Source organism: Nicotiana attenuata, chromosome 12, assembly GCF_001879085.1.
Source record: "Nicotiana attenuata strain UT chromosome 12, NIATTr2, whole genome shotgun sequence".
NCBI classification, from domain to species: domain Eukaryota; kingdom Viridiplantae; phylum Streptophyta; class Magnoliopsida; order Solanales; family Solanaceae; genus Nicotiana; species Nicotiana attenuata.
The window spans coordinates 24,350,419-24,422,507 of record NC_032000.1 but is presented as its reverse complement, the minus strand read 5'-3'; the positions used below and the strand labels follow the sequence as shown (position 1 = coordinate 24,422,507).

Below are 72,089 nucleotides of genomic sequence, written 5' to 3'. Positions count from 1 at the left end.
ATAATGTACAAGCTTTTTCGCTTGCTTTGGTTTGAGGTTTAAATATTGTGGAGAGTTCTGAGTTAAACTGTGAAATTTCTGTTCTTACTGTGTAATTGGTACTGATATGGTGGGATCGGGTTGCGCGCCGCAACATGAATAAGGCTGATATATTGAGGAGGAATAAGGGTGAATTATTATTATACGGTAGGAACGGTTTGAACCCCGCAACAGGAAAAGGGTGGATTGATATGGAGTAATAAGGGTGAATATTCATATTGATGTTGATTATATGGTGGGATCGGGATGCGCGTCGCATCAGTTTGTGTGTTTATGTATCATTCTTCTACTGTATAAGTTATTCTGTAGTTTTGCGATTCACTTAAGGATTGGTTATAGCTGGATATTGATAAGACACTTGAGTTCTGTATTCATTCCTTGCAAGATACTGCTTATTTTGTCCTGTTCTTCTTTCTGCTTATTATCATACCCTGTGTGCAGGTTATATTGTAATTGCCCCGCCGTAGCCTCGTCACTACCTCGTCGAGGTTAGGCTCGGCACTTACCAGTACATGGGGTCGGTTGTACTGATACTGCACTCTGCACTTTCTGTGTAGATTTTGGAGCAGGTAGTGGCTGATTGAGAGATTGGCTTCAAGTTACACAGTTTGGAGACCCAAGGTAGTCCTGCTGGCGTCCGCAGGCCCTGGCGTCCCCTTCTACATCTCTATATTACTGTTTTCTTTATTTCCAAAAAAGTTGTAATTTCTTTCTGACTGATGTTTGTAGAAAATCATAGTATGTTCGTGGATTGTGACACCGGATTCTGGATAGTAATGGCAATAGTGATGGTAATAGAATATTGAACAAGGGCTAGTTACTTACTTCCGCATTTATTTCTAATTGTTTTTACCTCGTATGTTTTTAAATCATTTAAACGTAAAGGAAATTGGTTAATAAAACTCTAATGTTGGCTTTCCTAGCAAGTGTGATGTTAGGCGCCATCATAGTCCCGATAGTGGGAATTTTTGGTCGTGACAAGTTGGTATCAGAGCACTAGGTTGCCTAGGTCTCACGATTCACGAACAAGCTTAGTAAAGTCTGAGGGATTGGTACGGAGACGTCTGTGCTTATCCCCCAAAAACTATAGAGTTTAGGAACAATTTTACTTCTATTATTCTCCGTCGTGCGATTTTGTTCTCTCAACACTAATTGAACTCTCTACTCTTGTTCTTTCGCAGATGGCAAGAACACGTACCGCTTCTTTAGCTGAGCAGCAGCTAGAGCCCCCAGTGGCAGCTCTTATGAGGGGCAGAGGACGAGACCGAGGTCGTGGCAGAGGTCGGGGCAGGGGCAGGGCTCAGCCCAGAGCTCGAGCAGCAGCACCAGCGGCGGAGCCTCACGAAGAGTTTGATGAGGAGGCTCTAGCCCAGACCGTTCCAGCAGGACCAGCTCAGGTCCCAGAGGGGTTCATCGCCACCCCGGTACTTCAAGATGCTTTGGTCCGTCTAGTGGGCCTCATGGAGAGTGTGGCACAGACGACACATTCCCTGTAGCACCAGCTGTCTCTCAGGCTGGGGGAGGAGCACAGACTCCCACTACCCACACTCCGGAGCAGATGGCTCCTCAGTTTCAGACTCCAACAGCTCAGCTCGTTAGGGTAGTTCAGCCGGGTGTTGCGGCACAGACTGGTGATGGATCAGCTATGTCTTCTGAGGCTTTGTGGAAATTGGATAGGTTTACCAAGCTTTTCCCACTTCACTATGGCGGTACATCTTCAGAGGAACCCCCAGGACTATCTGGACAGCTGTCATGAGGTGTTACGGAACATGGGGATAGTGGAGACCAATGGGGTCGACTTTGCTGCATTTCATTTGTCAGGTTCTGCCAAGAAATGGTGGAGGGATTATATGTTGGCCAGACCAGCTGGGTTACCGGCTTTTACTTGGGACCAGTTCTCTCAGCTATTTCTTGATAAGTATCTTTCTATCACTCAGAGAGAGGACTACCGAAGGCTGTTCGAGCGTCTGCAGCAGGGTTCTATGACCGTCACTCAGTACGAGACTCGATTTGTGGATCTGGCCCGTCATGCTATTCTTCTACTTCCTACAGAGAGAGAGAGGGTTATTAAGGGACTTGCTCAGCCTCTCAGATTGCAGATGGCTAAGGAGACTGGGAGTGAGATTTCATTCCAGGATGCAGCTAATGTTGCCAGACGAGTTGAGATGGTTCTAGCTCAGCGGAGTGGTCAGGGGTCTGATAAGAGATCGCATCACTCCGGTGGATTCACTAGGGCCTCATCTAGAGGTCGAGGTACTTTTGGTAGGGGCCATCCTCCCAGGCCATTTCATTCAACAGTTCAGACATCCCATGGAGCTTCAGGAAGTCGTGGTCCTTATGTACCTCCTTCAGGGCAGCCAGCTTATAGTGCACCACCAGCTCCTATCAGAGCACCTCCTCTTCAGAGTTATTATCGCGGTCAGTCTGCTCGTCCGGGTAAGTCTTAGTTTCCACAGCCACAGTATCAGGATGGATGTTTCGAGTGTGGTGATTATGGGCATATCCGAAACCTGTCCAAGATTAGTGGGCGTTCCGCCATAGCAGCAGGGTTCTCGTGCCATGGTTCCGGCACCGAGCGCACCACTGCCCGCTCAGCTAGCTAGAGGTAGGGGTCAGGGAGCCAGAGGTAGAGGTTAGGCCGCTAGAGGTGGAGGTCAGGCCGTTAGAGGTGGAGGCCAGGCCGCTAGAGGAAGAGGCCAGCTAGCAAGAGGCCGTCCTAGAGATATGGTTCAGAGTGGTGGGGCCCAGCCCCGATGTTATGCTTTCCCAGCCAGGCCTGAGGCTGAGTCATCCAATGCTGTTATCAGAGGTACTGCTTCAGTTTGCAGTAGAGATGCTTCAGTTCTATTTGATCAAGGGTATACATACTCCTATGTGTCATCTTAGTTTGCTTCATATTTGGTTGTGCCTCGTTATTCTTTGAGTGCTCATGTGTATGTGTCCACACCGGTGGGGGATTCTATTGTTATTGATCGTGTCTATCGCTCGTGTATGGTTATTATTGGGGGTCTTGAAACTAGTGTAGATCTCCTACTTCTCGATATGGTCAATTTTGATGTCATTTTGGGGATGGACTGGTTGTCACCTTATCATGCTATATTGGACTGTCACGCCAAGACTGTGACCTTAGCCTTGCCGGGGTTGCCTCGATTAGAGTGGAGAGGGACTCCTGGTCATTCTACCAGCAGGGTTATCTCTTATATGAAGGCTCGGCGTATGGTCGAGAAGGAATGTTTGGCTTATTTGGCTTATGTTCATGATTCTAGTGTGGAGGTTCTTTCCATGGATTCTGTACCAGTTGTTCGGGAGTTTCTAGAGGTATTTCCTGCAGACCTGCCGGGGATGCCACCCGACAGAGATATTGACTTCTATATTGATTTGGTTCCGGGCACTCAGCCCATTTCTATTATGCCATACCGCATGGCCCCGCCAGAGTTGAAAGAGTTGAAGGAGCAGTTGCAAGATTTGCTTGATAAGGGCTTTATTAGACCCAGTGTCTCGCCTTGGGGTGCGCCCATGTTGTTTGTAAAGAAGAAGGATGGATTGAAAAGGATGTGCATAGATTATCGACAGTTGAACAAAGTCACCATCAAGAATAAGTATCCATTGCTGAGGATTGATGACTTATTTGATCAACTTCAAGGTGCCAAAGTGTTTTCAAAGATTAATCTGAGGTCTGGCTACCATCAGTTGAGGATTAGGGCGTCCAATGTCGCTAAGACACCTTTTCGGACTCGGTATGGGCATTGTGAGTTTCTAGTGGTGTCATTCGGGCTGACAAATGCCCCAACAACATTCATGGATTTGATGACCGGTTGTTGACCCTATCTAGATTCCTTTGTGATTGTTTTTATTGATGATATCTTGATCTACTCCCGAAGTCGAGAGGAGCATGAGGAGCATCTTCGAACCATTCTTCAGGCTCTGAGAGACAGCCAGTTATATGCTAAGTTTTCAAAATGCGAGTTTTGGTTGAGTTCAGTGGATTTCTTGGGTCACGTTGTATCAGCAAAGGGTATTCAGGTGGATCCTAAGAAGATCGAGGCAGTTAAGGACTGTCCTAGACCCACATCAGCTACAGAGATCCGGAGTTTCCTGGGATTGGCGGGTTATTGCCGTCGGTTTGTGGAGGGATTCTCATCAATAGCATCCCCGATGACTAGGTTGACCCAGAAGAGTGCCCCGTTCAGATGGTCGGACGAGTGTGAGGCGAGATTTCAGAAGCTCAAGACTGCTTTGACTACGGCATCGGTGTTGGTATTGCCCACAGGTTCAGGGTCTTATACAGTATATTGTGATGCATCTCGCATTGGACTTGGTGCGGTATTGATGCAGGGTGGCAAGGTTATTGCATATGTTTCATGACAGCTAAAGATTCACGAGAAGAATTATCCAGTTCATGACTTAGAGTTGACAGCCATTGTTTACGCGTTGAAGATTTGGAGGCACTATCGATAAGGCGTGTCGTGTGAGGTGTTCACGGATCATAAGAGTTTGTAGTATTTGTTCAAGCAAAAGGAGCTCAATTTGAGGTAGAAGAGGTGGCTGGAGCTATTGAAAGACTATGATATCACCATCTTGTATCAACCTGGGAAGGCCAATGTGGTGGTCGATGCTTTGAGTAGGAACTTAGCTAGTATGGGCAGACTTGCTCACATTCCAGTCGGTGAGAGATCGCTTGCATTAGATGTTCAGGCCTTAGCCAATAAGTTCGTGAGGTTGGATGTTTTTTAGCCCAGTCGTGTTTTAGCTTGCACAGTCGCTCGGTCTTCCTTGCTTGATCGTATCAGGGAGCAACAGTATGATGACCCTCATTTGCTTGTCCTTAGGGACACAATGCGGCACGATGATACCAAGCAGGTTACAGTTGGAGATGATGGAGTTTTGAGGATGCAGGGTCGTGTTTGTGTACCTAATAAGGATGGGCTTCGTGAGTTGATTCTAGAGGAGGCTCACAGTTCCCGGTATTCTATTCATCTGGGCGCCGCCAAGATGTATCAGGACTTGCGACAGCATTATTGGTGGAGGAGGATGAAGAAGGATATTGTTGCATATGTAGCTCGGCGTCTAAATTGTCAGCAAGTAAAGTACGAGCATTAGAGACCCGGTGGTTTCCTTCAGAAGATGGAGATTCCTGAGTGAAAGTGGGAGCGTATCACTATGGATTTCGTTGTTGGACTCCCACAGACTCAGAGGAAGTTCGATGCAGTTTGGGTTATTGTGGATAGACTGACTGGATAGACTAACAAAGTCAGCGCATTTCATTCCTGTGGCAGTTTCCTATTCTTTGGAGCGGTTGGCTGAGATTTATATCCGTGAGATCATTCGTCTTCACGGTGTGCCCGTGTCTATCATTTTTTATCGAGGTACATAGCTTACCTCGCATTTTCGGAGGGCAGTACAGCGTGAGTTGGGTACGCAGGTCGAGTTGAGCACATCATTTCATCCTCAGACGGACGGACAGTCCGAGCGTACTATTTAGATCATGGAGGATATGCTCTGCGCCTGTGTTATTGACTTTGGAGGTTCTTGGGATCACCGTTAGCGGAGTTTGCCTACAACAACAGTTATCAGTCGAGCATCCAGATGTCTTCCTCTGAGGCATTACATGGTAGACGGTGTCGATCACCGGTTGGATGGTTTGAGCCGGAGAAGCTCGGTTATTGGGTACAGATTTGGTACAGATAAGGTTAAGATCATCCAGGATAGACATTGTACAGCTTAGTCCTGGCAGAAGAGGTATGCCAACCGTAAGGTTCGTGATATGGCATTCATGGTCGGAGAGAGAGTGTTGCTTCGGGTATCGCCCATGAAGGGTGTAATGAGGTTTGAAAAGAAGGGCAAGTTAAGCCCTAGGTATATCGGACCTTTTGAGATCCTTGAACGAGTGAGAGAGGTGGCCTACAAACTTGCGTTGCCACCAGGCTTATCAACGGTACATCCAGTATTTCATGTGTCCATGCTTTGGAAGTATCACAACGATCTCTCCCACGTTTTAGATTTCAGCACTGCCCAGTTGGACAAGGACATGACCTACGAGGAGGAGCCGGTAGCTATTCTAGACCGGCAGGTTCGTCAGTTGAGATCGAAGAGTTATCCTTCGATTCGAGTGTAGTGGAGAGGTCAGCCTGTTGAGGCAGCTACCTGGGAGTCCGAGTCCTATATGCGGAGCAGATATCCCCACCTTTTCACCAGCTCAGGTACTTTTCTATGTCCGTTCAAGGACGAACATTCGTTTTAGAGGTAGAGAATGTGATGACCCAAAAGGTCATCTTGTGTTTTATAACTCGATTCCATATTCCGAGGCCTTTAAAACCTCATTTTATTCCTCCTCGATTTGCGTGCGTAGTCCGAGCATGTTTCCGAAAAGCTTTTATGTTGAAAGTTGATAAAAATAATAATTTTTGCCTTTAAAAGTTGATTTAGTTGACTTTGGTCAATGTTTTGAGTGAACGGGCCCGAACTCGTGTTTTGACATTCCTGGTGGGTCCATATCGAAATATGGGACCTGGGCGTGTGCTCGGAATCGAATTCCGAGGTCCCTAGCTCGAGAAATCAATTCTTGATGAAAATTGAAAGACTAAAAATTAAATGGTTTTAACAATTTGGTTAACGTTTAATCTTGTTGGTATCGGGCCCGTATTTTAGAGGAGGAATAAGGGTGAATTGCTATTATTCGGTGGGATCGGGTTGCACGTCGCGACAGGATAAGGGTGGATTGATATGGAGTAATAAGGGTGAATATTCATATTGATGTTGATTATATGGTGGGATCAGGATGCGCGCCGCATCAGTTTGTGTGTTTATGTAACATTCTTCTACTGTGTAAATTATTCTGTAGTTTTGCAATTCACTTAAGGATTGGTTATAGCTGGATACTGATAAGACACGTGAGTTCTGTATTCGTTCCTTGCAAGATACTACTTATTTTGTCATGTTCTTCTTTCTGCTTTTTATCATACCCTGTATGCAGGTTATATTGTAATTGCCCCGCCTGTAAGCACGTAATTTTTGACCCGCGCAACTTTTAAAAGTAGTATTTTAAAAAAAAAAATATTTACCTATTTTCATTTTAATAGGATTTAGCCTATTTTTCACTTTTAATCTAATAGTAGAACATAAAATTCGTAAACACAAAAAATAGTTTCACTTTATTTTTTTACCTCATTACATATCTTTTTCAAGAATATTAGTATTTTTGGTAGCAATATTATTTTAATTTTGTGATGATTTTAATCTAATCCCATTTTTATTTTTAGCATGATATTTGAAAAATACCAAAAATAGTTTGTTTTAATGGTTAGTTTTATTTTTATAGTTATTTCTACTTAAGTAGGATTAATTAGTATATGTTGGTAGTATTTTTATTCTTGTTCATTGAGAAAGAATAAAATTTGGACTAAAATCATCCATTTTTTAGGCCCATTTTCAGAATTGAGCCCTTAGCCCATACCCCCCACTTCCCTAAAAATAGAGGAGGAACCCAAGAGAAGGGAGAGGAATCAGTCGCGACCCCATCTTCTTCACCTCTCAAAATCGCCGCTAACTCCTCCTCCAGCCGCACCACCCCTCCCTTCCCTAACCATCGCCGCCGCACCATCCCATCTCCTTGGGACCAATAGCCGCCGGCCACCTCCTCACACCTCTGCCACCACACCTCTGCCATCTCCGGCGAGCTCCACCGCCACACACTTTCATCCGTCCTTCTCCAGTTCCGGCCGCCACCCAAACCCTGCGACCTTACCTCCGGCAGCCACTCTACTCGCCGAAAAAAGCCGCCACACAACTCGAGGAAGATTATCTCACCTCCCTTCACGTTCCTCTCAAATCCTCCCCATTTTACGTCATAGAGCACATGCACACACACTGAAAAAACAAGGAAACGGACAAACAAGTAAGAATTAAGAGAAGCTAATGATTTTTATTATCCGAGGTTGCCATTCGAAGGCTTATGGACCAGCTTTGTAAATTCGTAGGATAGAATTTTTCATCTAAGTTGATGTTCAAATTCAGCGTTTGATTGAGTTCCGATCAATTGTTCGTTGGTTTTTGCTATTCTTTTAAAACTTTGCACATCCGGACAGAGGTTAATTAAAAACTCATTCAAGGTCCATTCCTACCTTTAATATTTTGCCTCCTGATGTTTGTCACATATGTGTTTGAATGGCATATGCATATATTTTCCATGACTATTTGTGACATTTTTTGTCTTATGATGAATTTGGCTAATTAACACATTTCGACATTACTGATTTAATCAAATGGTACTGGCTCTTAAATTGAATAAGAAGTTCGAATTTGAAAGCTTATTTGGAATTGATTTCAATAGTTGGGTTGTTGGGTAAAATTAAAAGATATTTAGGTGCAAGAGAAATTAAATTATCCTTTTATTCTTGTTTTATTTACTTTTTCGGATAGGAGCATATTTAGGCCGACCACGCATGGGTATGCAATATTAGGACTTTCTTTATATTAGTTTTCGAGGTGAGAGGTCGTCCCTTTAGTTGAATTCATGCCGGAAATGCCCTAAAGGATTTATAAATATTTTATTCCAGGGAATGCCCCATAGTATCATGTATTTAGAAGCCGTGACGAACCTCGTGGAAGAAGTATAGTATACATTAGTATTTAGGACTTTACTTTATTTTTCTTTTCTATTTTCATTTTTTAGGTGGGGAAGACCTCGAGCCTCTTTTGTGTTTATTTTCCTTTTATGTGATTTTGCCTCATTTGAATATTTCTAAAAGCCGATTTGATCAAGTGTGCAACTGTACTAGTTACGGGACTCGGAGAATGCCTAACACCTTCTCCTCGAGTCAAATGAACCCCCTTACCTGAATCGTTGGTGCAAACTGGTTTAAGAGTCAAATGTGTTTTGAAAGGAAATTGTCATTTTAAAAAAAAAATGGTAACTTGACACACTGAAACCAAATGTCAGGTGGTGACTCTGAAAAATCCTTCGAAACACAATCTTTTGTCACTATTCAATTTTGAAAACCCTTTTGAGCTTCAAAAATCACTTTTTATCTTTTAAAGAGGGTTAGTGAGGAAAAAAGGGGTGTGACAGCTTCGGCGACTCTACTGGGGAGTTGCAGGTTCGAGCTGATACTTGATCTTGTTGGCTTTTAGGATATTCGATTGAGGTGTTTGTTTTCTTTATTTGCTTTGTCTATTTAGTTTGTTTGTTTTATTTTCTGATTTGTTGGTTATTTGTTTATCGCTTTTCCTTATGTGTTTACCGCTTTATAACTGTCATCATTAGCATAACCACGGGTCTTCTTTCTGTAACAAGTCTCGTAGTACGCGTCGCGTACACGAACTCTTAGTTGAGTCGCCCTTATTTTAGGAGGGGGGGCGTCGGACGTATGGAGTGGGTGGAAAGCTTGAGCAACCACCATCGACTATACGCTCCCCCGAATTGCCTTGTTAGTAAACCCCAAACATAGGTCAGCCTTTAGGTCATTTTTATTTGCATCATATCATTGTAACTTAGTAGGGCTCGGTCCTAGGTACCGTGTTCATTCGTAGGAAGCCTGTCCAAATTGTGTCAAGAGGGCACATGGCCCAAAAGGACATGAAATTATCCCTATGTGATACATGTTGCATCTTTAAGGGTAGAAAGGTCATTTGACGGACTGATGTTCGGGATAGAGGGTGAAGTGTAAAAATGAAGCAAGTAGGGCCCAGTTATGTTTTCCTTTCACAACCTTTTCAAGAAAAAGACCAAAAAAAGAATTAAAATAAAAAATCCAAAAAGATTTTGCACTCTCCCATCATTTTCCAAAAAAAAAAATCAAAAAAAAAATCCAAAAAGATTTTACATGTCTCATCATTTTTCAAAAAAGAAAAATTAATATGTTTTCTCCAAATCAGTGTTTTTGTTAAATTCTCTCCCGTATCCAATCTTCCCGAACTACGTATACCTGATTCTCGTCTTTCGAAGCGGGATACGTAGGCAGCCTACATAGGGTCCGGTCTTCCTAGTGAGTCTTAGGTTCTTGTCTTTGGGGATCGTAGCCAAATCTTGCATGTCTAGCCATTTTTTTTGCCACATAGGCCATTTCTACAAAATGGGTCATTTCTGCAAATTAATTTTGGGCCATGATTATTGGGAGTTTGAATCCATATAAGCCTTAGTGAGGCATTTTCCATGTCTTAGAGGTCAATCTTGTTGAGTTTGCACTTCTAGCCACATTTTTGCCACGTATGCTATTTTGCAAAAATAGCCTTAATCATGCCTTGCATGTGTCCAATAGAAGGTGTCGTGGCGTCGCATGGTGTCTTGAGTCACTAATCTATTTGGTCTTGTTTTTCTCACTCAGGCATGGATCCACGTACAGAGCTCGAGCATGACAGAGATACCCCAGGACCATCGCATTTGGGAGCTTGTTTGAAGAGACTTTCTATATTTTGAGTCTGTTTTCGTGTTTTCTTTTACTTTCTTGTCTTGTCAGTTTTGAGTCTTTTAGGTGGTGTAAGAGTTTGCCGAGTCTTTTGTAATCGCACTTCCCATTTGTATTTGAAAAAAAATAGTTATAAATGAAAATCCAATTTTTTTTTGTTTTTTTAGTTTATTTTGTCCATTACTTTTCCAGAACTACGCTTAGTCTGATTCATGTGGAACATGATACGTAGGCAACCTAAATAGGGTTCAATCGAATCATTATTTAAAAAAAAGGAAAAGAAAAAGAAAAAGTAAAGTGACAATAAGTAGAAGAAAAGAGAAGAAGGAAAATGAGCAAGCCAAGAAGTGCTAGAAAATAAAGAAAAGAGAAGATTGAAATGAACAAAATTGGGATGATGCCAAATGACCTTGTGACCCTTGATGTCATTCTAGAACCGTTAATGTTGCTAGGTGCATTGCATGCAATGTGATATTTCTATCTGATAAATACCCTAACGCCAACATGTTGGCTTTGTTTTGCTCCTCTTTGGTACTTTAATTGTTATCATAATAGAAGGTGGTTAGTTTGTGGCATTCTAATGAGTCATCTGTACAATATAAGGTAAAAGAGCAAGGTAGCCATGGCTAGCAAAGACTTGGACACATGTGTTGTTGATTCGTCTAAGGAGATTGTTGAATCAGAAGCTGACTTGAAAGAAGAGGTCCTAAGGTTTAAAGGACAGATGGCCAAAATATACCAATCCTGGATTAGTGAGCGTCCTCTACCATTATCTCCCACTAACTACACTGAAAGCCTCGTCACCATTCCGCCACTGTCACAAATCCAGATTCCCGCTGCTGCTGATGTCACAAATATGAGACACATATGGTTGGCATGATTTTTGTTGAAAAGGAGTATGAGAACTCTTCTGGATCCCTTGGAGGGCCAGTTGCCGCGAAATTTTCAGGGCTATCAGTCTCGGTTCCAGAAGTTGATCTTAAGAGCGAGTTGGCAAAAGGGACCGAAAAGCTATTTGCTAAGGTCAACATGATGGCGACTTGCGAAGGTTCTAGTAATGTCGATGTGCGACTCAGTGGCTAAGATGTCGAGCTTGGTAATTGGAAAGACACTCCTTTCTTGGCTAGCCAGGGAGGAGTTCTGGTAGTTTATTTTGTTGTCATTTCTGTTGTCCAGGTTATTTCAGGGTTGTAATCTGGATATTGTCTTGTGGCTCAAACCTTTCCTCTTCTTATTTTTCCTAGTTTGTTTAGTTGTAGTAACTCGTCTAGTGTTATCTAGGATTGTTCCAGGGTTGTAACCCATATCTATTTTGTTTGTTTCGTTCAAACCCTTTTCACCGTCTGTCTAATGCAATCTCCTATTTTCTGTTAGTTCTAGTCAGTTTTTGTTTAGGTCACTTTTTCTTGTATAGTTCTTTTCATGCTGACTCTAGTGACACGACATGCACGCATAATTCTCAGCCAGATCTTGAAAGCCAGTCTAATCATGGAATAATGAAACACAATTTTGAATATGATAAAAAGAATGCATTTGAGGAAACAAGTAAAGATTCACGCATTCTGAGATAACCTGAAGCTTGAATTAAGTGAAACTGAGGCAGTTAGTCTGGGAAATCAAGAGATTGATAAGAGCATACAATAAGGAAATGTCTCTCAAACAGTTTGAGGTAGATCAGTCAGTGTTGAAATGCATTCTTCCACATCGAGATAAGGTTGAGTCAAGTCTGCTTCGAACTGGCAAGGGTCATTCATTGGGACAAAGGTATTGCCCATTGGCACTTTTTTTTTGTGTTGATGCCATAAATAGATACTATGTACGATCTCTTTGCTTATCTTAAATTGCATGTTTGTACTTGGCATTTTCAATGTTTGGTATGACGAAGGCATTTTACTCCGCTACCCAAACACTTTTATCTTTTGCTACCCCTTTTGAGCGCTCATTTGTTTTGTTTCATACCCCTCTTTTGGAATCAGAAGTAGAGTTAGGAACTAGAAAATAAAAAGAAAAAGAGAAAAATAAGAAATAAAAAACGAGAAAAAGAAGAAAAAGAAAAGAGAAGAAAAAAAAGGAGAAAACAAAAAAAAATGAAAAAAAAAAGAAAAAGAAAGAAAAACAACAAAATAAACCAACTTTGTGTTTAAACTACGTTCGACCTGATTCCTTTTAAGGATATGTAGGCAGCCTTACTCTGAGGTTCGGTCCCATCAAAGCAAAAATAAAAAAAATAATATTCCCCACACTCCAAGAAACTGGGGCAGAAGTTTTAATTTTGCCAAAAGATCTGATTCCAAAAGTTGTAATTTTGAACCCTTTCATCTTAAATTATTTTGAGCCTTCATGCCACCCTTTCTTTCAACCCTGTCCAAAAGCCTACATTACGGTCCAAGGAAAGACCTTCCGACCAATCTTTGAGGATACCAAATCAAGTGTGTGGTAAAATTATGATCTTCTTATATCATGGGTAATACCTTGTTCTCAGCACAAAGAGAGAAAACGATAAAACGAGAGTCTTATCGATGAAAACCCTCAGGGGCACCATAAGGCGACAGTGAGTTGAGAAAAAAAGGAGCGAAATGAGAGAGGCTTGATGGTGAAAACCATTCAGGGCACTACAAGTCGACTGAGGATTGTGGATCAGATAGGACAATTGGAGCGCTGAAGCCCAGTTTCACAGCTTAGAGGCATAACAAGAGTTAAAGATTAGATTCGCTTGATAGATCAGGCCGCTTAATCCAAAATGCATGTCATGATCAATGGAGCTGGCCTTTAAATCAGATTAGTTTCTACCTTGTTCTTTTTCCTAGATAAAATAAAAAATAAAAAAATTCTTGTTCGATACCATCTCTTCTCGTTCTCCTCCTTACTTTGTTCCTCTTGTTTTGTTTGAGTCCCTTTTGAGTCTGGTTTTTGTCGAAACAAGTGAGAAATGACTTCAGAATCTGCTAACAACTTTTTAATCACACAAAGCCGATCCTGGCAAGCACATTAAATTGGTATAAGACACGGGAGAATAGTGTGTGCACTGAGTTGGTGATAATAGATGTTCTTTGGGATTGATATAAAATGCAAAGATTTGGTGAATGTTAGAACACGAGTGCAATGCATCGGGCATAAGGTATTGGACTTGAATGAATCAGGAATATTTCTGGTGATAAGGGTTGCCCGGAAAGGCGGTCGGCCGATAACAAGCATTGTCTTCCAAGTTGAAGTCCAAGTTGATCGTGACAAGTGCAAGAGAAATCGCCCTCGTAATCAAGGCCACAAACTAACCACCTTGTTTTAAACTCACAAGTTGTCTTTGTCTAAAACAGGGATGAAGGCTATGTTCATATCAAAGCTTGGAAGCTTGAATTTTTCAGGTGTAATACCCCAATTCTGCTTACGCAAAAGCTATTGAGAAGATCACACCTCCTAGGCATTTTCCCTAGTTGAGAAGAACCATACCTCCTAGGCATTTTCCCTAGTTAATAGGAATCTTTGGCTTTCCTTGAGTTCAGGAGTCCCCCCTGGAGAATAGGGTTAATTTCAGTTTTTCTTAAGTTGTTAATCTTTAGTTTCCTTTAGTTCAGGGGTCCCGCCTGGAGAATAGGGTCAGCTTTTAGTTTCCTTTAGTTGTTAATCTTTAGCTTTCCTTGAGTTCAGGAGTCCCGCCTGGAGAATAGTGTCAATTCCAGTTTTCTTAAGTTGTTAATCATTAGTTTTCCTTTAGTTCATGGGTCCCGTCTGGAGAATAGGGTCAATTTTTAATTTCCTTTAGTTATTAATCTTTAGCTTTCCTTGAGTTAAGGGGTCCCGCCTGGAGAATAGTGTCAGTCAAGCTCAGTTTATAGTTTTCCTCAAGCTCAATCTCAAATCTAGGAGATGCACTTCCTAGTTTGGGTTTTTCAGAATTTATTTCTTTAGGAGATTCACTTCCTAGTTTGAGTTATTGAAGTTTCACCCCTAGGAGACGCACTTCCTAGTCTGGGTCTTTCAGGATATACTTTTAGGAAACGCACTTCCTAAACTGAGATTTCACCCCTAAGAGACGCACTTCCTAGTTTGAGTCATTGAAGTTTTATCCCTAGGAGACGCACTTCCTAGTCTGGGTCTTTCGGGATATACCTTTAGGAGACGCACTTCCTAAATTGAGATTTTACCCCTAGGAGACGCACTTCTTAGTTTGGGTCATTTAAGTTCATTCCTAGGAGACACACTTTCTAGTTTGAGTCATTGAAGTTTCATCCCTAGGAGATGCACTACCTAGTCTAGGTATTTCAGGTTATTTTTTTGCTTTAGGAGACACACTTCCTAAATTGAGATTTTACCCCTAGGAGACGCACTTCCTAGTTTTGGGTCATTTAAGTTCATTCCTAGGAGACGCACTTCCTAGTTTGAGTCATTAAAGTTTCACCCCTAGGAGACGCACTTCCTAGTCTAGGTCTTTCAGGTTATACTGTTTAGGAGACACACTTCCTAAATTGAGATTTTACTCCTAGGAGACGCACTTCCTAGTTTTGGTTCATTCAAGTTTCACCCTTAGGAGACGCACTTCCTAGTTTGAGTCATTCAAGTTTTACCCCTAGGAGACGCACTTCTAGTTAGTTCGTTCAAGTTTCATCCCTAGGAGAAACACTTCCTAGTTTGAGTCATTCGAGCTTTATCCTTAGGAGACGCACTTTCTAGTTTGGTTCATTCAAGTTTCATCCCTAGAAGACGCACTTCCTAGTTTGAGTCGTTTGAGTTCATCCCTAGGAGATGCAAATCCTAGTCGGCTCATTAGTTTTACTCTCATCATTGCATCAATAGCATAGGTGATTTACAATTTTGCTAACAACTCACAAATCTTCCTAGTGAAAATTGGGGCAGAAAATTTTGTTTGTTTTGTTGTTTTGATTGCAGGAACCCACTTGGAGAACGAGGAAGTTCTTTTCAGAGTTACTTAAAATTTCAAGTCAGTAGCAGGCGCCCACCTGAAGAACGAGGGAAGTCATTTCAAAATTCAATTCAAGTTAGAAGTAGCAGAAGCTCGCCTCAAGAATGCGAGTCGACAGTCCGAGATGACCAAAAGAAGAAGTCTCAATCTAGAATGAAAAAAAAGTAAATCCAAATGCAAAAGAAGATGAAAGATGTGAACTGCTCAAGATATGGTTGAAGTCACGAACACTGCATGTCTGGCCTTGATCCGAAGAAGTTGTGGAAGAATGAATCAGCACCTGCAGCTAGCAAGCATCAAGGCTCAAATCAAAAGTCTGCATGAAGAACCATTCAACACACAAGATCAAGCTTCAGTAGACTTATAGATAAGGAATCTTGTAACTCATAGCTGATAGGCTTGCTTAGTCCTTTTAGATTTTGATTTGATGTAATAACAGGACCGTGGACCGGAACCTCGACGCTATCTCACTCGACTCTCTCATCCTCTTCACACACTCCATCTCTTCATTAACTTCTGAACTACACGTGGCCTGATTCCTTTATAGCAAAGGATATGTAGGCAGTTCAGATACCACGGTTCGGTCACAATCTTTTACCCATCTTTCTTTTCTTTTGAATAAGCGTCGGGTCATAAATTAATCACGTTGCTTATTGTTCTTTGCTCCGAAAACTTTTCGTGTTTCCAAGCAAAAAGGGGCAGCTGTAAGCACACAATTTTTGACCCGCGCAACTTTTAAAAGTAGTATTTTTTAAAAAATATTTACTTATTTTCATTTTAATAGGATTTAGCGTATTTTTCACTTTTAATCTAATAGTAGAACATAAAATTCGTAAACAAAAAAAATAGTTTCACTTTGTTTTTTACCTCATTACATATCTTTTTTAGGAATATTAGTATTTTTGGTAGCAATATTATTTTAATTTTGTGATGATTTTAATCTAATCCCATTTTTAATTTTAGCATGATATTTGAAAAATACCAAAAATAGTTTGTTTAATGGTTAATTTTATTCTAATAGTTATTTCTACTTAAGTAGGAATAATTAGTATATGTTGGTAGTATTTTTATTCTTGTTCAATGAGAAAGAACCAAATTTGGACTAAAACCATCCATTTTTAGGCCCATTTTTGGAATTGAGCCCTTAGCCCATACCCCCACTTCTTTAAAAATAGAGGAGGAACCCTAGAGAAGGGAGAGGAATCAACCGCGACCCCATCTTCTTCACCTCTCAAAATCGCCGCTAACTCCTCCTCCAGTCGCACCATCCCTCCCTTCCCTAACCATCGCCGCCGCACCACCCCATCTCCTTTGCACCAATAGTCGCCGGCCACCTCCTCACACCTCTGCCACCACCCTCTTCCATCTCCGGCGAGATCCACCGCCAAACACTCCCATCCGTCCTTCTCCAGTTTCAGCCGCCACCCAAACCCAACGACCTCACCTCCGCCAGCCACTCTACTCGCCGGAAATAGCATCCACATAACTCGCCGAAGATCTTCTCACCTCCCTTCACGTTCCTCTCAAATCTTGCCCATTTTCTGTCATAGAGCACACGCACACACACTAAATAAAAGGACACGGACAGATCTAGAGGAACAAATACAAGTTAAGAGAAGCTAATGTTTTTTATTATCCGAGGTTGCCGTTCGAAGGCTTCTGGTCCAGCGTTGCAAATTCGTAGGATAGAATTTTTCATCTAAGTTGCTGTTTAAGTTCCGCGTTTGATTGAGTTCCGATTAATTGTTTGTTGGTTGTTGCTGTTCTTTTAAAACTTTGCACATCCGGACAGAGGTTAACTAAAAACTCATTCAAGGTCCATTCCTACCTTTAATATTTTGCCTCCTGATGTTTGTCACATATGTGTCTGAATGGATATGCGTATATTTTCCATGACTATTTGTAATATTTTTGATCTTATGATGAATTTGGCTAATTAACACATTTCGACATTACTGATTTAATCAAATGGTACTGGCTCTTAAATTGAATAAGAAGTTCGTATATGAAAGCTTATTTGGAAATAATTTCAATTGGGTTATTGGGTAAAATTAAAAGAAATTTAGGTGCAAGATAAATTATATTGTCCTTTTATTCTTGTTTTATTTACTTCTTCGGGTAGGAGCATACTTAAGCCGACCACGCATGGGTAGGCAATCTTAGGACTTTCTTTATTATTATTTTTCGAGGTGAGAGGTCGTCCCTTTAGTTAAATTCATCCGGAAAATACCCTAAAGGATTTGTAAATATTTTATTCCTGGGAATGCCCCGTAGTATCATGTATTTTGAGGCCATGACGAACCTCGTGGAAGAAGTATAGTATATATTAGTATTTAGGACTTTACTTTATTTTTTTTTTCTATTTTATTTTTTTAGGTGGGGACGACCTCGAGCCTCTTTTGTGTTTATTTTTCTTTTATGTGATTTTGCCTCAAGTTGAATATTTCTAAAAGCCGATTTGATCAAGTGTGCAACCGTACTAGTTACGGGACTCGGGGAATGCCTAACACCTTCTTCTCGAGTCAAATGAACCCCCTTACCTGAATCGCTGGTGCAAACTGGTTTAAGAGTCAAATGTGTTTTGAAAGGAAATTGTCATTTTAAAAAAAAGGGTGACCTGACATACCGAAACCAAATGTCAGGTGGCGACTATATTCCTTCGTAGGAAGCCTGTCCAAATTGTGTCAAGTGGGCACAAGGCCCAAAAGGACATTCAATCATCCCTATGTGATACATGTTGTATCTTTGAGGGTAGAAAGGTCATTTGGCGGACTGATGTTCGGGATAGAGGATGAAGTGTAAAAATGAAGCAAGTATGGTTGAGTTATATTTTTCTTTCACAACCTTTTCAAGAAAAGACCAAAAAACAATGAAAATGAAAAATCCAAAAAGATTTTGTACTCTCCCATCATTTTCCAAAAAAAAAAAATCAAAAAAAAAAATCCAAAAAGATTTTACATGTCTCATCATTTTTCAAAAAAGACAAATTAATATGTTTTCTCCAAATCAGTGTTTTTGTTAAATTCTCTCCCGTATCCAATCTTCCCGAACTACGTATACCTGATTCTCGTCTTTCGAAGCGGGATACGTAGGCAGCCTACATAGGGTCCGGTCTTCCTAGTGAGTCTTAGGTTCTTGTCTTCGGGGATCGTAGCCAAATCTTGCATGTCTAGCCATTTTTTTTGCCACATAGGCCATTTCTACAAAATGGGTCATTTCTGCAAATTAATTTTGGGCCATGATTATTGGGAGTTTGAATCCATATAAGCCTTAGTGAGGCATTTTCCATGTCTTAGAGGTCAATCTTGTTGAGTTTGCACTTCTAGCCACATTTTTGCCACGTATGCTATTTTGCAAAAATAGCCTTAATCATGCCTTGCATGTGTCCAATAGAAGGTGTCGTGGCGTCGCATGGTGTCTTGAGTCACTAATCTATTTGGTCTTAGTTTTCTCACTCAGGCATGGATCCACGTACCAGAGCTCGAGCATGACAGATACCCCAGGACCATCGCATTTGGGAGCTTGTTTGAAGAGACTTTTTATATTTTGAGTCTGTTTTCATGTTTTCTTTTACATTCTTGTCTTGTCTAGTAGTTTTGAGTCTTTTAGGTGGTGTAAGAATTTGCCGAGTCTTTTGTCATCGTACTTCCCATTTGTATTTGAAAAAAAAATAGTTATAAATGAAAATCCAATTTTTTTTGTTTTTTTAGTTTATTTTGTCCATTACATTTCCAGAACTACGCTTGGTCTGATTCATGTGGAACATGATACGTAGGCAACCTACATAGGGTTCAATCGAATCATTATTTAAAAAAAAAAGTGAATGAAGTTGTGGGACGTGAGGGATGATAGAAAGAAAATAGTGACAATTAGAAAGAAAAGAGAAGAAGGAAAATGAGCAAGCCAAGAAGTGCTAGAAAAGAAAGAAAAGAGAAGATTGAAATGAACAAAATTGGGATGATGCCAAATGACCATGTGACCCTTGAAGTCATTCTAGAACCGTTAATTGTTGCTAGGTGCATTGCATGCAATGTGATATTTCTATCTGATAAATGCCCTAACGCTAACATGTTGGCTTTGTTTTGCTCCTCTTTGGTACTTTAATTATTATCATAACAGAAGGTGGTTAGTTTGTGGCATTCTAGCGAGTCATCTATACAACATAAGTTCAAAGGGCAAGGTAGCCATGGCTAGCAAAGACTTGGACACATGTGTTGTTGATTCGTCTAAGGAGATTGTTGAATCAGAATCTGAGTTGAAAGAAGAGGTCCTAAGGTTTAAAAGACAGATGGACGAAATATACCAAGCCTGGATTAGTGAGCGTCCTCCACCATTATTTCCCACTAACTACACTGAAAGCCTCGTTACCATTCCGCCACTATCAAAATCCAAATTCCCACTACTGTTGATATCTCCCTACAACCTTTTCTCACTCCACCCCCCAAAACCACCTCATATCCCGCTCCTTTGACCACTCATGTTTTTGTAGCTCCTCCACCAGCTATTCTTCCTCGATCCTCTAGCAAGACTGTGTTCAAAGTCCCCGATGCCCAACACTATGCTCCAGAACCAATTTTCAAGGTCTCGGATCCATACTCTTACGCTCCTCATTTTGAGCCTCCCGGTGAAACTGCAAAGCCTGCTAAGAAAGAAGAGCGATATGAGATATCCAGAATGCTGAAAGGTATAGAACAATCCTTAAAGAACATGCAAGTGGTGGGAAATAACATGACTTACAACAACTTGTGTATGCTTCCGGATATTCATCTGCCGGCGGGGTTTAAATTGCCAAAGCTTAACTTATATGATGGGCGTGGAGATCCAGTAGCCCATCTGAGGGGTTATTGTAGTGAAATGAGAAGTGTTTGCGGGAAAGATAAATTGTTGATGGCGTATTTTAGTGAGAGTTAGAGTGGGGAAGCCTTGGAGTGGTATGCTCGTCAAGATGTCAGTAAGTGGTATGCATGAGGTGACATGGCTCAAGATTTTGTTCGGCACTATCAGTACAATGTAGACATTATCCCAAACCACTCCTCCCTATCTCAGATGGAAAAGAAACTCAAGGAAAGTTTTAGGGATTTTTGGTTCAGATGGAGCGAACAAGTTGCTCGGGTGAGTTCTCGATTGATAGAAAAGATGTTGCTGAGCCCCGCCAACGACATGATCCAGTGGGCATTCCTGCTAAACGCTTTCAGCCTCAATACCGATCCCATGAATATCCTCGTACTCCAGATAATCCTCACCAATGCTACTTTTCTCTACAAAATCCCCAAAGTCATACCTCACCTTCCCAGCACTCTATCCACAAATTGTGTCAAGTGGGCCCATGGCCCAAAAGGACATTCAATCATCCCTATGTGATACATATTACATCTTTGAGGGTGAAAAGGTCATTTGGCGGACTGATGTTCGGGATAGAGGGTGAAGTGTAAAAATGAAGTAAGTAGGGCCCAGTTATATTTTTCTTTTACAACCTTTTCAAATAAAAAGACCAAAAAAAAATGAACATGAAAAATCCAAAAAGATTTTGCACTCTCCCATCATTTTCCAGAAAAAAAAATCAAAAAAAATCCAAAAAGATTTTACATGTCTCATCATTTTTCAAAAAAGACAAAAAGATATGTTTTCTCCAAATCAGTATTTTTGTTAAATTCTCTCCCGTATCCAATCTTCCCGAACTACGCATACTTGATTCTCGTCTTTCGAGGCGGGATACGTAGGCAACCCGCATAGGGTCCGGTCTTCCTAGTGAGTCTTAGGTTCTTGGCTTCGGGGATCGTAGCCAAATCTTGCATGTCTAGCCAATTTTTTTATGCCACAGAGGCCATTTCTACAAAATGGGTCATTTTCGCAAATTAATTTTTGGCCATGATATCTGGGAGTTTGAATCCATATAAGCCTTAGTGAGACATTTTCCTTGTTTTAGAGGTCAATCTTGTTGAGTTTTCACTTCTAGCCACATTTTGGCCACGTAGGTCATTTTGCAAAAATCAGCTTAATCATGCCTTGCATGTGTCCAATAGAAGGTGTCGTGGCGTCGCATGGTGTCTTGAGTCATTAATCTATTTGGTCTTATTTTTCTCACTCAGGCATGGATCCATGTATCAGAGCTCGAGCATGACAGATACCCAGGACCATCGCATTAGGGAGCTTGTTTGAAGAGACTTTTTATATTTTGAGTCTCCTTTCATGTTTTCTTTTACTTTCTTGTCTTGTCTAGTAGTTTTGAGTCTTTTAGGTGGTATAACAGTTTACCGAGTCTTTTGTCATCGCACTTCCCATTTGTATATAAAAAAAATAGTCATAAATGAAAATTCAAAAAGATTTTTGTTTTTTTTAGTTTATTTTGTCCATTACTTTTCCAGAACTACGCTTGGTCTGATTCATGTGGAACATGATACGTATGCAACCTACATAGGGTTCGATCGAATCGTTATTTAAAATAAAAGTACTTTCATTTTCATGAAATTGAAGTGTGTTATTACAATCCGGGACAGATCTAAACGATGCAGTCCCCAAAATAATCTTTGCGATAGTGGAAAAACGAAAGGTTGGGAGAAATTCAAAAAAAGTATCAACATCCTTTGAGGTGGCATGTGAGGCCCAGGTACTCGGGTGACTCGTGAGAATGTGCACTATCGTATTAGCCTCACGATAGATGTGGGCTGGCTGCTCCATCGCCGAGCATGACCCTGCAATCATTGATCAAACTTAAGTATATATTGTGTATTACGAAATGTAGAATCACATAAATAAAACTGCAGGGATTTCTATTGTTGAGCCGGGTGAGCTAGGCTGCACTCGCCTTTTTGAATTGGCTATGCCGAAAGCCACCGGACAGGGGTGCGGAAATAGCAACAATTAATGGTAGAGCGGAAATTGCTTCTGATTTGATTTCGCACTTGGGAATCTGTTTTTACGTTTAGTGAAAACAGATTCTTTGTGAATGCGAGTTCTAAGCCCTTCAGAAGGGCTAAGAGTTCAGCATGGATAGCTGAGTTTGGAGAGATATGACTAGAGAAACCTTCTATCCATTTTTCACTGGAGTTGATTTTGTAAGCACCGTCCATATTTAATTTATACATGTTTGGTGGTAGTTAGAAATCAGATTCTTGTGGGTTGCCCTAGTGGTGAGCACCCCAAGAGCAATGTGGAGAGTTCTTGAATGAAGGGATGCCGATGGTCTATTGGAAACAGCTTCTCTCTATCCCAGGATAGAGTAAGGTCTGCGGACACACTACCCTCCCCAGACCCCACTAGTGGCGTTATGTTGTTGTTGTTTGTTGTTTGGTGGTAGTTAGAACTTTTAAATTGAACTTCTAATTAGGATTTTTGGATATAACAACGACCAGGTCCCAATATCCAAGGGCAGAAATTGCCTAGATTTATGTTGGTCGTCTCTACCACAATTCACGTCCTTTACTCGAACTTTAGACCAACAATGCTAGCAAGCTCATACAGGAGGAGTAACATTTATAAATTATTATTATTATTATTATTATTATTATTATTATTATTATTATTATTAATTATTATCTATCTATATTATTATAAAAGCACGAATAATTTATGCTAAATGCCGAACGACTAAAATATCCTCCAAATATTGATCGACTTTTATGCCCTTAAATATTTATATAATATAAGAATCTAATTGAAAATTACCTAATGATGAAATTTTTTTCGATTTAAATTAAACATACACGGATCTTACTTGAATTAGAAAACCACGTCCATAATTGGTGTTATTGTTTGTAAGGTTATGTTGGCGGTTTCTATTCATGTTGTGAATTGTGATGACATCATAGATATGCAAGAACTATCTTTATGAAATAAACTACGAAAAATATGGACTTTTGTCTGTCCTTTGGTGTTGAAATTATTTTAAGCTATAAAAGGGAACAATTTCTATTATATTATTTTTCTATCTAATTTGGCAAAAGGTCTGTTGCTTAATTGCTTTGGTTCCAGGTTTCAAACATAACCAACTGACTATGCGTCGAGGTATTCTTTTTTTACTTGAGAAATTATCTTTCTTCTGCACTTTCTAGGTATTTATCTAATAAATCAAAATTGTAGTACACGTGCTTTTCTTTTTTAAAGTAGTTCTTGCGCATAAAAGAAAGAAAGAGTTAAAGAGCGAGTCACTGAAAAATTGTTGGCTCATTAGAGTGAGGTTCAGGTATGTTTTGTTTTTAATAATAAATCTCATGTAATATTCTTTTTGCTATTAATTATATTGTTTTCTCTTTGCTTTTTTATTTTAAAGAAGACCAGAAAGTTCTCTATAGTTTGCTTAACGATTCATGTATTTAGGGCACTCTATGTTTTTGACATATTTTCTTTGCTTATTTGATAATGTAACATCTGTGTCCGGTGAATTTCTCACTGTTCTCATAGAACATAGCAGTTTCAATCTTCTTAAAAGATGTCTATTTTTTGTCTTAAAGTTATTAATATTGTAGATAAGCTTTCAATAAATCTTGAGCATATGTAAAATTTTAGCGAAAGGTAACAACTAAAGTTTCTCTTTGAGATATTTAGAAGTACCAAATTTGAGATAGATGCTTATTATATTTGACATAAGATATTTCGTGCATCGCACAAATATAGAGACTAGTTATTATAAAAGCATGAATATAATGTCGGTTGACAAAAATAACTTTATAATATTAAACATAATAACTCGTGATAAAAGGACATAACTGGAATTCTAGATATTTGTCTTATAATCCTATCAGATTTAGGACATAATATTACACGTTTAGGAATCCTACCTGATTACCTTTAGGAATCATATTAGTATAATTACTTTCGGGCTGTCTAATTTATATAAAATTGAACAAATAAATATCTTTAGTCATGTATCCTATTAGTTTTAGGATATACTTCTTAAAAATTTCTATTGCTAATTTAATTTGAGAATGTATATTGTCCAAAATCTATTTAGAAAAAAGAGAGCCTATATTATTCTAAAACCATAAAAATAGCCCTAAAATATTAACGGAAGAACTCACAGGAAAGGACATAACTGCAACAACCTATTTGGACTACAATACCTTCTATGCTAATTTTTAATATTTAAGATTTTAAAATTAATAAAGTTTTGTCTATTAAATTCTTATTAAAAATATGTAGGAAGGTTTAATAAAATCAATTTCATAAGAATTCTCTGTGCGGATTGTAACGAAGAGAGCAGCTCAATAAATCTTGAGCATATGTAAAATTTTAGCGAAAGGTAACAACTAAAGTTTCTCTTTGAGATATTTAGAAGTACCAAATTTGAGATAGATGCTTATTATATTTGACATAAGATATTTCGTGCATCGCACAAATATAGAGACTAGTTATTATAAAAGCATGAATATAATGTCGGTTGACAAAAATAACTTTATAATATTAAACATAATAACTCGTGATAAAAGGACATAACTGGAATTCTAGATATTTGTCTTATAATCCTATCAGATTTAGGACATAATATTACACGTTTAGGAATCCTACCTGATTACCTTTAGGAATCATATTAGTATAATTACTTTCGGGCTGTCTAATTTATATAAAATTGAACAAATAAATATCTTTAGTCATGTATCCTATTAGTTTTAGGATATACTTCTTAAAAATTTCTATTGCTAATTTAATTTGAGAATGTATATTGTCCAAATCTATTTAGAAAAAAGAGAGCCTATATTATTCTAAAACCATAAAAATAGCCCTAAAATATTAACGGAAGAACTCACAGGAAAGGACATAACTGCAACAACCTATTTGGACTACAATACCTTCTATGCTAATTTTTAATATTTAAGATTTTAAAATTAATAAAGTTTTGTCTATTAAATTCTTATTAAAAATATGTAGGAAGGTTTAATAAAATCAATTTCATAAGAATTCTCTGTGCGGATTGTAACGAAGAGAGCAGCTCACCACAAAGTCTCCTCGGCAACTGCGCCCACGCGCCCAAATGACCACCAAAAGTACCTATCTCAGTACCTGCACAATTAGTGCAGAAGTGTAGTAAGTATCTAGCCTAATCCCGAAGAAGTAGTGACGAGGGGTCGACATCGACACTTACTAGTGGTCCAAGAAATCAAGTACACTAAAATTAGACATGTATGAAACATGGAAAGTAAAACAATAAAAGCAGATATATGTACATAATACGATCCTCAACTGAAGGGTTAATACGAAGTCCTCGAATACCAGATGCTTCCTCAAATGGAAGACATAATGGTCAACGCTAATAAAATATCACATTTTGAGTTGGGAAAACTCATAGGTGCACTGACTCCTTATCAAATATTAAGCACGATTATGTCGAGGCGAACGACCTGATCCCACAATAGTAATGGCATGATTTCTTGTCGTGGTGTACGACTCGATCCTATAATAATCGTGTACTATGCCGAAGGTCGACCAACCTGAACTATTGATGCATCTCATAATATTACCGAGGTCGTACGGCCTAATCCATAATAATATTGCTGAGGTGTTAAGTCGGATCCCATAGAAATAGTGAAACTTGATGGGTCACTGGCATCACTCACGAATATATGTGTGAGTTATGAAATTTAAGAAATTTTTCGAACAATTTCGTACAATGCGGGAGAATTCATAAAAGGAAGTACAATTCTACTGCTAATCAAGTAGCACGCTAAATATCTAAAATAGCAATTCTGATATTTTAAGCAAGTCTAGTCTCAGGTAAAAATGTAAATTAAAGCTTTTAAACAAGTAAGAATAACTCAAGTATTGCAATTAAAGCATGGCATGAGTTTAGGTCTATATGGACCTAATCAGAAATTTTAGCATACACATGGACACTCGTCACCTCATACGTGCGTAGCACATAAAAAATATAACACCTATTGGATAAATTTCCCCTTGCAAGGTTAGGAGATTTACCTCGACCCGAAATTCGATAACCGGCTCCAACGCTTCTCTAACACCTCAAACCAATGCCAACTGATCCGAAACTTATATAAGAACGTGCAAACCAATCAAATATACTCAAAGACTCGTAATTTAATCACTTAGAAATAATCCCCAACTCCACATGAAAAGTCAACAAAGTCAACCCCCGGGTCCACGCACCCGGATTTCGAAAATTCTCGAAGTTAAATATTACCCGTACTACCACGAACTCAAATATATAATTTAGTCCCAATTCCATGTCCAATTTCGTGTCCACAATTTTTACTAATTTTCATGTTAAAATTCATATACAATCCATGTATTTAACTCACAATGAGTAGGAATCACTTACCTCATGATAACAACAGTAACAACAACATACCCAGTATAACCACATAGTGGGATCTGAGGAGGGTAGTGTGTACGCATATCCTTACCTTGTAGCTGCCATGTCATGCCTAATCACCTCACTCCAACCCTTCTTTGGCCTACCTCTACCTCTCCTAAGGCCCTCCAATGTCAACCCCTCACACGTCCTTACCGGGGAGTCTGTGTTTCTCCTTCTCACATGTCCATACCATCTAAGCCTTGCTTTCCGCATCTTGTCCTTAATAGGGGTCACACCCACCTTGTCTTGAATAACTTCATTCTTAATCCTATCTAACCTGGTGTACCCCTACATCCATCTCAACATCCCCATCTCTGCTACCTTCATATTCTGGACATGGGAGCTCTTGATTGGCCAACACTTAACCCCATACAACATGATCAGTCTGACCACCGCTCTATAAAATATACCTTTAAGTTTTGGTGGGTCACTTCGCCAACTACCCTGACTAACAAGTGGAAGTGAAGGGAAAAGACAATTTGGTGCATTAAGCTAGGAATTTTAGAGAAAGGGTTGGTCAATTTATTGCACGCAATTTTATATTGCGTTTCTACAAGAAACGTTGCTTCAATTTTTACAAGATTATTATGAGATGCCCAACAAAAAGCGGACCTAAATAATTATAAATTTAAGGCACATGTATTTACTTTTATCAGATGCAATGCATTTATCAATTCCAATTATTTTCACATAAATTTTCCCAATCCATATATTAATAACTGGGTGATATGTTCCTAGAAGTAAAAGAAGTTAAACACATTTATGATTGGATTGATTAGGACAAAAAAAAAGTAAAGAAGTTCAGCACTGCACAATTTTAGGTCCTCCTAAGTCCTAATTCATAATGTTGACATATAACTTAAAAGCAACCATATTTAGTAAATGAAAACCAATTTTCTTATGTACGTGTTTGTGCTATCTATCTCTGAACCTAGACCACAAATGACAAAAAGAAAATGAGGTTAATTGCTAAGGACCTTTACCACGTAAAGCAAACAGAAAATATTCCAAAATGAGAAATTTTACTACATCTGATATTTTTTTATCAGGATGGATCTTGGAAAATATGGCTACATGATCATGCTCATTCTCAATTTATTTGGAATTATCATATCAATTCCCATTATCGTTATCCCCCTCGTAACAGTTGATAAATTTTGTCGTGAAACTTCAATGACAATGTTTTTAATTGCTGGAATCATGATATTTACATGGTCATTAGCAGGTCTCATAAGTTCATTATGTTGTTGGAAAATTGGTTTCCAGGAATTTATTTATATGAGATCACAGGTTTTTATCCTATTTATAGTAGTTATTTTGGGAACAATGGCGTGGTGGCAATCTAGAACAGATTCTCGTTTGTACACATATTATGACTGGGAAACTTTTAAGAATTGTATGGTGAAGAAACAAATTTGTCAAAGAAATTTGGGAAATGGATTGGAGAAATTGTCTCCATTTGCTTCACATTCCCTTCAGGTATTATTTGTTTTTAAGCTTTTGTGCTACACAAAATTCACATGCATTTACACCTGTATGATTTCTTCTGTTGTGATATCCATCATATATAGAATCAATATTACCATTTATATATACGACGGATCATTTCCAGATCAAATCCAGGCATATCAAAACGAGCCAAGTTAATAGATGGATCTTAATCAAACCTGTCCAAAGTTCGCTTGGATCGATATAAATTTGTTAAAATGGACAAATATTGGGTTGTAATTAACCCAACCCCATCCAATATGATGAAATCTCTCTTCTTCTTTTTTTGTTTTCTTGTTTTGCTCGTTGACATAATTCTATAAAATTAACATAATTCTCAATCTCCAAATTGCCATAATACCCAAATTCTTCGAGATTGATAAAATTTTCGATGTCAAAATTTGATTTTTCTATACGCTTTAGTTTATCTTGGATGTAGACCCATCAACGTACACTGTTTTGATCTATTTTGACCCCATATTTTCACGGGTCATTTCAACTTCAATTCATTAGATCAAGTCAATAGACGAGTAATGACCCAACCCCTTTACGCTTGGACGAATTAAGGTGGCTACAAATGAATGGGTCAAATGTTACTGCCTCTAATTGCAATCGATCATGCACGTAGAAATTAAGTTGCGCACAATTTCATTCAACTACTATGATATTTTACACTAAGACACCTTCATCAATTTGATATCTTCGTCTCCACTTTTCATTTGTCATTCATGTATAGCTTTTTTATATATTAATCATATAATTTTCTTGTTTTAGGATGCTTGTTGCAAGTACCCGAAGATATGTGATGCAAGAAACCCACATGACCCTTTAACTTGGATGGAAATATACGATGGTCTCCCAGCCACTGACAATAATCAACAAGGTGAAAAACAAAACAAGTCTAATAATGAAACTGATGGAGATTGTGGTAAATGGAGTAGTGATTCCAATAAGCTTTGTTTCGATTGCAATGTGTGTAAAAAAGGTTACTTGGACAAGCAAGATCAGAATTGGGTTACTGCATTATCGATTTGTGTTGTTAACAGTGTTGTCCTCCTTTCATTTTCTTGTTACTTTTATAGTAAGAATTTTGGGGAGCCTAATAGGGAAAATACTAAAAGCAGCAAAGTCCATCCTGCTGATGTATAGGATATGTAACAAAGTAGAGATATTGGTCCTATGTATCATATTTATATACGTATGTGTCCTCGGAGAATAGCTTGGTGACAAGTTTACTAGTTTCTTTTGTGTTGTTTATAACTTTGATTCTGTGCGAATTTAAGGCCGTAATAGGAACTAGATTTGCATGCCTTTTAACGAATTGACACGATGGATTGGTAGAAGAGTTCTATTAATAAAATTACCCTCTTTGAATCACTAGGAATAAAGTCTACTCCACAAACTAAATGCCCTTTTACTATGTGTATATTTGGAGAAGAAAGAAGAAGAGAAGTTTCTTAAAGAAGGAGCAGGAGTACGTTACTTCTTGGACACATAAAGAAAGGAGCAATTTTCATCACACTTTATATGTTAATTACCCCATCATTAATAGTGGTTGTATTGGTTTAAACTGCTAAGATAACTTCCATGTAACCTTTCATTCATATCCCCTTTTTAAATGGGTGGGGTCAGTTCAGATGCGTGACCTACGATCCAAAACCCAAATAACCAACATCTCTCACTTCGTCCATTGTGGACCGACCAAAAAAGCAGTACCATGTTAATTACACATATAGTTCATACAAGCAAATAGTTCTTGCGACCTAAGGGCACCATCAGTAGTTATACCTATTAAGGTTGTACAACAGCTCCATGTAAAAATTCAATCACATACGAAAAGGATTCACTACCAACACGAGGATCTTATTACTCGTAATACCCCAAAAATCATTTGCTACTCTAGTAGCTAGTTATCTGATCCTTCAACCTCTAATGAGGTGAACTCGAGTTCCTGTTTAACTTTGTATCACAATTAACTTAATACCATCCTGGTAAGTGTAATGGTCGATCTGCGAGCGCCAATTAAATTACTAATTTTAGTTGTCTTCTCTTTCGATTCGACTCTATCCATTCTAGATCAAATGCTTTCCTAGACATGCATTGCATCACTAGATCACTCATGACTATTAGTAACATGCTAAAGTAGCAACACTGATTCAAGAGACAATAAAAGGTCAAAGAGTATTCTAAAGAAAAGTCGATATTACTTTTCAAGGTCTCACACAATGAAGAAGCAGGGATCCTGTCACAATCCAAAATCCCGCCTTAGGCCTAGTGATGGCACCTAGTCTCTAAGACTAGGTAAGCCGATTTCTTACAACAATTAAACCAGTTAAACATGATATTATTAAAATAGAGTTTAATGTAAATACCGAAATAAATGTGACACAAGCCTACACGGCAACAATCACAATAATCCTCCCAAGACTAGGTAGTACAGAGTCACGAACTCTAGATGAATATATAGTAATATCTCAAAACGAGGTACAAAACTGTTCGGATAACGAATTAACTATACAATCAAAAGGAAAAGAACTCCAACGGACTGCGACGATCAGCAGCTCTACCTTGAATCCTCGCGTTCAAGAAGCTAACTCAACCCGAGTATGTTACCTCCAATACCTGGATCTGGAAAAAAAATGTACAGAAGTATAGTATGAGTACACCACGGTCGGTACCCAGTAAGTATCAAGACTAACCTCGATGGAGTAGTGACGAGGTACAAGTCAAGACACCTACTAGTCATAAAACCTGTGCAGTATATAAGTATAAAGCTAATAACGGAAACAAGAATCAATAATTGGCGACAAGGAAATAAACATGTGATAAATAATGAAGTAATCAGAATACCATAAAAATAACAGTGAAACCAATTAAGGGAAACAAATAATAACTGAATAATCGAACTGTTCTAACACAAGTTTCACCAAAACATTACTCTAAGATACCTCATATCATAAACACAAGTCACGAGTCCCAAATCATAAGTCATATGCTCACGGCACCTTGTGCCCACATTATTAATCACAATCGCACAGAGAACTCACGTACCAATATCTCAATCCGCTCGGCATGGTCACAGGCTCAATATCATAATGGAAGCAAATAATACAAGGATACATACGCATGATCTATGAATTTCATGTTTCATACTCCTGAACCGGTGTAATTGACATGCTACGTTGTATGCTTGTGCGAGTGTACTACTACAGCCCAAGTCAACAAGTTCTATCAAAGACATTGAGTAGCTCATTGAAAGCGAAACAACAAGTCACGTAAGGTACATGACATACACAAGGAATATCACACCATCACATGAATATCATCAACATTATATGCTCCCAGGCTATCACATATCATCCCTGACATAGTCCCATTTATCTCTCTATATTGACAACATCATAATAGCCACATTTACCACGCCGCCCAGACATTTAACACAATAGCCTCCCATATCACTCCTCATAATAGCCACCCGTATCGCTCTGCTCAGACAATAATACAATATCCACCCGTATCATTTCACCCTAACAATATATCAATAGCCACCCGTATCACTCCGCACAGATCAACAACGGTGAGATGCCACCCTTATGCTCCGCACAACAACAATCAATCCATACAACAAAACCACATGTGCTAACATCACAACAACACGGCATATCAACTCATACCACAAGTGCCTATAGGCCAAAACCTTTTCACAATAACATTACCAATATCACCACAACACATAACCCATAGTTAAATCATGATGTGTACATAAATCTCAATAACAACAAAGAAATGTAATGGGGAAAATAACTCAACAATGAACAACATACCATTAAACAACAACTTCAACGAAACAAGTTAATGGCTTTCAATAACTTCAACTTCAATTAACTGTTTAAGAATAGACTCAATAATGAAGGTATTTTCATGAAATTGCAACTTCAAATCCTTTTGAATGACATAAGCTAACAATGAAAGAGATGGGCATGAAATATCAACTACGTCTAAATGTATGAGAATAACCGACAACGAATAGATATCATATAACAACAATTTCAATTAAGAATAACTCAATAATAAAGGAGGTCACATTATTAATAAAAGAGGTAACAACTTCAAACAAAGCACATAAGAGTAAACTTGATTAGTAAAAGATATGACATGCACTGCAACTTCAAATAAATACATGAAAGAAGCCTAAGAGTCTAAAAAGGTTAATTTACACATATAAGCCCGATTACGCTCTCGTCACCTCGCATACACGTCTTTCAAATAATTCAAATAATACAATCAACCCCAATCCTCAGGGGTAGTTCCCCCACATAAAGTTACGCAAGATACTTACCTCAAAGAAGCTAAATTAATACTCTTAATAGACCTTCCCGTGTGAAACAACCTTCGGACGGCTCGAATCTAGCCAAAATAACTCAATATCATAAATAAAAGCCATAGAAAATAATTTCGAATGATAAAGCTTCGATCTTTAATGAAAACCAAAAAGTCCGCCCAAAAAGTCAACCCCTGGACCTTGCCTCGAAACCCGATAAAATTCAAAAGATTCGAACATCCATTCCATTGCCAGTCCAACCATACCAAAATTATCCAATTCCGACCTCAAATCGGCCTTCAAATCATTATTTTATATTTTAGAAGGTTTTTACAAAAGTCCCCAATTTTCTCCTATTCAAATCACTAATTAAATGATAAAAACAAAGACGGAATCATGAAATATAACCAAATCCGAGTCAAGAATACTTACCCCAATCCAAATGGTGAAAATTCCCTCCAAAATCGCCCAAAACCGAGCTCTATAACTCGAGATGTGATAAAAACAACCAAACCCTCGATATATAACATATTTCGCCCAGCACTTCTGCTTTTGCGCACCCTCAGTCGCACCTACGAAACCGCATCTGCAGATATATCATCGTAGATGAGGAAACAACTAAAGTCCCAAATGTCTGCTCCTACATCCAAGACACCACATATGCGGTGTCGCTTCTGCAAACAATGAAGCGCACTTGTATGGCAGCTTTTGCGACAAAACCTCTGCACCTGCGGAAACTTCCTACCCAACTCACTATCGCACCTACGCGTATCGACTCGCACCTACGGAGCCGCATTTGCGGGAATGGCATTGCAGATGCACAACAACTCAGCTCCCAATCAGCTTCCTTCTGCGCCCTCTCGTCCGCACCTGCGGTCACCACACCTAATCAAAATCCAAGGGGAGGAGAATAACATTAATCAATATTCTGAAGTTCAAATATGTGTTTTTTAATTTTTTTTTTTCACTTTTAGTAGCTTTTGCTATAAGAAATAACAAGAAAAATACCATTTATTGGAAAAGAAAAAGAAATCATATTTTACTTTTGTTTGATATTTAGGTCTTCCCATAAGGTTAATTCACATAAGTATATTTTCTCCTCTCGTCCTTCTTAATTTTCTTGTTTAAGCTTTTGATACATCCTTTTAAAGAATTATTTATTAACATTAATTATAAAGGGGAGAAAATGCATAAAGACCCCATTAAACTTGTTCGAAAAATTCATTTACACACCTTAACTTTACGGGTGTCCTAACACCCCACTATTCTTATCTAGACTAAATTTAATATCTCCTTCAAAATACCGAACCACTCTTATGGTGGGCTGTGTTTAACACACGCCATATACTGCACTATTTCATTTTTTATTTACTGTTTCTATCTTTTTTTCATTTCATCTTCTCCACCTTCCTTCATCACTATTCTAGCAGCCCGCCACCATGGAAGGTAGTCACAGCAATAACCTCCGTTAAACCCATAAACTCTATCTCTAAAAAATCAAAACCACCTCCCCCTGCCACTCCACACCCAGATCTAAAAGAATAGGAGAGAAAATTTCTTGTACGAAAAATGGTATTGGCGAAGATCAAGCTCTCCAATCAAGTGTTAAAATTATTCCAACCTAAATACATGACCCAATTGCTTAAGAGAACTTATGTTTCTATCAAATCGAGGAGATTAAAGAGAGAATGTATGAGCAATGAAATGGAGTTTGTAAAGGTAGGTGAATATGGTGGGGGAAAAGAGGAGTATGAATAGAGATTCAACAAGAAAAAGAGAAGCAAAAAATAAAACATGACTAGTTTCAAAGCATTGGGAAGAAGAGGATGGCAGGAGATGATAATGGCAGGCCAGTGGAGAACCATGGTTCTCTAAAAACGAAGAAAGAGAAAAAGAAACGAAAAAGAAAAGAAAAATGAATAAGAAAAGAGAAAAAATTAGTATTAAGTTTAATTAGTTAGAGTATCCAATAGGAAAGTGACACCTAGACAATTAAAGTAGTTGTAAGCTATTTTTTTGTGCCTCACGCGCTTCTAGGAAATGAACTGCACTTTTCATGCCAGGTTATCACTCAATGGGGTATTAAATTCACTTAAAATTAGAATAAGGGGGTAAAAGGTCGCTCGTAAAGTTAAGATGTGTAAATAATTTTTCCTGGCAAGTTTAATGGATACTCTATGCATTTTCTCTTATAAAGGGTATCTGACTAAATTACTCTTTCCAATCGCGTGGTGTATTCAATTTAATTTACTCCTAGAAACTATCAAAACGTGTCATGTTCATGTCCAAACAAATAAAATGATAAATTTTTTACTACATGAAGAATCAACTTGTTTTGAACATTTCTCCCATTCCTCTAATGTTATTAAACAAATTTTAACTCGTTCTTGTCCATGTTTTTCTCCGGCAAACTCCTCGTGATGTATGTTTCATAGGTGGAACTGCATTGAGAATCAATTAGGACTATCTCAATCAATATATCACCTATTCCTTTTTTCAAATTAGTTGAGATCAACTACACGAATCGTTTATAGTCCTTTAGTTTTATTAAGATCCATTTGCTTGAAGATTTTTCTATAGTATTGTTGAAATGAAGGGCGTAAAATGGGACGAGGCAAAATTGGAGGAAATAGAGGCAAACAAACCCGAGAGAATGAAGATAACTGAGCCCAAGACACCATTTCATCACGTCAAGATTGATGATGAGAACAATTTTGATGAGGATTGCAATGGTAGCGATGTGGATGATGACATGGCATCATGTTCAAGTAAAAGTAGTAAATCTCCTAATTATAAGGATGATCGTGAAGATCATGCCATGGATGATGATGATGATGATTCAGAGGAATCAGAAAGGAAAAGGAGTTTCATAGAGCATAGAAGAGGGCATTATGATGAATATAAGAGAATCAAAGAGCTACAACGAAATGGTTCATTTCTTGCAGAACCTTCTGATGATGAAGAGGATGATTTATCATTGGAAGATGGTGTTAAGGGCAAAGAAATTGAGAAAGAAAAAGCAGACACTTCTGCATAGTGATCATCTAATCTTGTTTCCATTAATGTTGTTGTCTTTTTCTTTTTCTGGTTTAACCATTCAATATAGACAGCTCACATGATCTACATTTGCGCTATAGATAGGACTAATTTTTGTAGAATGCGATTTATCGTCTTAGTCGCCTACTGGTGCGAAGATCTTAAGCTCATTCTGGTCGGATTAATCTACATTTGTGACAGATAAGTCCACTGAGAAGGTAAAATAAGGTTTTCCATTCTCAAATTTCGATCCCAAAGACATGAATGTTGATGAAATGACACCGTTGTTGGTAAAACTGCTGTTTTCGTTTTTTTTTTTCCTTTTCATGTGTATATTTTTCTTGCAAGTTGTATGGCACATCTTCCTTTTAGATGTCAATGGCTGCCATCACTTTTTGCTAGAGAAATGAATTATTAATGTTATGCGATCATTATAGTGGAAAATGATGTGTCAAGTTCTTTCATTAGATGAATACGCCGATCTTTATATATTTTGGCCACGTCCCTTTCTGCTCCAAAGAAGAAGGTTTGGATCTTTCAATCTTATATCGTGAGGCATGTGACCTATATTAGGTCCATAAGATACCACAGTTTTTGGTGTTCTATGATTCACCTCCGAATAATGAGTAGGTAGTTCAATCCTTTGTATTTTAATCTTTTTAGTAAACTGATGGGGGGATGCGGAGCAATAGGTCGAATTACTATATAAAGAAGAGTTGTAAACTATAGGACTTCTTGTTCGAGTAGGAATATTTCGGTTTTTCTCATTCCTTCTCCTCGATAAGAATAGGGATTTGAAATGATACAAAATCCTCTTCATTTTGTTATGTTCAATGAAAGAACTGCCTAAGCATACTTTTTCGGATCCAAACTTCTTTGTTCTCTCTAAGTCTTCTTCTTGCATAGAAGAACGCAACTGTTGCAAAAACTGGGATTGTAGTAGTAGGTGGCATCCCCTCTTAGTTTTGACTTTTGAGTAGGCGTTTTTCATAGTTGGCATTGTTGTTTCAGTGACCGATTATACTGTTTGGATTTGATACGTTTTCCCTGGTTTCAGTTTTAATCTTAGGACAAATGATGAGAAGCTACTTCATTCCTATTTTCTTTAGTTTGTTATTAGTAACTATATTATTATTTCTGTCTTTCTTTTTAAATTTTTCTTAGGGTCTGGTTCTTAATTTGCTTCTATGTATCCTTTCTCGCATGATTTCAAATGTTACGTGCCTTTGAGAGAAAGCTAGAAAGGGTTGTGTTCGAATGGTTATATATATAGTTGAAAACTTCCTTTTCATATTGAAAAAGAAGAGCAGTTTATCAGGGATTAGAAACTTAAGATATCCAATTACCAAATCTCCTTACAAAACTTAACCTTACCTCAAACTTATTTAACCTGATAATTCTATAAAAGACAAATAGCATGTAGTCATATAAAAGGTGTAAAATTGAAAAATAGCCACTTTAAACTCATGCTATTAGAGTTAACCCAATATTTAAAAAGCTATTAGCATTTAGCCACTCATTTCACAAGAAAAAATATCAAAAACACCCTCAACACAGACACAAGAAACAACTCTGGCAAGAGGTACTGGAATTCAAAGACTTGATAAGGTGAACCCTACTATACTATTCTGGGGTTCAAAATTTTGCTGAATTTTTAAACCGCAGCAACATATCATGGGATTCAAATTCCTATAGCTTTAAACTCCAGCAATAATTCCTAGAGTTTAAACACTATCTAGTTTGAACCCCAGCAATTATTCTCCGATTGGAGTTGGCTGATTTTAGAGCAAGCAGAATTGAGCAATTACAGAGAAGTGACAAGCCATAGCCTATAAGAGAACTTATGGAAGCCAAAGAATGTTTGGCCATCAACAGCAATTATCTGCATTTTCCCATAGAGAAATAGCGCTAATACAAATAGCGTGTCTAATGCAGTGTTGAATTTTTGGCGTGTGAATCTTTTGGCGTTAAATTTTAGAACTTTTGGCACTTGGGAAGAGCACTATTAACTCCAAACACCATAATTAACAGGCTATGTTATTACTTACTTTTTTATGCTCAAGTCAACTTATGCACGCTTCAACTATTCCACCTAGTAATTGTCACCTCCCTCGAACAAAAATACTCCCTCCGGTCCAAAATAAGTAATTTTTTGGCCTTTTTCTTGTGGTCCAAAATAAGTGATTTTTCCAGATTTCAAGGATTGAATTAATTATTTTTTTCCTACATTGTCCTTGAAGTAAATAGTGTTGGAATATGTGTTAGGAGTGTTTATGTGAGATAGTAAAGGTTAATATGGTCAATTCCATTAGTAATTAATGCTAAAAGGTGAATTTCTTAATCTGTGTGAAAACATCCAAAAAATCACTTATTTTGGACCGGAGGGAGTACCAAATAACTCTACCTACAACCGAAGTTACCTCTGTGATCATCACTGCAAAACTCATTGTTTCAAAACCAAACCTAACGTCCTCAGAGGATCAGAATTATATGTGCAACTAATCCAGGATGACAGTTTCTGCTGTTAATTTTGTTTATTAGTTCTGGGTGAAGATAATGGAACAAGAGTCAAATAGTGTCCTTTCCTGTAAAACCCAGATATGGAAAAAAGTTGGAGCAAAGGGAAAGAAAGAAGTTATAAGCAAATATACTAAAGTTCTATGGTGGCTACATAAAAACAAAACGAAGGCGCATAATACTTTGAAAATCAATCCTTCTCAAAAAAAAAAAAACAAAGAAACGAGCAAGTTGTACTACGGTTTATTGCAGCTACATGACTTGCTATCTACAAAACATTTGGACCAGTCACCTCAACTACAAAAAGCTTTCTGACTAAACAACTAAGTAGTTTTCCCTCAACTGATATTAGTGCCCCTAAAAGAACCAAACTTACTTATATTGCTTCTCTCTAACGGCATTACCGTTGTTATGGCTGCCTCGAATCACTGTTCAACAACAGTCACTTGTTCAAACTCAATAAGGGACAGATTGTTGTCTTCCTTGACAGAGAAACTAGCAGGTTCAGTAACTTCAATACGTCCCCATCTGTCCACTGCAAGTCTCATCGATCCCTTGAACATGTCAATTTTAGCATTGCGCAAAATTACAGTAGCACCTTCTGTCATCATGTCAACTGAAAAAGAAATCCCCAAGTTAATAGAAGGAAAAGGTAGCGACACACGATGAAATCCCAAACACAATCCACGGAAGCAGTGGGAAAAAAAATAGAGAGATTCAAGATACACTAATTGTTTTTAACCTATAATGTAAAAGAGACATGTTATTTGACAGCATAGTGGTGATAATTTCAAAATCAATCACCAAAATAATTACACTAAAAAGTTACCAGCTTTCCAAAATGAAGGAGCCTATGAATCCAAATTACAGCCATCACATGAAGAGATGGGAAGAAAAACAGCATCGCCGAATTGGCCGAGCAATTCAGGAAAGCTGAATATGAAAGCAGTGAAAAGAAGAACCTCCCTGACTAAATATTTAATTTCACAATTCTCCTTCCTTTAAAAAATTTATATGATGCTTACAAGATGCAGAAACAGATAGAAAGTCAGCTTCTAAAAGACTGAGCTCAGTTTGCTAAATTTTGAAAGAAGCCAAGCATGGCTTGGATCGCACAGCCAACTATATGAAAGAAACTTAAGCAATGATTCCCTAATATATCTGATATCATACAGTTCTTCCAGTAAAGACATGTAACATACCAACAAATGAATGATATCTGTACTTGATGGCTTGCCTTAATTACTTATGCAATTTTTCGTCACAAAACTAGAGACGTAATTAAGGTTTACAGAATAGCGGGGCTCTTTTGTTTTTTTTTTTTTAATTATCAGAAAGTTATTTGCTTTTAACTACTCCAAGATTGAGCTACACAGAAGAATACAACAACAACAGACCCAGTGTAAACCCACAAGTAGAGTTTGGGGAGGGTAGTATGTACGCAGATCTTACCCCTACCTTCAAGAAGGCAAAGAGGTTGTTTCCGAAAGACCCTCGGCTTAGGAAAGATAAAAGGAAAGGGCAACAGCAAGCACACCAACTAGAAAACCGAAGCAAAAATACAAAGGTACAAAACTGAGTAGTGTAATCAGAAGGCTGAAATGAAAGCAACGACAAGTAATCACAAACGTTAAGGAATACGAAAATACATAAATAACACTAACTCATGTACTAAAGCTACTGTTACAGACAAGGACAACGCTACTAGTGTTATCAAAGGCAAAAATTGCAAAAAAGCTCTAAGGTCCGTTGGGGCTTTAAGCGCAAAGCGCAATAAAGCGTGGGCTTTAATGAAAAAAGGCGCAACGGGAGAAAAAGTAAAAATATGCATGGTGTCCAAGACTAATCATTATAAGCATGAATAACAAATATATGGACAAAGAAATTGAAAAACAATTCACGAAAAAGTGAAATATCAATTATTTAAGGTCGTCTTTCCAGGATTACACTCATTGGCAAGGAAAAGTATGCCTTAGAGCTTTGATGCGACACTAAAGCGCCCACAAAGCGAGGCGAAGTGCTCAACGTGTTTGAGCCTCGCTTCAGGGCTTAAGCGCGCCTTTGACAACACTGAACGCTACGCGACCTATCCTAACCCTTTACCTTTATTCTCAACCTCCACACCTTCCTATCCATGGTCATATCCTCAGTGACCTGGAGCAACGCCATATCTTGACTAATCACCTCTCCTCAATACTTCTTCGGCCTACCTCTACCTCTCCTTGGGCCCTCCAGGGTCAACCTCTCACACCTGCTCACCGGTGCATCTGTATCTCTCCTCTTCACATGCACGAACCATCTAAGTCTCGCCTCCCGCATTTTGTCCTCCACATGGGCCACGCCCACCTTGTCCCAAATAACTTTATTTTCAATTATATCTTGCCTGGTATGCCTGCACATCCATCTCAACATCCTCAATTCAGCCACCTTCATCCTTTGGACATGGGATCTTGATTGGCCAACACTCCGCCTCATATAACGTAGTCGGTCTGACCACTGCTCTATAAAATTTACCTTTAAGTTTAGGTGGCACATTCTTATCACACAAAACACTTGAAGCAAGCCTCTATTTCATCCATCCTGCCCCGATACGATGTATAACATCCTCGTCGATCTCTCCATTCCCTTGTAGAACTAACCCATGGTATTTAAAACTCTCTCCTAGGTATGACTTGAGAATCAAGCCTCACTTCTTCGTCCACAACCTGAGTTGTCCCAGTGAACTTGCACTCCAAATATTCGTCTTGGTCCTGCTCAACTTGAAACCTTTAGACTCCAGGGTTTGCCCAAATCTCTAACCTCCCGTTAACACCGCCTTGCGTCTCGTCAATAAGAACAATGTGATCTGCAAATAACATACACTACGGCACCTCTCCTTGTATTTGGCGAGTCAGCGCGTCGATCGCCAAGGCAAATAGAAATGGACTGAGGGCTGACCCCTGATGCAACCCCATCATAATTAGGGAGTTTTCCGAGTCCCCTCCCACGGTCCTCACTCGAGTCTTAGCTCCATCATATATGTCCTTAATAGCCCTAATGTAAGGAACAGATACACCTCTAGCCCCAAAACATCTCCACAGAACCTCCCTTGGCACTTTATCATAAGCCCTCCATACAGAATAATAGCATGTTGAATTACTTATCAAAAGAAAAAAAAGAATAAAATGTTGAATGCCGACTGATTGCCCGATGGACTCACAGTCCAGTCAAGTAAAATCTCGGCCTCAAAAGTGCAACGTCAGCCAAGTTTCAAGTATGTCTTAACTCTCAAATATTCAAAAAGATCGTAACAAGTTTGTCAGTTAAAATCAGTCGAAAATAAAAGATCAGATTTAATTGCTTTGAATCTAACTAAAATAGCAATGAAAGCAGTTGTTCCATTAGGGATACCAATTAGTTTGAGTTGCCAATTAGTTGTTGGTTACACTTACACCAGATCTAAGTAAAAAGAATAAGTTTGAGATATAAAGAATCTCTAGTTTTTCAGAACCCCTAACTTACCTTAGAGAGATACTAATATTGGAATGTAGCAGCTCAAATTGAGCAGAGTATGTAGAGATTCATATTGCCCAACCCCAACTTGTTTGGGCTGGAGGCATATATTGATTGCTTGAATCAACCTAAAATAACAATGGTTTGGATAATTTTCCTATATTTCCAAAGAAAATTGAACTAGGATCAAGCATCAAAATAAGGGATATTGAACTCTATTTTTCTCCTATTCATGTATCATAGATCGGCAAGATCTGAACCTAATCCAACAGTCCTTAAACCGTGGCGGAATAACTAAAAAGCAAAAGTTTCTCCTATTGTTTCCCTTCTTGATCCTACTTTTGGAAACGCAAAATGGTAAACACCAGAGAACTTAACTTGTCTTAATTTGACGATCAGCTAGAGCTATGAACTGTATTCCAGCAAACATGTTAGTCCCTACCCTAGGGCTCACTCCTCTCGACTCACATAATACTTAGTAACAGTCTAACACTAACATGCTAGACCATGTGTCTAGAGGACAAATAAAATCTTTAACATGAGCAATTCTTGCCAAGTACTAACCATAAATCTGTTCACGTATTGGAAGGTGGACCCGGTATCAACAGGTGAGAGAGCAATTAATATGAACATGCTCCTAGGGGCCGCTTCAAAATTTCTCATCACTTTTACAGTTAGCCAAACCTCAAATCATGCCGAGGTGCAGTACCTTAATCTGATCAGCTCTTCATCCCAAAGCTAAGATTGTCTCACGAAAAAGCCTTGTGAAGACTAGAAAATAGCAATCTGATTCTTTTTTTTCTGTTTGACCGGTATCAATCTGATGTAATACACCAGAAGTATTTACAATCATATAATCTTGGATCCTAAGGAGTAAGGAGGGTAGATAAGCTTAAGCATGGACCAAAATGTAGATCACAGAAATATGTGCCTCTAGAACAACTCCAAGGAAGATTATAGAAGAACAGAGATAGTATTACCCTAAGAGATTTTCTGATTTTACCCAAGTGCTAGTATCTTAGACAGTAGACCCCGTAAGAGCTGAGAGTCTGAGACTTCGACAACATGGCCTTAAAAACAAATGCAAAAGCATGTTGATTGGAAAAGTACCAACTATTATTCCCTACGCTTAGCATTAAGCGTTAGATCACACCATATTCGAGTATCTCATTGTTCTCCCTCCCCCCCTCCCCAACAAAAAAAAAACAGCATTAGCACATGAAGTTCACAGCAGGAATGTATGATAAGACCATAAGAAAACATGAAAACTTAGACAAATTAGATCCCTTACTTAGTCAATTAATATTAAAGGTACAATCTTTACTACCCTTATCCCCTTATTATCCAGATTAATCTTTTCTTTTATAACCAATGAATCGCCGAGGGCAAGCTAATGCACGTCTGGAAATTTGGTGGATAATGAGCCTGCTCCTCTACCCTTCTCCATATTATAAAGATTAATGCAAAGGAACATAATAGGAAACAGGATTCTCTCCTTTTACAGGTAAATACTAAATTCAATACCTTGATCATTTCTAGCAGTGAAAATGATCATTCCAGTTTCATCACCAACCAAGCATTCAGCTAATCGCATCTGGCGGCTTTGATTTCCCTTTGGCACTACCATTTTTGTATTAACCACCTTCACTGTAAGATTTAGGCCTGTAGCCATTGGTCTAAGCTGATCAACCTTAGTGAAAACTGGCTGCTGCTTCTTTGGTTCACCCATTTTTAGTTTTATACCTGACAAAAACTCAAAAAGATCAAATATTTACGCATACCCAATCAAGAAATTGAAAAATAGACTCGAACACATTCAAAAAAAAATACAACAGATCAAAGAAAAACCAAATCTTGGTCAATAAACCACCGCAGAAAGCTGCCGAGAAAACAGAAAAAGCGCAAATAAATTTATTATTTTGAAGAAATAATAGAAGAGATTTGAGTTTTGCTTTACCTGAATTGCAGAGGAAATTGAGATCTGAGTATTCTTCTGGAGATTCAGAATGGAAGTAGGAAAACACAATGGATACCTCAGGCTTGGGACTTTGGTTTTGACGAGAGGACTAAATATCAGTTTGCTCCCGGGAAATTGTTGAAAAGTTCTAATATGCCCCATTAGAAAATAGTGTTCTACAATTAGTCCTCAACAAATAGTTTTAAAGAAAAATTTCACATAAAAACAACTGGCTCCCTACTTTTTAATTTTATAGCTCATATTTCAATTTACAACTAACTACCTCAAAAATAATAAGCTAATACTCAACATTCAACTTCAATAGGTTCTCGAAATTACTATTTAATTTTTAAAAAAGATTGCTCAAGCTTTTAAGTTAATTTTCGAATCAGTAACTGTGACTCAAATATTAGCTCAACAAACCAAATCCATTTGGGTGGTGAAAATTAGATTTTTAACAAGCTTAAAAATATGGTTTTAAATTTTAAATTTGATTTTGTGAGAAATTTGGAGCGGGTGTTATTTAGACTTATTAGAAATAGTATAAGGATGTTGAATATAAAATTTGAAGTCATTTAATAGAGATTTGGACTGGTTTTGAACAAGAATTGCAACAAAAAATCGTGGAAGAAGTTCGTCTACAGACGCTTGTATAAAGGTGTATAAAAGTGTATAATAATGTATAAGATGTGTTTATACACTCGTACACACTATTATACAAGATTATACATCATTATACAAAAAACTGACTTCATCTTCGTCCTTGCGTTTTTTCTGAAATTTAACTCAAATCTCGCTCAAATCTACTCCAAATCACTTCAAATTTAAATTTTGAACTCCTTTTGATATTTTCAATCAATTGGAACAATACCAATCCAAACAACTAACTAACTCAAAAAAATCCGATTTTCGAAAGCAAAGCTTTGAATGGCCTTCAATGGTGGACTTATACTGTTCAATTTTCTTATATTGCAACCAGGTGACACATGGGGAGAAGCAGTAATGGCGGACGACCCCTTGAAGCATATGTAGAAGATGTGAGAAGAAGAGAGAGTGAAAGCAATGGTTGTGAGAACACAAATTTAACTACATAGCATTTAAAGCATTGGTTGTAAGAATACAGATTTTGAATTTACTAATGCTTTTAAAATATGTACAATATGGGCTAGGTTGGGTAAAACTTAAAAACATGGGCCATTTTTTGTTATGGTGTGAAGTCATGTGTATTTTCTTGTAACTCTTTCTAGTTTTAATATACGCTTTGGAGCACGACTAGATCTTGATTAGTGCAAAAAAGTTTCACATTAGGGGTAAACCGTTACCTAACAAAGGAGATTTCATACCTAGGGTTTGAATTCATAACCTCAAGTTAAGGATGAAGGAATAGACAAATAATTAATCACTCTAAACGAAGGAGTATCGTGGCATGAGATTTTTCTTTAAAGGAAAAATGTCTAAATTTACCCTTTAACTATGCAATATGGTACGATCGTAACTTTACCCTCTATTAATAGTTGGGGTCATCTATGTTTGTACCATTCAAAAATTTGTTAAAGTAGGCAATCCATTTATCATAACAATCACTATGTTATGCTCTCTCATTCATTTTAGATGATACATTTCATGTATCGAGAGTCAATTTGATTAAATTGTGGAGCATAATTAGTTCAACTCAAAATTTTAAAACTAAAATTTAGATATTCAAAAACTATACGAGAAATACTATAAACTGCAACTTTTCTCATATCAATATGATAACAAATATATTTTAAAATGTTGGTCAAACTTCATATAGTTTGAATTTCGATAAGTTTAATATATAATTTAAATTGAAATGGAGGGAGTACAACATACGAAACATAGTCATATTTACCTTGTACTATGAAACAAATCATATCTACCATCTGTTTTACTTTTGAATATTCCAATCTCTACTGTTATACTTTCAGTCATATTTGCCCCCATCCGTGAAATGTTCTACTCCCAACTTAAAAAGTACATGTGGTTGGCCTAAGATCAATTTTAAATACCCAATTTATTTTAATCAAACTAATCCAACCCATCGACTCATCTTATCTAATCTATCATCATTGTCACTTAGAAAAAAGATAAACAAAAAAAAGACTATCTGCTTGAAAATAACGTTATTAAGAGAGCGTTCAACTTTATTACTTACAAACTTCATTCTCATGCCTGCTTTTAGAGGAGGTTATAACAACTTTGCTGCAATAGGTTTAGCTTCAAAGCCTAGTTATTTATACAGGGTGGTCCCTTTAAACAAACACCAAAACCTAATTACTATCTATGGTCACAAAATCCTTCCTGACTAGGGCTACGCGGAGTTTATACTGTCCTAGTCATCAACTGCACTTTATCCCTTCAGTTGGCAGCGATGGCATAAAACACTCCATTCACATCGCCACGAACGCCAGTGGCAATACTAACATTAACACCACCGACACTTTCTAAGCCTTAGCAGAAATGACAGCGAATTTTGTTAACTGTACTTCAACATTCAGAAAACCACCTAAGATTACAAGGGCTTGTATGTAGATTTCTTTTTCTTTTTAATTTTGTTTGAAGTGACAATGGTAATAGATTAGAAGAATATGGTTGATTGGTCGGGTGTGTGTTTTGACCCCGAAATTGTTAGTTAAATAAATGTGGTTAGCGGAGTTCGAACTTGAATCAGTAGGGTAGGCCTAACGGATCACTTAATCAAGGCTCGAAACAATCATCACTTAATGAAGCTCAAGGGTCCAAATTTTGCCAGCTGATGAAGAGTTTGTTATTTAACTAAGAAACTCTGCAGAGAAGAGTAACGAAACACGGTATCTCTCTTCTCCCACTCTTCCTTCTCTTCTTCCTGATTCTCTCCTCTTTCTTTTCTCTTCTAACCCCAATCCTTTCTCTTCTTATACAAATCTAGAGTACAACCATGGAGTTCTACTTCATTTAGTTATCAATTTCCATTTTCCTTAGCTTTGTAATTTTTTGTTTTTCATTTCAATATAAATCGAAAAATTGTCCCAAAAATGTTGTAACTCTTTTTTTTGCATTTGTTAAATTCCAAATTAATTGGTCTGACTCTAACATTTGGTATCAGAGCCCGATTCTGAAACTTGTGGGCACGATAAAGGCGGAAGGCACACGAATAAAGTTGATGGATGAAAAGCTTGCAAAATACGATAAATCGATGGAGGAACTGATAGCCACCTGTAAGGAACTGAACGAGACACGGATGAATATACGTGAAGCTTTTAGGCAGAGCATGGATTGACTGACTGCGCTTGAGGAAGAACCTGCTAGAGTATATGACAATGCAAATTCTCAAGGCTACGGGCTGTTACCCAGGCCTGTGAGAGCAGCAGAAAATGTCAATCTACTTGGCGATAGATTGCTACCAGCACCTGGCTATGATAGTACAACTAACATGATTCTAGGTTGGCCAATACCTCCTCCCAAATGGGAACTTCTGTGTTCGAAGGTGATGAACCTAAGGTTGGGCTCAAAAAATGTGAAAGGTATTTTAAATTTTATAGAACTGCTGAAAATATTGAGGTAGATGCTGCTGCTTTATACTTGAATTGTGTAACTGAAACTTCGTATAATTCTGTCGTTTTAAGTAGGGGAGTAACAACTTGGGGGGAATTTAAAGATGAACTACGTATTAACTTTGGTGAAACCTTAATGGGAGACATTGTATAGGAATTCAATAAATTAAATCAAAATAGATCAGTAAGGGAAGTTTCAGAAAAATTCGAAGACCTTAAGGCACAAATGATAATGAGGAACCCTGTATTAAATGAGTCTCACTTCTTATCCAATTTTATGTGGGCCCTTAAGGAAGAAATCAAATAGACAATGAAGCTGTCCAAACCTGCTACCTTGAATGAAGCCATCGAGCAGGCTAGAATGCAGGAAAAAGCTATTGAGGTTGTGCATAGAAAGGACAGCTCGACTGGGATGGACGCTTTACAAACTAGAGTTACAAATGCGAATAGAACCATAAATCCAATACCCAACAGAACTAGAGCCTATAGGTTGAGCCCTGAGGTATATGAATACAGAAAGTCCAATCGTTTGTGTTTTAAATATAGCAAAAAATATGCTCTTAGTCACCGGTGCAAAACTAGACAACTAGAATGTTTAGTGGGTAAAGATTAAGATAGTCCTGCAACAGTGATAATAGAACCACAGACTCAAGAGGAAGATTCTGCAATGGACAATATTGTCATTGAAGGTGAGATCCAATAGGAGTTTTTAGAGGCTATATGCCTCGACGCATTAGCTGGTAACAACTCAGGAGTAAACTCAATACTATTCAAAGGGGTTATCAAAAACAAAACTCTAGCAATTCTAGTGGTTTCTGGGAGCACTCTCAGCTTTATTCATGAACAAGTTATGAAGAAAACTGGATATGTACCCGTTTATAGTCCACCAATAAGGGTGACTGTTGCAGATGGAAAGTATGTGATGTGCAATGCTTGTTGCATGGGGTTCAGTTGGAAGGTGGGAGGAAAATCATTTCAAGAAGACTTGAGGATCATCAACTTAGGTGGTTGTGGCTTGGTATTAGGAAATTATTGGATGAAAAAGTACAACCCACCAAGTTTGACCATGAGAAGAATACTGTGACAATTGGAAGAAAGGGCAACAAGAGTGTCTTACATTCCATTATTGAAGAGGGCGGACTATATATGATCAATAGCAGCTCCATGGTGAGATTATTGATGAATTGACACACACTCATAGCACATCTGTTTATGGTCAGTGTGAGTCCATCACAAGAGGAAGAAACATCTACCCCTATACAAGAGGTACTGAGTGACTATCAAGAAATTTGTGCAGAACCTAAAGGCTTACCTTCTACCGGGTCATTGGATCATCAAATTCCATTAAAACCTAGGGAAACTCCTGTCAATTTGAGCCCTTACATATACAACTAAAAGGAAGAGTTGGAGAGACAAGTAACATAGATGCTATTGAGTGGGATCATTCAGCCCAACCAATCACCATTCTCATCTCCAACCGTATTAGTGAAGAAAAAATATAGAACCTGGAGATTTTGTATGGACTATAAAGGGTTGAATGACATTACAGTCAAATACAAATACCCTATACTCATTGTGGATGACTTGTTAGATGAATTACATGGGTTTGTGATTTTCTCTAAGGTGGATCTGAGGGCTGGATACCACCAAATCAAAATGAAGGCAGAAGAGGTTTTCAAGACTGCATTCAGGACACATATTGGCCACTATGAGTTCAGAGTAATGACCTTTGGGCTTACAAATGCTCCTGCAACTTTTTAAGCCTTAATGAACCAAGTTTTCCAGCCTTTCCTCAGAAAATTTGTACTAGTGTTCTTTGACGACATATTGATTTATAACAAATCCTTGTATGAACATGTGAGCGATTTATCCTTGGTTTTTGACATTCTGAAAAGAACACTCTTTATGCTAAGAGATCTAAGTGTTCATTTGGCCAACCTCAAGTTGAATACCTTGGTCATGTCATCGATGTTCTTGGAGTAGCAGCTGGCCCTAGCAAGGTGGAATCCATGGTTAACTGGCCCATACTAACCACTCTCAATGCTCTTAGAGGTTCTTAGGCCTAACAGGTTATTACAGGAAATATGTGGCTCACTATGGCACTATTTGTAGACAACTAACAGACCTCTTTAAAAATGATGCATTCAAGTGGAATGAAGAGGCAAAACAAGCTTTCATAACACTTAAGAAAGCCATGTTAACTACACCAGTATTTGCTTTGCCAAATTACACTTAGGAATTCATAGTCGATACAGATGCTAGCTACTCGGGTATCGATGTTTTCCTAATACAAAAAGGAAGGCGGATAGCATTTTTTAGCAAGGTACTGGCACTCAGTCATAAGGAAAAATCCGTTTATGAAAAAGAATATATGGAATTACTCATTGCTATATACAAATGGAGACAATATCTCCAATATAAGCACTTTGTAGTGAGGAAAGATCACCATAGTTTAAAGTACCTGCTTGACCAGAAAGTCAGTTCAGCTTTCCAACAAAAGGGATTGGCCAAGTTGTTGGGACTGGACTATGAGGTCCAATACAAGAGAGGGTCTGAGAATAGAGTGGCTGATGCCTTTTCAAGACAATAAGAAGGCTTGCATGTTCTAGATGACACACACCCTCAAGCTTCACTTCATGTTATAAGCATGACAGTCCCAAGCTGGATGCAAGAAATTAGTGATAGCTACATTGGTGATGGTCTTGCTTCTAACTTGATGGCACAACTCTCAGTAAATGTACAAGGACCACAAATTTGACAATTCACTTCTAGAGTTGTCACGACCCAAATTCACTAGTCGTGATGGTACCTAACCCAACCCGTTAGGTCAGCCAATTAACAGTTAACACAATTCTAATAAAATAAAGGTGACCATCAACTGATATGTTTGGATTCCATACAATATCCAAGGACTGATAATACAAGAAATGACCTACTAAGATTGGATTATTACAAAAACGGATATGAAATAAATACAAATTCCTCCGAATGGCTCGAAGCTAGCTAAAAGCAACTCAAAATCATAAAATAATGCCATAGGAAGCAAACCCAATCGATAAAGTCGAATCTTTACACATTACTCAAAGTCAAACTCAGCCTCGTAATTCAGAACCCGACAAAACTCACAAAATCTGATAACTCATTCAATTACAAGTCGAACCATACTAATTTCACTCAATTCTGACTCCGAATCGATGTTCATAACTCAAAATTTCGCTTTAGTAAAGTTTAGACAAAAACCTTCAATTTCTCTTTTGTAATCATCAATCAAATACCAAAAATGAAGATAGATTCATGAAATATAATCAAAACCGAGTAGAAAAAAGTTACCTCAATTCATGTGGTGAAAATCCTCTCCAAAATTGCCCAAATCCGAGCTCCAAAATTATGTAAGAAAAAGTGACTAAATTTCGGAATAGGTAAAAAATGCGGCGGTTATTATAGCTCGAATCAGATCCAAGATGACCCCTAAACTCGTATTTGATAAGCCTAACATAAACTTTGCAAGATTACACCAAAGATAGACTTTTAAATCATTAAAATGAAGGAATATGATGTTTTGAAGTTTTAAAGGAAGTCTGAAAATTTAAGGGATAAAAATGACATTTTCGTAATTATTTTACACCAGAAAATCAGCAACTAAAGAATTTTTGTTTTAACACCCAAAACTCGTTCGAAACCACCCGGACACAAACTATATATGCATTTCAATCATAAAACATGTTACAAACCTGCTTGCGCACTCCAAAACACCATAAAGAGGTCATCTTGATCCGATATTGACCATGGTCAAACATCAAATCCTTAACTATTTTCTCAACCAATGATCCAAAACACACCCGAGCCCCTCGGGACCCCATTCAATCATACCAAGGAGTCTTAAAATACGATACAAACTTATTCAAAGCTTCAAATCACATCAAACAACATAAAAACCATGAATCGCACCTCAAATCAAACTTAATGAACTTTTAATTTCCGAAATTCATGCCGAACCATATCAAATCAGCTCCGAATGACCACAAATTTTGCATACAAGCTTCAAATGACATAACAAAGCTATTCCAACTTCCGAAACCAAAATTCAAACCCGATATCACCAAAATCAACTTCCGATCAAACTTATGAATATTTCAAAACTCCAAATTGACAACTTTTGCCAATTAACGCTAGAATCTTCAAGAAATATCCAAATGCAAATCCGGGCTTACACCCAAGTCCAAAATCACCATCCGGACCTAACGGAACCATCAAAACTCTGATCCGGGGTCAGATACACAAAAGTCAAACTTGGTCAAGTCTTCCAACTTAAAGCTTTTTAGTTGAGAATTATTCTTTCAAATCAACTTCGGACCACCTGAAAACCAAAATCGACGATTCACTCAAGTCATAAAACATCATATGAATCTGCTCAAGACTTCAAGCAACTGAATGGAATGTGTACGCTCAAAACGACCATTAGATCCTCCCCCACTTAAGCATATGTTCGTCCTATGAACCTAGAACGTATGAACCTAGAGCTCTGATACCAACTTGTCACGACCCAAAATTCACTAGTCGTGATGGCACCTAACCCAACTCGTTAGGTTAGCTAATTAACAGTTAACACAATTCTAATAAAATAAGGTGACCATCAACTGATATGTCTGGATTCTGTATAATATCCCAAGGAATAGTAATACAAGACATGCGCTACTAAGACTGGTTTATTGCAAAAACGGATATGAAATAAATACAACTTCTGTTCCAAATGTACATAAACATAATTCAACTCTAGAACTACCCTGGGACAAGGGGTAGCCAGATCCGGAAGGCACAAACATCTTTAGAGTTAGCCCCCGTCATCCACCGCAACCCCGCTCCAAAATCTGCACGCAAGGTGCAGAAGTATAGTTTGAGTACAATCGACCCCATGTACTCAGTAAGTATCTTGACTAATCTCGTTGAAGTAGTGACGAGGCTTTATAGTTAAAAGATACTTACTGATATAACATATGCAGTAGACTAACAATAGAACAATACTAGAACATAACAGAACAGGGATACACTGAAACATGTATGTGAAGCAGTAAATGATTACTTTAAGAAATCATGATTAATATTCTTCAATATCATGACCAATCCTTTCCTTAGAGTGATAACCAGCAAATCACGGTAGTAAATCCATACTTTCATAGTGTGGAAAATGTACTCAAGACATCAAATCAAATGGCACGACAACATCCTTCGTGCATTTATCTCATCCTCACCAAAGATGCGTATAACAGTACCTACCAGGTGGCAGAAATGCTGATAACAGTAATGACAAAGTAAGAAATACACAAGTAGCTATAATGAACAAGGCAAGACATATGGACAATGGTAATATACTAGGTTGGAGGCATGGAAGCAATTACAGTAATTAGGAAAGAGGAACATAAATTTCACCTAACTAGCATGGTACAAGACTTATACTAAAGTGAGACAAAGTAGAAACGACATGGATGTAGATATATCAGCAAGAAGGGAGGCATGATATTTGCAAGTTAAACAAGTAGAAGACATGGGCAACACAACAACAATTGAGATAGAGAACAAAGACAGAACAACAACGAAAAGTCACATAGAAAACATAGGTACAACAGTAACAACTCAAGGTAAAGGCATGAACGTATACAGAAGGAAAAGATATCACAACATAATGCATGTCCCTCATCCTTGCCTGTACGGGAACACCCTTCGTGCCATTGTCACGGCCCAATTCCCATACCCCGGTCGTGATGGCGCCTCTCGTGAAGACAAGGCCAGCCAGAACAAACGGAAACACCTCTTTTAACAATTTCTTAGCATTAATAGATCCACAACGCGTATAAACAGTTATAAAAGCGAGAACAACGACAATAGAAAAGGAAACCATCCCGACACAGCCCGAACCGGGGTGTCACAAGTCATGAGCTACTACAGAGTTACTATAAGTCTAGGAAATAGAATATCTGATACAATAGCCTGAAGGAACTGAAATAACATAAAATAGGGGAGTTAAGGGGCTGCGGACGTCAACAGCTACCTCGAAGCTCCAACTCGCTGCATGTCTGTGAAGAACATCAGTGCTCAGGAGCGGACTCTGCTGTGCCTGAATCTACACACACGGTGCAGGGAGTAATGTGAGTACTCCAACCCAATGAGTACTAATAATAAATAATAACTGAAGGCATGAAAACACATAAGTGCACAAGACAATGCTATATCAGGCAGTAAATCACTTAAGCAGTAAAACAGTAAAAAAGGTCAAATGAAGTCTCATTTTCTTAAAGACAGATAAATCAGGTAAAACAGTAAATGAGTAGTGAATAGTAAAACTGCCCCTCGGGCCCAGTATCAATCGCTCAGTATAGTAACAGCCCCTCGGGCTCAATCCAAGTCACACAGCATAGTATCAGCCCCTCGGGCTCTCTCTAAAATCACATGGGTACCCGCGCTCATTATGTGTGTGCAGACTCCGGAGGGGCCCCTTACGGCCCAAGCGCTATATCAACATAAGGCCTGAAAGCCTTCTCACATCACACTCGAGGCCTGAAAGCCTCCTCCATATCACTCGAGGTCTGAAAGCCTCCTCACAATACACTCGAGGCCTGAAAGCCTCCTCACAATACACTCGAGGCCTGAAAGCCTCCTCACATCACGCTCAAGGCCTGAAAGCCTCACTCAGTCCAGAAACATCATAAGCCCCTCGAGGATCAATAAAATAGTAGTTCTCGGCCCAAACAACAGTGAAATATCATTAAAATCTCAAAATTTAGTTAACGTGGCTGAGTTTACAAAACAGTATAATTATTAGGACTGAGTTCAAATAACGTATCAAAATAGTGAGGAAATAGTGATAACAATCCCCGAAAGATTCAAGTAATCGGCATTTAAGCCCAAAACATGGCAATAAGCCCAAATCACGATGATAAACAAATCAGCCAGTCAAATACGCGGTAATGTATCAAACGAGACGGACCAAGTCAAAATCCCCAGTATTAAACAACCCCGCGCTCGCCATTAAGCGCGTGTTTCACCTCAATATAGCACTACGTTGTGCAAATCCGGGGTTTCAAACCCTCAGGATATCATTTACTATCATTACTCACCTCAAGCCGGCCAAAATCCTAGCTCGCTATGCCCTTGCCTCGCAAATCGGCCTCCTCGCGCGTCGAATCTGACCAAAACCACAACGAATACGTCACAATATGCCAATGGAACAATACCCAATCGAAGAGAATCGAAAAACATCGAAAATCACGAAATTTGCAAAACCCGAGCCCCCGGACCACTCCTCAAATTTCAGAAAATTTTACATCAACGGATTTCCTTATCTTGCCACGAGTCTATACATACCAAAAACTCCCAAATCCGAACCCAAATGACCCATCAAATCCCACTTTGAAATACCAAATTTCCAAGCCCTAGCTTTACCCTCTTTTGATGAATTTCCACAAATTTCTATATTAATTCTACCGTTAAATCATGTATTAAGGTCAAGGAACTCACCTCCAATCGCACCTAGTCGAAATCCCCTTCCATTTCTGCCCCAAAGCTCTCAAGGTCGATCAAAAATGGAGGAAATGAACTTAAGCTCGCGGAACCAAATGAGTTTTAAAAACCCTTCTCTGAACAGTCTTTTTTCGCATCTGCGGTTACCTTTCCGCATATGCGACTACCGCTTCTGCGGTTTTCCATCCGCTTCTGCGGAACACCCTTCACCAACACGAACCGCTTTCTGCGGAACCCCTCCGCTTCTGTGGAATTCCTCCACATAGCCCACACTCGCACCTGCGACCAAATCTTTGCATCTGCGGAACCGCATATGCGGCCCCTTCTCCGCAGATGCGGAAATACCAGATATCAGCAAACCAGCAATTTCACAACTCCAAAATCCATCCCGATGGCTATCCGAAATCACCCCGAGGCCCCCGGGACCTCAACCAAAAATGCCAATCCATCTTAAAACGTCATTCAAACTTGCTCCAATCATCAAAACACCACAAATAACACCAAAACCCTCAAATTACATCGGATTCAAGCCTAAGTTCTTCTAAAACTTCCGAATTACGCATTTGATCAAAAACCCGACCAAAATACCTCTGAATGAGCTGAAATTTTGCACACACATCCAAAATCTCCTAACGAAGCTACAAGAACTCTCGGAATTCCCTTCCGACCCTCGGATCAAAATCTCACCTATCAACCGTAATTCGCCAAAATACTAAATTTGCCAATTCAAGCCTAATTCTACACCGGACCTCCAAAATAAATTCTGATCACATCCGATCCCTCTAACTCATAAGTCAACATCCGGTTGACTTTTCCAATTCAAACCTTCTTTACAGAGACTAAGTGTCTCATTTCCTTCTAAAACCAATCCAAATCGACTCATTCACCCAAGACTCCTATAATGAAACATAAGAAAGCAGAAAATGGGGGAAATGGGGCGGTAACTCACGTGACGACGGGCCGGGTCGTCACATCCTCCCCAACTAAAACAAACGCTCGTCCTCGAGCGGGTCAAGAAACATACCTGAAACCTCAAACATGTGAGGATATCTACTCCGCATCTCCCGCTCGGTCTCCCAGGTAGCCTCCTCCACGGGCCGACCACTCTACTGCACTTTCACTGAAGTAATATCTTTTGACCTCAACTTTCGAACCCGACGATCCAAAATGGCTGCCGGCTCTACCTCATAAGTCAAATCATCATCCAACTGAACCATGCTGAAGTCCAATACATGGGACGGGTCCCCAATATACTTCCGAAGCATAGATACATGAAATACCGGATGCACGCCCAACAAGCTGGGTGGCAAGGCAAGCTCATAAGCCACCTCTCCAATCCTCCTAAGTACCTCAAAAGGTCCAATAAATCGCGGACTCAGCTTCCCTTTCCTTCCAAACCGCATAACGCCCTTCATGGGCGAAACCTTCAGCAAGACCTTCTCACCAACCATATAAGACACATCTCGAACCTTCCGGTCCGCATAACTCTTCTGACGCGACTGAGCTGTACGAAGCCTCCCCTGAATCAGCTTCACCTTCTCCAAGGCATCCTGAACCATCTCTGTCCCCAATAGCCTAGCCTCACCGGGCTCGAACTAACCAACAGGAGATCTATACCGCCTCCCATACAACGCCTCATACGGAGCCATCTGAATGCTCGATTGATAACTGTTGTTGTAGGCAAACTCTGCAAGCGACAAAAACCCATCCCAAGAACCTCCAAAATCCATAACACAGGCACGCAACATGTCCTCCAATATCTGAATAGTACGCTCGGACTATCCGTCCGTCTGAGGATGAAATGCCGTGCTCAACTCCACCTGTGTACCCAACTCCCGGTGAAAAGTCCTCCAGAACTGAGAAGTGAACTGAGTACCCCTATCTGAGATAATAGACATTAGAACCCCATGCAATCGGACAATCTCCCGGATAAAGATCCGTGCCAGCCGCTCCGAAGAATAGGTAATACATACTGGAATGAAGTGCGCGGACTTGGTTAGCCGATCCACAATCACCCAAATCGAATCAAAATTCTTCAAAGTCCGAGGAAGACCACTCACAAAATCCATAGTAATCCTCTCCTACTTCCACTCGGGAATAATCATCCGCTGAAGTACACCACTCGATCTCTGATGCTCATATTTTACCTGCTGACAATTGAGACACCGAGCCACAAATCCTACAATGTCTTTCTTCATTCTTCTCCACCAATAATGCTGCCTCAAATCCTGATACATCTTTGCGGCACCCGGATGAATGGAATACCGCGAGCTATGGGCCTCCTCCAGTATCAACTCCCGAAGCCCATCCACATTGGGCACGCAAATCCGGCCCTGCATCCTCAGCACACCATACTCGCCAATGGTCACGTCTCTGGCATCAACATGCTGGACCCTGTCCTTAAGGACAAGCAAATGCGTGTCATCATACTGGCGCTCTCTGGTGCGATCATATAAGGAAGACCGAGAAACCATACAAGCCAACACACGACTGGGCTCCGAAATATCCAGCCTCACCAACCGATTGGCCAAGGCCTGAACATCAACTGCAAAGGGCCTCTCCCCAACTAGAATATACGCTAGACTCCCCATACTAACTGCCTTTCGGCTCAAAGCGTCGGCCACTACATTGGCCTTCCCCGAGTGATACAGAATGGTAATATCATAATCCTTAAGTAACTCTAGCCACCTTCGCTGCCTCAAATTGAGATCCTTTTGCTTGAACAAATGCTGAAGACCATGATGATCGGTGAATACCTCACAAGATACGCCATACAAGTAGTGCCTCCAAATCTTCAAAGCATGAACTATAGCAGCCAACTCCAAATTATGAACAGGGTAGTTCTTCTCGTGGGGCTTCAACTGACGAGAAGCATAAGCAATAACTCTACCCTCCTGCATCAATACACATCCAATCCCAACTCTCGAAGCATCACAATATACCGTATAAGAACCTGAAGCTGATGGCAAAACCAACACTAGAGCTTGGTCAAAGCTGTCTTGAGCTTCTGGAAGCTCTTCTCGCACTCGTCCGACCATACAAATGGAGCGCCCTTCTGAGTCAACTTGGTCAAGGGCGATGCAATAGAGGAAAATCCCTGAACAAACCGGCGATAATAACCTGCCAAACCAAGGAAACTACGAATCGCTGTGGCTGAGGTCGGTCTAGGCCAACTCTGCACCGCCTCTATCTTCTTCGGGTCGACCTGAATACCCTCGCTGGACACCATGTGCCCCAAGAAAGCCACTGAACTGAGCTAGAACACACACTTGGAGAACTTTGCATAAAGCTTCTCCTCCCTCAATCTCTGCAATACCACTCGCAAATGTTGCGCGTGCTCCTCCTGACTACGCGAGTACACCAGAATATCATCAATAAAAACAATGACGAACGAATCTAGAGAAGGCCGAAATACACTGTTCATCAAGTGCATGAACGCTGCTGGGGCATTGGTCAGCCCAAAGGACATAACAAGAAACTCATAGTGCCCATATCTAGTCCTGAAAGCAGTCTTAATAATATCTGACTCCCTGATCTTCAATCGGTGATAGCCCGAACGGAGATCAATCTTGGAGAACACCCTCGCTCCCTGAAGCTGGTCAAACAAATCATCAATGCGAGGCAGGGGATACTTGTTCTTCACTGTTACTTTGTTCAATTGCCTGTAATCAATGCACATTCTCATGGTGCCATCCTTCTTCTTCACGAACAAGACCGGTGCACCCCACGGTGACANAAGATTCGTGTGCGGTACGAATCAAGAAAAATAACTTACCTCGCCACATTGATGTGATGGTTGATAAATTCCCTTCAGAGGAATATCAGTTTCATTTGAGAAAATGGAGGAACACAACGTGCCATAATATGGACACAGTAAAAAGAGTGCTCGGATAAAGTTAATCAGAAAATGCACAGAAAGATTGTCTTTGACACAGTTGATGAGATCGTTGTCCGCAATCTAGCTTCAGAAAGTTGTTTATTGCAGATATGAGATCGTATAAGTGGCTGTGTCCGTTCTTGACTGCTTCACTTGATGAAGAAATCTATCTATCTTTGTGAACTTGGAAGATCCAGACTTATCACTGGTTACTTCATCACACTTATCAGCCTTAACTGGATTATCTGGAGATCTTAAGGATATCGTATCCTTCAAATAACTGTCTTCTCCTGAAGGGCATACAGTCAATCTATTTCTCAGGAGAGGTACCTCAGATAATGCAGTACTCATACTCTCGTGCTTTCTCTTATTTACTGTAATAAATTTGGTGAGTGATGACTGGACAATGGTTGCACAATCCACATAATGTGCATTATCGATACAGCTTTTATCTTTTGATCCTGGGGTGAGTGCTAGTCCATCAGCAGTAATCAGACCTCCGACTTCCTTCCAGGGACTACCACTGAATGTCGGAGGCTGGAGTCTACCAAACCTCTCAAGACGACGCTGCTCATCCTCAGGCATAGCTGGAACTCTGAACTCCTGCACTGGTGCAACTGGCTGAGCTGGAGGTGCCTCTGGAGTCTGTAATCATCTGCACTCCCTACTCAAGTGTGCGAGCAGCGGGGGTCTGATTGCCTCCCCCAGCCTGCGAAGTAGCTGCTGCTGTGGTGGCTGAAACGACCTGAGCCAGGCTAGTGCAAACTGTCAAAATCTGAGCCAAAGTCTCCTGAAGGCCAGGAATCACGATGGGCACAGGCGGTGCCTGATCCGGAGCTGGGGCATCTGGTGGATCAACAGGCGCTGCCCCTGCTTCTCTGCCTCTGCCATGACCACGACCGCGTCCACGACCTTTGGTGGTCTCAGTGGGTGGTACTGGTGGTCGTCCACCTCGTCCAGTAGTTCGTGTCATCACCATCTATGAGAGAATAGAACAAAGAGAAGTTTAGTACTCGGATCAACAAGTCCGCACGACAAGAATTTCAAGAATATGGAGTTTTCCTAAAGGTTCTGCAGCCTCTCGAGGATAAGTACAGACGTCTCCGTACCGATCCGCGAGACTCTACTAAACCAGCTCATGACTCGTGAGACCTAGTAACCTAGGCTCTGATACCAACTTGTCACGACCCAAATTCCTAAACCCGGTCGTGATGGCGCCTCTCGTGAAGACAAGGCCAGCCAGAACAACGCAAAACACCTCCTTTAAAGCAATTAATTAACATTAGAGATTCTAACACATGCGTAATATAGCAAAGAGTGCGGAAATAGCAATAATAATAACGAGGGAAACCATCCCGACACAGCCCAAATCGGGGTGTCACAAGTCATGAGCTACTACAGAGTTGCTATAAGTCTAAGAAATAGAATATCCGATACAATAGTCTGAAGGAACTGAAATAACATAAAATAGGGGAGTCAAGGGGCTGCAGACATCAACAGCTACCTCGAAGCTCCAACTCGCTGCTTGGTCTGTGAAGAATATCAGTGCTCAGGAGCGGACTCTGCTATGCCAGAATCTGCACACATGGTGCAGGGAGTAATGTGAGTACTCCGACCCAGTGAGTAATAATAATAAATAATAACCGAAGGCATGAAAACACATAAGTGCACAAGGCAATTCTATATCAGGCAGTAAATCACTTAAAGCAGTAAGACAGTAAAAGTCGAATGAAATCTCCCTTTTAAAAACAAGTAAATCAGATAAAACAACAAATAAATAGTGAGTAGAAATTTGCCCCTCGGGCCCAGTATCAACCGCTCAAAACAGTATCAGCCCCTCGGGCTCAGCATCAGTCACTCAGCATAACATCAGCCCCTCGGGCTCACTCTCATATCACATGGGTACCCGCGCTCACTGTGGGTGTGCAGACTCCGGAGGGGCCCCTTACGGTCCAAGCGCTATATCAACATAAGGCCTGAAAGCCTTCTCACATCACACTCGAGGCCTGAAAGCCTCCTCACATAGCACTCGAGGCCTGAAAGCCTCCTCACATAACACTCGAGGCCTGAAAGCCTCCTCACATAACACTCGAGGCCTAAAAGCCTCACTCAGTCCAGAAACATCATAAGCCCCTCGGCATCATTAAAATAATAGTGCTCAGCCCAAACAACATTGGAAATATCATTAAAGTCTCGAAATTCAATTAAAGCGGCTGAGTTTGTAAAACAGTATAATCATTAGGACTGAGTTCAAGTATTATATCAAGACAGTGAGGAAACAGTGATAACAATCCCCGAAGGATTCAAGTAGTCGGCATTAAGCCCAAAATATGGCAATAAGCCCAAATCATGATGATAAACAGAATCAGCTCAGTCAAATACGCGGTAAAATATCAAACGGGACGGACCAAGTCACAATCCCCAGTATTAAACAACCCCGCGCTCGCCATTAAGCGCGTGTTTCACCTCAATATAGCACTACGTTGTGCAAATCCGGGGTTCCAAACCCTCAGGATATCATTTACTCATTACTCACCTTAAGCCGGCCAAAATCCTAGCTCGCTATGCCCTTGCTTAGCAAATCGGCCTCCTCGCGCGTCGAATCTGACCAAAACCACAACGAATACGTCACAATATGCCAATGGAACAATACCCAATCGAAGAGAATAAAAAAACATCGAAAATCACGAAATCTGCAAAACCCGAGCCCCGGGCCCACTCCTCGAATTTCAGAAAATTTTACATCAACGGATTTCCTTATCTCGCCACGAGTCTATACATACCAAAAACTCCCAAATCCGAACCCAAATGACCCATCAAATCCCACTTTGAAATACCAAATTTCCAAGCCCTAGCTTTACCCTCTTTTGATGAATTTCCACAAATTTCTGTGTTAATTCTACCATTAAATCATGTATTAAGGTCAAGGAACTCACCTCCAATCGCACCTAGTCGAAATCCCCTTCAATTTCTGCCCAAAAGCTCTCAAGGTCGATCAAAAATGGAGGAAATGAACTTAAGCTCGCGGAACCAAATGAGTTTTAAAAACCCTTCTCTGAAAAGTCTTTTTTCGCATCTGCGGTTACCTTTCCACATATGCAACTACCGCATCTGCGGTTTTCCATCCGCTTCTGCGGAACACCCTTCACCAACACGGACCGCTTCTGCGGAATTCCTCCATATAGCCCACACTTGCACCTGCGACCAAATCTTCGCATCTGCGGAACCGCATATGCGTCCCCTTTTCCGCAGATGCGGAAAAACCAGATATCAGCAAACCAGCAATTCCACAACTCCAAAATCCATCCCGATGGCTATCCGAAATAACCCCGAGGCCCCCGGGACCTCAACCAAAAGTGCCAATCCATCTTAAAACATCATTCAAACTTGCTCCAATCATCAAAACACCACAAATAACACCAAAACCCTCAAATTACATCGGATTCAAGCCTAAGTTCTTCTAAAACTTCCGAATTACGCATTTGATCAAAAACCCGACCAAAACACCTCCGAATGACCTGAAATTTTGCACACACATCCAAAATCTCCTAACGAAGCTACAGCAACTCTCGGAATTCCCTTCCGACCCTCGGAGCAAAATCTCACCTATCAACCGGAATTCGCCAAAATACTAACTTTGCCAATTCAAGCCTAATTCTACACCGGATCTCCAAAATAAATTCCGATCACACTCCTAAGTCACAAATCATCCCCCGAAGCTAACCGAATCATCGGAAATCACATCCGATCCCTCTAACTCATAAGTCAACATCCGGTTGACTTTTCCAATTCAAACCTTCTTTACAGAGACAGTGTGTCTTATTTCCTTCTAAAACCAATCCAAATCAACTCATTCACCCTAGACTCCTATAATGAAACATAAGGAAGCAGAAAATAGGGGAAACGGGGCGGTAACTCATGTGACGATGGGCCGGGTCGTCATAGCCATAAACTCGTGATAATATAAAAACATACAATGTAAATGAAATGAAATGGCATGACATCACCCTACGTTCTTTTTGCTTTCATCCTCACATGATAATGCAAATAAATGGCACGGCATCACCCTTCGTGCTTTACACTTTTCTTCACATGATAATGTATATGAGATGGCACGGCATCACCCTTCATGCTTTACACGCTTCCTCACATAATAATATATATGCAATGGCATGACATCACCCTTCGTGCTTTACACTCTTCCTCACCAAGCATTTGTATATCAATGAAAAGAAAGGTAGGAGGCATAAATAACATTAAGGAGAGTGGTTAAACGAATATTTCAAATGAATCTCAATCACAACTTTCAAACCAATAATAGTTCAGTAAACCCTCAAGAACCTTATTGTTCAACTGTCTCAACAAGTCTCAAAATGATCTTCTATTCAAGTATAGAATCTAATATCTCAAGAATAACGGTCGTAGCGATGTATTAATGATTAAGCATAATGATGACCGAATTAGACATATCAATTGTTTCTCAAAAAATCTTTCAAATTTTAATCAAGTTATAATAAGCTAAATCTTGGTTTCTAATATTTAATTTCATATTTTTAGTAATCTAGAAGTAAGTAAGATATGAAGCAAGAAGGTCACAAAATTCTACACATGAATATACGCTCGTCACTTCATATGTGTATTACCTCCGCATGTAGAAAATAATAGAAATTAGTAGGAAAAATTCTCCCAACAAAGTTAGGTAAGACACTTACCTCAAACAAGCCAAATCGATACACTAGAAGCGTCATCCCGCTCAAATCAGCCTCTGAATGGCTCGAAACTAGCCAAAAGCAACTCAAAATCATAAAATAATGCCATAGGAAGCAAACCCAATTGATAAAGGTTGAATCTTTACACATTTACTCAAAGTCAACCGAAAAGTCAAACTATGGCCCGTAACTCGGAACCCAACAAAACTCACAAAATTCGATAATTCATTCAATTACGAGTCCAACCATACTAATTTCACACAATTCTGACTCCGAATCGACGTTCATAACTCAAAATTTCACTTTAGTAAAGTTTAGACAAAAACATCAAGTTTCTCTTTTGAAATCATCATCAAATGCCAAAAATAAAGATAGATTCATGAATATAATCAAAACCGATTAGAAAATAATTACCCCAATTCATGTGGTAAAAATCCTCTCCAAAAGCGCTCAAATTCGAGCTGCAAAACTATGTGAGAAAAAGTGACTAAATTCCGGAATAAGTAAAAAATACAGCAGTTATAATAACTCGAATCAGATCCAAGATGACCCCAAAAATCACGTTTGATAAGTCTAACAAATTCTTGCAAGATTACACCCAATATAGCCTTTTGAATCACCCAATATGGCCTTAAAATGAAGTAGATATTATGTTTTGAAGTTTTAAAGGAAGCCTGAAAATTTAAGGGATAAAAATGACCTTTTCGTAATTATTTTACAACAAAAAAGCAACAACTAAAGAAATTTTGTTTTAGCACCCAAAATTCATTCGGAACCACTCGGACACAAACCATATACGCATTTCAATCATAAAACATGCTATGAACCTACTCACACACTCCAAACACCGAAAAGAGGTCATCTTGATCCGATATTGATCATGGTCAAACTTCAAATCCTTAACTTAACTAGTTTCTCAACTAATGATCCAAAACACACCCGAGCCCCTCGGGACCGCATTCAATCATACCAACAAGTACCAAAATATGATACAAACTTATTCGAAGCTTCAAATCACATCAAACAATGTAAAAACCACGAATCGCGCCTCAAATCAAATTTAATGAGCTTTTGAACTTTTAACTTTCAAAATTCATGCCGAACCATATCAAATCAACTCGGAATGACCTCAAATTTTTCATACAAGCTTCAAATGACATACCGAATTTATTCCAACTTTCGGAACAAAAATATGAACCCGATATCATCAAAGTCAACTTCCGATCAAACTTATGAACATTTCAAAACTCCAAATTGCCAACTTTCACCAATTAACGCTTGAACCTTCAAAAAAACATCCAAAATTACCATACGGACCTAATAAAACCAAACTCCGATCCGGGATCAAATACACAAAAGTCAAACTTGGTCAAGTCTTCCAACTTAAAGCTTTCTAGTTGAGAATTATTCTTCCATATCAACTCCGGATCGCCTGAAAATTAAAACCGACGATTCACACAAGTTATAATACGTCATATGAATCTACTCAAGCCTTCAAATAGCTGAACGAAATGCAAATGCTCAAAACAACCGATTGAGTTGTTATAGGAGTACTGAGAAGGAAAGGGAAGATATTCATTGGGACAATTGGTCACCTGAGGCATCAGTTGATTCTAGTTTTTCATAACTCTTCTATTGGTGCACTCAGAGAAGTTAGGTACACTCAAAAGAGTAACTCAACTATTCTATTAGATCCTAATGAAACAAATGATTGTAAACTATGTGTCTGAATGTGATGTATGTTAGAAGAGTAAGGATGAATCTGTGGTTTACCCTGGGTTGTTACCACCATTCCTTATACTTGATCAAGCTTGGAGACATATCTCAATAGATTGCATTGAGGTATTGCCTAAATCCAAAGGTAAAGATGTCATTTTTTAGCGTTGGATAGAATGACTAAATCAACCCAGTTCATGTCACTATCTCACCTTTTTACTGCGGTTGACGTGGCTAATAAGTTCTGGAGAAAAGTTCATACTTTGCATGGCACTCCTGAGTCGATTGTCTTTAATACAAATAGGATTTTCCTCAGTAATTTTTGGCAGACTTTGACAAAATTAAAGGGCACTCAATTGTTTTATAGTTCAGCTTATCACCCTCAAACTAACGAACATAGAGGGTAAATAGATGCATTGAAAACTATCTGAGATGCATGACTAGCCACTGGCCTACACAATGGAAGAACTGGTAACGAACATAGAGGGTGAATAGATGCATTGAAAACTATCTGAGATGCATGACTATCCACTGGCCTACACAATGGAAGAACTGGTTACATCTTGCAGAATAGTGGTATAGCACAAAGTTCCATAATAGTATTTAGTGTAGCCTATTTGAAGCATTGCATGACTATTCTCCTCTCTATAGGTCCACTCTTAGAAACTACAGTGCCAGGAGCTGAATATGTAGTTATGTAGAGGAAGCAGATGCAACAACTACTGAAGGACAATATCCTTAAGGCTCAAGAAAGGATGAAATTATTTGCTGATCAGAAAAGGATAGAAAGAGTATTTCAACCTTGTGATATGGTGTACTTAAAGCTTCAATCTTATAGACCAACCTCATTGACTCTCAGGAAGAACCTGAAGTTAAGTTCCAAATATTGTGGACCATAACAGGTGCTTGACAAGATTGGTTAAGTTACTTATAAGTTGTTGCTCCCTCCTACCTCCAAGGTCCATTCGGTGTTCCACGTATGATTGTTAAAGAAAAAGATTGGCACTAGGGATGTGGTGCAATCTACCTTATCCATGACTAGTGAGGAAGGTTAATTCTTAGTCAAACCAATTGCAATTTTACAAAGGCAACTCGCTAAGAGGCAATCTAGCTGCTGTGAAAGTGCTTATTCAATGGTCTAATCTTCCACCCGAGAATGCGACTTGAGGGGATTATGATTTTACCAAGGCTAAGTTTCTTGATTTTGTTCCTAAACATTGAACCAGGATTGTTTTAAGGGGAAGAGCATGTTGTGACCCCTAAAATAATTAGTTAAATAAATGTGGTTAGCGAAGTTCGAACTTGAATCAATAAAGGAGGCCTAATGGATCACTTAATCGAGGGCTCAGAATAATCGTCTCTTAATGAAGCTCAAGGGTCCAGATTTTGCCAGCGGGCGATGAGTTTGTTATTTAACGAACAAACTCTACATAGAAGAGTAACGAATACACAATATCTCTCTACTCTCACTCCTCCTTCTCATCTTTTTGATTCTCTCCTCTTTCTTTTTTCTTCTAACCCCAATCCTTTCTCTTCTTCTGCAGATCTAAAGTACAGCCATGGAGTTCTGTTTCATTTAGTTATCAATTTCCATTTTTCTTAACTTTGTAATTCAGTTCTGTTTTTCATTTCAATATGAACCGAAAATTATCCGAAAATTGTTGCAACTCTTTTATTTTTTTGCATTTGTTAAATTCCAAAAATTGGTCAGACTGGGGTGTCAATGATTCGGTTCGGCAGGTTATTTTATAAAATTTATACCATACCAATTTTTCGGTTATTCTATTATGTATAACCAAAATTAGACTTTTTTTAAACCGTACCAATCATATCGGTCTCTCTTCGGTATCGGTACGGTTCGGTTAATTTTCGATATTTTTGTAAATATCATGTAAAATTCAGCAATAGAAGTAGAATGTAATAACATACTTTCTTTTGCAGGACTTAGCACAACTCTTTAGATATATTTACTATTTAAAGGGCGATGAATTAAAAAAAATAACAGATGACTAGAGTATAGATCCATCAACTATTCTACAACAACGTAAAAGAAACCAAGCACCGGCAAAGAAAATATAAATCACACAAGTAGGAAGATATTAACCAAGCTAAAACTCTAGAATAAAGTCTATAGAAGATTAAATATTCAAAAAGATATATCTAAATTATATGAAAGGAAACTTATTCAATACATTGTAGTTTGCTACTCGTAATCGCTATAATACTTTGTGTCTTGCTAATAAAGATACTTGAAATAACTTAGTTTAAGTAGAAGTAGCATAATAGGTTTTAGGAATTAGTATTTTGAGTTTAATTGCTTGTTAGCTTGTAATAATTTTCATAATTTCAAGGCCCAAAGAAAAATTTAATGCATTATTATTTTTAAACTTACTAGATAAATATGTTTTCCACATGTAAAATTTATTCGGTACGATTCGGTATTTTTTCGGTTTATTTTTATAAAATAAAAAACCTACCCTAATTATCGGTGCGGTTATAAATTTATATAAAAATCTACGGTTTCTTAAAAAGAAACCTAAAAATCGATTTGATGCGGTACGGTTCGGTCGGTATAGTCGATTTTCGAATATTCATCGACACCCCTAGGTCAGACCGTGTGACAATGTGTTTTATTACAATGAACTCGGAATTTAAAATTGAACCTTGCCCAACCACATGTCTTTTTTTAAGCTGGAATTAGAACATTTAACGGGTGGAAGGCCAATACGACCCAACGTATAAATGATAGGGATTAAAATATTCAAAGTAATAAAGGATAAATATGAGTTATATTTTCAATGGTATAAGGGTAAATATAATCTTTTTTCGTACAATATATTATTTTGTAACAACTTTGTGTCTTAATGATCATCGTATTAGTGTATAACAATACCTCACATTATGGTTGTTCGCCACATAGCAACCTCATAAGGATGTGGCTCGCAGCTAAAATAATACCCAAGTTACTCTTCTATCGCCAATCTACCAACAACAAAAACAACAAGATGAACAGTATACAAGAAGAGAAATAAACTAAGAATGTTTCAAGACTCAGAGAAACGTGTTCTCTTCCACATCCATGTCTTTGGATTAACTAATTGCTTTAAATTATTCTCGCTAAAAATTGGACCAAATTAACCTACATAAATGTGTATTAAGTAGAAACACCAAGTACATACCAGAAATTGAATAATTGAAAGCAATAAAGTGGTCAGTGTGTGATATCACTACAAGAAAATGGGCCTTTAGCGAGGGGAAAATTGGTCGTTAAAAGTCCAATTCCGGTCGTTATAAGTTGTTAACGATCGGAAAAAATCCGGTCGTCATCGGTCGTTAAAAGTTAACGACCGGTTTACAATCCGGTCGTTAAAGGTTCTTTAGCGACGACATAATTCCGGTTGTTATACATACTTTTTAGCGATAGGATTTTCCCCTCGCTAATTTGTTATCCGGTCGTTAAAAGTCTTTATTGACAATAATGTATTATGTCAATTCGAGTGCTTTTAGTGACCGATATTCCCTTCGTTAATTGTATAATTACTTTTAACAACCAAAACTCTCTTCGTTAATAGTCATTTATCTGTTTGAGAACCTTGTGAAAGAGTTTTAATGACCACATTTTTCTTCGCTAATATGAAAATATAATAAATATTATTAAGAAAATTTAAATTACACGAATAGTTATAATTATTTATATGCTTTTGTACACGCTCAACAACGTTAGAAGATAAACAAAATACTTGATATGTTGTTAATACAAAGAACTAAAGTATCATAGTTTCCAGAAACCAATCCAGATTGTAAGAAACCCATCTTACTAAAACAATGAAAAGTAAAAATAATGCAAACCCAGCCAAGAGACAACTGGAAGCATAAAGTGAGGTGAGTTAAACATCATTTTTAGCAATTCCTAAAAAAGAGAAAAAGTAAAATTGCAACATATATATGTACATAAGACGGTGTCTTTAAACAATCGCGGCCGAACCAAAAACCTCTAGTACTTCAACTTGCTCTACACTTTCTTCAAGGATAGGTTCTTCGGACTTCAAATTTTTGATCTGTTAAAATAACAAATTTATGCCAGTTTAGTAACAAAGAAAAACTAAAGAAGAAAAATCAGATTCATTAAAGGCTACACTGATCACTATAAACGAGAAAGTGAAAAAATACAAAGATCATATGAGATAACGGTAGATAGTATAGTAGCAAGAATACGACACATTAAATTTCCTATATCTGGAGACGATTATCATAAGACGACTAAATGATAGTTCTACATCACCCAATCTTGTCACACTAAAACCTGCACAATGAGTGTGACTTTTAGGAAGCAAATCCCATTAAGGGTGGGCGTTCGATACTTCAATTTGGTATTTAAGAACTTATGTTCGGTATTTCGGTATTCGATTTATTAATTGTGTATACCAAATACAGTACCAAAGTAGTTCAGTACGATTCAGTATTTCTTATTTGGTTTGGTACAGTTTCGGTTTATCAATTTACATAACAAATTTGCAAGACAAATTACCATAAAAAAATGCAGCAGCAAGTGCATTTAACGAGCAGCAACAACAAATTGTTGTCCGTTTTCATACAGCAATCACACCAAATTCATACAGTAAAATGAAAGCAATGTAACAATAAGACAACATCTGGTAAATCAACACATTATATAAACTCACAAAATGGAGGATTCAAATGAGAAAAGAAAATGATATAATTTGCCTCTGTTTAATACCTGTTGCGACTGATTGTACACTTTGACTTTTTGTTGTTGGTGCTATCTTGCTCAAGGATTAAAAATTCCTATGACATTGTGTAGGATATATTTTATAGGAAAGAAGATGAAAGTATAACTCCATTGGTCCATTTATGAGAACTTAAACCATAAACTGTAAGGTTGCAGCACAATTTTCGATTTTGCTACAGTTATGTTGTATTTCTAAATTCTAATAATGTTGTATAAGTGTTGGTTATATCATCATGTTTCAAATATTTTATAAGAGCATGTTCTATTCAATTAGTAGTGTATGCAGAATTTTATTAATAAAATACTACATAACCAACATACAAATTTATGAAGGACAAGAGGTCTTTCCGGTTTGGACTCCATATCAAAGTGAAAAATTCTCTTGTAAATCTGCGAGGAGAACTTTAAGGAAGTTTTAATCAGTTACTCTCACAATATGAAAAGCTGGAATCCTAAACTCCCTTTAAAAGTTTGCTTTTTATGTAAGAATATTAGCTTACTTATTACCTACTGATGATATTTTATATAGGTTCAAAGTATTTGGGCCCTCTAGATGCTATTGTTGCAGAATTCGCCCAACAACAATGTTAATAAATAGCTATGAAATCATACCTTAAATTTTTCAGTAAAAAAATGCTCCTTGACCAGCCATTCCCAATCTCTCTTCTCTACCCCATTTGGCACATCTTTTAGAGCATAACGTAATGGCTTAGACTTAATATTCTTGTGCATCGATCCTCTCCAATTTTTCCATAACTTTCTCATATGTTTCACGACATGATCACGTTGATCATTTATGTCATCACTATCAAATTTGTCCTACAATATTTCACAAGTATCATTAAATATGAAATTTATCTTATAAACTAGAAAAATAAAAATTTAACTATGTGTATCAAATATAAATATCGTTTTCCATGGAAGTGAGTTATTACCAGGACAGATAGCACCACTATATTAAATGAGACATTATCAAGTAAATGCCACCTAGTAGGAACCAAACATGGGAATAAGAATACAATAAATATCGTACAGATCCAGTCGGACAATAACAAACTAAAAGAGAATAGAAGGGAGCTCACTGCAGTACATTAACAGAGAATGAGCTACCCTGGAACTTTGATGTATATCAGATCTTTATTTTCAATCTATAATCACTACTTCATATCAGGAGTTGTGGCAGTGATTCTAGTGAATATCTAATAGTTAACAGTCACATAGTGTTCTAGTTGATGATCATAATGGTTTTAAGCAATTGTCGACGACAAGACTTTATGTAGGCATATGGGCAAAATTTTGGCAAACATGTTTTAGACATTCAGATACGATAGATTAGGTTCAGAAGTCGCTTCTTTAAGTAAAAGAGTTCCAATATTTGATCAAAACCAAGAGGCGCAATATCTCCTTCAACTTTGAGTCCTGCAACTTTTTTACACCTATTCGTTCCTCTCACTTTTTTTTTATCTTTTCAGATTCACATAGCCCTGCAAATTCCAATATAAGTCAAATGTCTTGTTTATTAGTACAACTTTCATCCTTAACCAAATGTATCATTATTTCAATAAAACCAAATGTTTTTCTAACATTCCTTTAGTGAACCAGTGCTCACCAATTTAATTAACTATACTATATTTTATCCAAAAACCAATTCACTAACGAGTAATTGAATTTTTGAGCTTTGGTAGCCAAACTGGTCAGACAACAACAACATCAGCCCAGTGTATTTAGGGATACCAAATGGGGCGGGGCGGGGCGGGGAAGGGTAGGGCAGGGCAGAGCAAAACCAGGGCAGTGCAAACTTTAATGGGGTTGGGCAGGGCGGGTCAAAACACATTTCAGAAAATAGTAAATGAGGCAGGGCAGAGGTAGGGCAGGATTTTAGCTGCACAGACACTTGTGTACAGACTGCCTAAGAAATTTAATTAACTGCCTTCCATAAGTTAGCAAAGTTAGCTACTAAAGCTGCCCAGACATAAAACATACTCACTGTGTCCAGCCAAAAATCCGATGCTTAAGCAACTGTCTCAAATCCTGTTTGCATCCAATGTTCTCATCTTTTGTCAAAAAGCATCAACTCTTTGTTGGCTCTGTTGAGATTCAATATAGGCCATAATATCGTCTGCTACGCACTTCACATCTCATCTATGTTAGTCGTTAGCTTGTTTTACTATCTTAACAAATGCGTCTGATCCATCTGTCAGATTGTATTATAGTTTCACTTATATATGTTTAGACTACAACCTACCACATGAATTGATGAATTGCTAGAGGAAATGGTTGTTCTTCTTGAAACCTTACTACGACATTGGATGTAGAATTGAAACAAGTAAGGGGTGAGATTAGCCCCTGCTTTTCAAAACAATTAAAAACAGAACTAATAAGAGTCAACAAAATGTATGCATAGAGTAAAATCATTTTTTTGTATTATAGATAATGCCAAATGGAAAAATGATTACTCCTTACTACAAAGTTGACAACCTCCAGAATTTCAT

General features: G+C 38.6%; 3 protein-coding genes across 3 annotated transcripts; 2 read left to right on the top strand and 1 right to left on the bottom strand.

Moving 5' to 3' along the window:
- Positions 27,486 to 29,395, top strand: LOC109236192 (tetraspanin-2-like). The gene is made up of 2 exons (XM_019402396.1): positions 27,486 to 28,144; positions 28,928 to 29,395. The coding sequence occupies exons 1-2, from the start codon at positions 27,716 to 27,718 to the stop codon at positions 29,300 to 29,302; spliced, it is 804 nt and encodes a 267-aa protein (XP_019257941.1). The 5' UTR covers positions 27,486 to 27,715; the 3' UTR covers positions 29,303 to 29,395.
- On the top strand, positions 34,716 to 35,983 carry LOC109236191 (protein phosphatase inhibitor 2-like). The gene has a single exon (XM_019402395.1). The coding sequence runs from the start codon at positions 35,065 to 35,067 to the stop codon at positions 35,509 to 35,511; it is 447 nt and encodes a 148-aa protein (XP_019257940.1). The 5' UTR covers positions 34,716 to 35,064; the 3' UTR covers positions 35,512 to 35,983.
- LOC109235449 (uncharacterized protein At4g28440) lies at positions 38,133 to 43,585 on the bottom strand. Its single transcript, XM_019401567.1, has 3 exons — positions 43,477 to 43,585; positions 43,044 to 43,262; positions 38,133 to 38,643 (listed from the first exon to the last, which is right to left on the bottom strand). Exons 2-3 carry the CDS (start codon positions 43,246 to 43,248, stop codon positions 38,453 to 38,455), a joined length of 396 nt encoding a protein of 131 aa, XP_019257112.1. The 5' UTR covers positions 43,249 to 43,262; positions 43,477 to 43,585; the 3' UTR covers positions 38,133 to 38,452.

Bases quoted from the DNA above. Each gene is read 5' to 3' on its own strand.
- LOC109236192 (XM_019402396.1), top strand. From the start codon at position 27,716: ATGGATCTTGGAAAATATGGCTACATGATCATGCTCATTCTCAATTTA. The intron at 28,145-28,927 runs GTATTATTTGTT...TTCTTGTTTTAG, and splicing joins TTGCTTCACATTCCCTTCAG to GATGCTTGTTGCAAGTACCC.
- LOC109236191 (XM_019402395.1), top strand. From the start codon at position 35,065: ATGAAGGGCGTAAAATGGGACGAGGCAAAATTGGAGGAAATAGAGGCA.
- LOC109235449 (XM_019401567.1), bottom strand. From the start codon at position 43,248: ATGGGTGAACCAAAGAAGCAGCAGCCAGTTTTCACTAAGGTTGATCAG. The intron at 38,644-43,043 runs GTATTGAATTTA...TTTCTTTTTCAG, and splicing joins CACTGCTAGAAATGATCAAG to TTGACATGATGACAGAAGGT.